Source organism: Diplotaxodon limnothrissa, linkage group LG2, assembly GCF_057381915.1.
Source record: "Diplotaxodon limnothrissa isolate DT_005_m linkage group LG2, D_limnothrissa_male_GT1.1, whole genome shotgun sequence".
Classification (NCBI taxonomy): Eukaryota; Metazoa; Chordata; class Actinopteri; order Cichliformes; family Cichlidae; genus Diplotaxodon; species Diplotaxodon limnothrissa.
In genome coordinates, this window is record NC_140597.1 from 13970128 (window position 1) to 14042216 (window position 72089).

The window sequence follows — 72089 nt, forward strand, 5'->3', positions numbered from 1 at the left end:
GGAAAACCTCAAACAAAATTTGCACGTCATCTGGAGACGCATGAAAATGAAAATGCTGAAGTCGCCCAGGTGCTTCAGTTACCCAAATCATCAAAGGACAGAAAAGTTAATCTTGAAAGGTTACGAAACCTTGGTAACTTCAAGCACAACTCTGCTGTTAAAACCACAGGATCAGGTTGTCTTAAAGTGAAAAGGATCTCAAAAAAGAGCAGCAGCAGCGCTGAGACATACGAGTACTGCTTATACTGTAAGGGTATGATATCCAGAAAAGAAGTTTCTCGGCATATGAAAAGATGTGCTTTAAGACCAGAGAATAATGCTGAAGAGAAGCTGAAAGATAGAGTCTTTGGTATAGCATCTACTCAATCCACAATGTCTCAGCCAATTTCAAGTGAACTCTACTCAGTACTGGGCAAGATGCACAAGGATGATGTGTCTAGTGCAATAAGGAATGATCATTATATTATGCAGTTGGCTCAGTCTCTTTTTAATAAGCATGGAAGTGACAGATCAAAGCATGAGTATATAAGACAGAAAGTAAGGGAACTTGGGAGATTACTTGTGACTTTGCGTCACACAACAAGAATCCATAATATGGAAGAGGCAATAAAACCAGCCAACTTCTTTATTCTTACTAATGCTGTCAAGAGAGTTTCAGGTTTTGATACTGAAACCAGCACATTCAAAGCCCCAAGTTTGGCCCTGAAGCTTGGACATTCTCTCAGAAAAATAAGTGATATTATCATGTGTCGTGCTCTCATGGAAGAGGATCAAGAGGCGATCGATTCAATCAGGAGGTTTCACACACTTCATGAAACAAAGTGGTCTGAATTAGTTTCCCATTCAGCCTTATCAAACCTGAGTGAGGCAAAATACAACAAGGTCGACAGCCTTCCACTGACCAGAGATGTTCAGAAGCTGCAGTTATATCTTGGTCAGCAAGTGGAATCGGCTAGGGAGAAACTAGGTGATAACCCAACAGTAGGAACTTATGCAGCACTAGCAAAGGTGATCCTTTGTCAAGTGATTTTGTTCAATAGGAGGAGGGAAGGTGAAGTAGCACGTATGACTGTCAAAAATTTTGAAGATCGTGACATGTCCAAACTAAACGATGACATCAGCTCTGGGCTTACAGAAGTTGAGAAAAGGCTTTGCCAACAGTTTGCCAGAGTGGAACTGAAGGGGAAAAAAGGACGAAAGGTGGCTGTGATCCTGACTTCTGATATGACCGATAACCTGTCACTCCTCGTTAGTAAGAGGAAAGAGTGCGGGGTATCTGAAAACAATATGTACCTTTTCGCCATTCCTTGTAGTGATGGTCACTACAGAGGGCAGTTTGGTCAGTTTGCAGATGCTTGCGGAGCTGAACATCCTCAGAACCTCAGATCAACTAACCTTCGCAAACAGATTGCCACGATAAGCCAAGTCATGAACTTGAAAGATAATGAACTAGACCAGCTGGCCGATTTCCTCGGCCATGACATTAGGGTCCATAGAGAATACTATCGACTGCCCCAATCAACAATTCAGCTGGCTAAGATCTCCAAGTTGCTCATGGCCATGGAGAAGGGAAGTGTGAAGGATATTCAAGGAAAAACTCTGGATGAAATTGGTGGTATGCATGGTTTATATGTTGTTAAATCGGCTTGGTGTTTGTGAATATGGTTGGTCTAATAACATTTTTTCAATTTTATAGATGACATAGATGGGATGGCTACTGGATCACAGCAACTCCCTGATGCTTCCACATTGCGAGGTACTGAAATTATTGTATTCTGTGTTATAGACTTTGCAGTTGTATTGATAAAATATTTAAAATTTACATTTTATATATATATTTTAGATAATGTTATTGCAGTTCTGTTTGTACTTTGCTGTGTAGTTAATACCATTTACAGTGAGGAAAGTAAGTATTTGCTATTTTGCAAGTTCTCCCACTTAGAAATCATGGAGGGATCTGAAATTTTCAGCGTTGGTACATGTCCACTGTGAGAGACAGAATCTAAAAGAAAATTCCAGAAATCACAATGTATGATTTTATTAAAATATTTTTGTATATTACTGCTTAAAATAAGTATTTGAACACTTGCTTATCATGCAGATTTCTGACCCTCAAAGACCTGTTATTCTGCTTTTAAACAGTCCAACTACACTCTGCTCATGATTCTAATTTAGCAGCACCTGTTTGATGCCGTTAGCTTTCATAAAGACACATGTGCACCCCACAATCTGTCAAAAGTGTTGCAGCAACATGAGTAAAACCAAAGAGCTGTCCAACGACACAAGAGACAAAACTTTAGACCTTCACAAAGCTGGAAAGGGCTCCAGAGCCACTGCCAAGCAGCTCGGTGCGCGACAGTGCGTGTGCACGCATGTGCGTGTGCGCGATGGAGCGCGTGCGCGATGGAGCGCGTGCAGGTGACTGTGCGTACCCTCTGCAAGACTCCTGCAGGCGCCCCTGAATGGAAGAGGCTAATGTCTTCCTCGGACTGGAGCCCCACGTAAGATCTCAGCTCGTGGGGTGTCAGTGATGCTAAGAAAGGTGAAGAATCAGCCCAGAACTACACGGGACGAGCTGGTCAATGACCTGAAGAGAGCTGGGACCACCGTTGGCAAGGCTACTATTAGTAATACACTGAGACGTCATGGTTTAAAATCATTCATTACACTGAAGGTTCCCCTTCTTAAGCCAACCCATGTCCAGGCCCGTCTGAAGTTTGCCAGGGACCATCTGGATGATCCAGAGTCATGGGAGAAAGTCCTGTGGTCAGATGAGACCAAAATAAAACTTTTTGGCCTAAACTCCATTGTTGGGGTTTGGAGGAAGAAGAAGGATGAGTCTCATCCCAATAATACCATCCTACAGTGAAGCATGAGGGTGGAAACATCATGCTCTGGGCTGTTTTTCTGCACAGGGGACAGGACCACTGCACTGTATTAAGGAGAAGATAAACGGGGACATGGATTGTGAGATTTTGGGCCAAAACGTCCTTCCCTCAGTCAGAGCATTGAAGATGGGTTCTGGCTGGGTCTTTCAACAAGACAAAGACCTGAAGCACTCAGCCAGGAAAACCAAAGAGTGGCTCCGTAAGAGGCATTTCAAGGTTCTGGAGTGGCCTCACTAGTCTCCAGACCTCAGTCCAATAGAAAATCTGTGGATGGAGTTAAAAGTCTGTGTTGGCCCAAAACATGACAGATCTACAGAAGATCTGTGTGGAGGAGTGGGTCAAAAGACCTTCTGCAATGTGTGCAAACCTGGTGAAGAACTGCAGGAACTGTTGGGCCGCTGTAATTGTTAACAAAGGCAATATTAATATAGTTTGACTCAAGTGTTCAAATACTTATTTTACAAAGAAATATACAAAAAACTTGTTATAAAATCATACAATGTGATTTCCGGAATTTTCTTTTAGATTATGTCTCTCACAGTGGACATGTAGCTATGATGAAAATTTCAGAGCCCTCCATGATTTCTAAGTGGGAGAACTCGCAAAATAGCAGGGTGTTCAAATACTTACTTTCCTCACTGTATGTATTATATATATATATATATTTATTTATTTATTTATTTTTTGCTAGAAAAATCTATCAATGACAATGAAGAAATATTAACTTCTGTGACTTCTGATTTGCCTCACTTCTCCGAGACTGCAGCTCAAGGTACATTTTCAATGCTGTACTCAAAGTTTGCCCAACATATCTTATGTAATGAGCTGGGATCTGTGAGTTAGTCTTGTTCAGAGACAAATCCAGTGAAATGTGCAGTAACGTATTTTAACAGCGCACATCACGTATGATAACGATGCTCTCTTGTTTCATTAATGCCACTTGCATCTCTGTTTTTCATTGCATTAAAAATGAAATCAGACTTTACTATTAACACTACTATGCTGATTACGATAACCTGGGATTGTGTATAGAACAATATTACTAACCATCAGTACATTTTTACATGGTCAATTGTTAGTAGTTCCATTCCTAATTGTGACACTAATGCTTTATGACTAGTATTTTGATGCTTCATCAGTTTTGGCCAAGCAAGATTTGGCCTGTGCAAAATCTACATCATTTCCCAGTAAACTTATTACCCAAGGTATTGTTGACTTCATCCAGTTCAGCACCATTGCCATGTGTATAGTTAGTATAATAGAACTGGCTGTCACTGTCCCCTCTGTGCCCATGGTGTTTGATTGGTAGGCAGAAAGCCTCTTTAAGCCCATACATTTATACTGTGCAATATTTTTTAGATGACCAGGGGAATGATGCCTGTGTGACTTCTGGTTCACCTCCTGTCCCTGACTCAGTTACTAAAGGTATGATCTAAATCAGATGCCATGTCCATCACTAGGCACTATGTGCAGTTAACACCAACATCATGTGGTTAGACATTATATAACATATAAAGAAGCTGAATGTATTTTGTGTTTACCAAGCAGTGTGATGAACTATCATGTTAATGAAAACAATCAAACTTTAAATTTTATCAGGTCTACAGTCTATTTATTATCACACACAATTTGTTTAGACAAGTACCAGCTTGTTTTCACAGTTTTGAACACCATCTCTACCTACAAGTGCATCTCACATGATCTTTTTAAACTTCAAATTTGTTTTGTTTTATTGAACAGGTTTATGTGTTTCATCAAGGCGGTGTGTGAAGAGACCATGGTCTGAGGAGGAGATAGGAGCGGTGATGAAACATATGAAGCCTTTTATTGAAAACGGTATCACTGTCACCAACCAGCAGTGTCTGAAGTGCAAAGAAAAGGAACAACCTATCTTGGAGACGAGATCTATTCAAAACATTCGAGATTTTGTGCGCAACAGAGGACTGGCCTTTAAAAAAAAAAAAAAAATGTTAAACACTAAATGCACTTTTTGACAGTCTGAGCCTTTACCTTTCTGGGCCTGATTTCAAGGTTAGTGTTCTCCATTCAAAAAGTATGTAGTTGACTTCACTGTGCTCACAGGCAGTGTTTTGTTTTGATGTGTGGTTAGCCTGAGTCTTTTAATGCCAGGATTCACTTTTATTTTCCTTCAATAATTGTTACAATGCTGTCCTTTTAAGGAATTGATTATTGAGTTGGTTATATTAAATATAATTCAGTAATTCAACAAATGTGTTGTGTGTTGATATAAGTCTTATGTATAAGTCATGGTGTCAGCCCGACTCACCCCTGGTGTGCAAAGGTGCTGTTTTATTGGTCAGCCACTCAGTGCCAGTTTCTTCAGGACAATGAAAAACTCTATAATACATAGTTTGTTCTAGTTGATGCAAGCACTGTTGTGTTATGGTCACCGGTTCGATCCCTGGGCTCTCTGTCCTGGTCGTTGTGTCCTTGGGCAAGACACTTTACCCTACTTGCCTACTGGTGTTGGCCAGAGGGGCCGATGGCGCGATATGGCAGCCTCGCTTCTGTTAGTCTGCTCCAGGGCAGCTGTGGCTACAACTGTAGCTGCCTCCACCAGTGTGTGAATGTGAGAGTGAATGAATAGTGGTATTGTAAAGCGCTTTGGGTGCCTAGAAAAGCGCTATATAAATCCAATCCATTATTATTATTATTATTATTATTATTATGCTTCTAGTTGTTTTAATAATGACACTTTGACCACCTGTTAGTAGATCACAACAGATATGATCTGTGGTGTTTTATGTAAGCTTGTATGTCAGATTGTAATGCTCATCAGAGAAAACCAAAATATAGTCTTTTTATTATTTTTTTTTAATTTATTCATCCATCCATCCATCTTCAACCGCTTATCCGAGGCCGGGTCGCAGGGGCAGCAGCCTAAGCAAATTTATTCAATTTTACTATAATGATGTATCAGTCACAGTCTTATAATACACGTTCTTTTCTAAGAAGGTTATACTTAGTGCATGTGTGAGTATATGTACAGTGAACTGGCTTTACACACCATGTGTCCTTTTAAACCAGATTTACTCAGTGTGTGTGTGTACAGTAGACTGGCTTTACACACCATGTGTCCCTTCAGAACAGACTATACTTTGTGTATATGTATGATGACATCACTGACCTTGTACACCAGACTGTCCTTATAGACCAAGCTACAGAAAAGTCTCTACAAACCACCAGAATGTCTGAAAAAATAGCCTTTTTTATATCTCAGTCGAGCAAAGAAAATGTTTAAATTTTAAGTTGTGTATAGGTTTGCTGATTTTTTTCATGATTTTTGATATGCATATTGTAGCTCTAGCACCTCTGGAACCCGGTGTCCCCATAGCCCTATGTCCAGTCTGATTTGCCAAAAATTTCAGAAATTGTCCCTCTAACCCAAGAAACGGGTATGTGTGTGTGTGTGTGTGTGTGTGTGTGTGTGTGTGTGTGTGTGTGTGTGTGTGTGTGTGTGTTAACATAAAAGCTGATTTGCATGGCTGTGTTTATGGCAGTGTGAGTATCTGTCACCCCAGCAAACACAGCCTGAACTATGAATGCTGTTTAACTGGCACAACAGCTAAATTCTGTGAGGAACACAGTTCGCAGAGGCTGGATGGCTTGTTCTGTACACGCACTGCTACCTCACTTAATGTCAAAGCTCTAGTTAGTGATTTGCATATCCAGATGTTGCACATTACAGCCTTTTCTCAGCCGGAATAAGATGCTCATGATGAACGATCATTCCCTCCGAGGAATAATTCACGTCAGCAAGTTGCAGCTTCTCAGACAGTTTGGGAGATTAAGAACTTTGGAGTCTGATTAAAATACAACTTTATTAAACAGAATGAATGGATTAGGCTTGACATGAACTGGAAAACAGATATCACGGCTCAAGGATGAGTTCACATCGAAACATGGACATGAATCATAAAATGTGCATGTGTGAATAATTTTTTTATTAATTCATGACTTGAAGCCATTTGTCGATCTGAGAAACTCAAAGGACACAATGGCCAATGTGTCCAGAGTTTGGTAGCCTGCATAAGATAATAAACTGATGCAGGTCAGGTGCTTCTGTGAGCTTCCATTTTATTTTTGCAGCAGCACAGATTTCACAGTATCCAGCACTTGCTGGTTTAACCTCCTAGGACCTGTTGTCCACATATGTGGACATTACATTTTGGGTTATTTAGACCAAAATACTCAATCTTGCTCTACACTGCTACTGTTCTATCAAAATTTTAAATGAATATCCTCATATATGGCTCTTATTTTTCTTAAAAACAAAAATAAGGTTAAAAAAATCTGGTAATTCTTTGTTTTTACATTCATCGGGCCCAATATGCCCAAATATCAAAGAGAAATTAAAAATGCATGCCGTGGAAGAGTTCGGGTCTTAGGAGGTTATAGAAAAGAAAAGCAGTGAATCTCAGACTCTCTTAAATGGTCTGTTGAAGTGTGAGACAGCACAGCAGCCAGCAACCGAGGAAAGTTTCAAAAGCCAATTAGAGGTACCTGCGTGTCAGGCCAGATGTCTATGAGGTGCCGTAAGGGACATTATTACTAAAACGCTCTCACACACACAACTGAAATGCTCTCACACACACTAGTGAAATTTTAGCTCTCACACACACTACTGAAACGCTCTCACACACACTACTGAAACACTCTCACACACACTACTGAAATGCTCTCACACACACTACTGAAACGCTCTCACACACACTACTGAAACGCTCTCACACACACTACTGAAATGCTCTCACACACACTACTGAAACGCTCTCACACACACTACTGAAACGCTCTCACACACACTACTGAAATTTTACCTCTCACACACACTACTGAAACGCTCTCACACACACTACTGAAATGCTCTCACACACACTACTGAAATTTTACCTCTCACACACACTACTGAAACGCTCTCACACACACTACTGAAATGCTCTCACACACACTACTGAAATGCTCTCACACACACTACTGAAACGCTCTCACACACACTACTGAAATTTTACCTCTCACACACACTACTGAAACGCTCTCACACACACTACTGAAATGCTCTCACACACACTACTGAAATGCTCTCACACACACTACTGAAATGCTCTCACACACACTACTGAAATGCTCTCACACACACTACTGAAACGCTCTCACACACACTACTGAAATTTTACCTCTCACACACACTACTGAAACGCTCTCACACACACTACTGAAATGCTCTCACACACACTACTGAAACGCTCTCACACACACTACTGAAATTTTACCTCTCACACACACTACTGAAATTTTACCTCTCACACACACTACTGAAACGCTCTCACACACACTACTGAAATGCTCTCACACACACTACTGAAATGCTCTCACACACACTACTGAAACGCTCTCACACACACTACTGAAACGCTCTCACACACACTACTGAAACGCTCTCACACACACTACTGAAATTTTACCTCTCACACACACAACTGAAACGCTCTCACACACACTACTGAAATTTTAGCTCTCACACACACAACTGAAACGCTCTCACACACACTACTGAAACGCTCTCACACACACTACTGAAACGCTCTCACACACACTACTGAAATGCTCTCACACACACTACTGAAATTTTACCTCTCACACACACTACTGAAACGCTCTCACACACACTACTGAAATTTTACCTCTCACACACACTACTGAAATTTTACCTCTCACACACACTACTGAAACGCTCTCACACACACTACTGAAATGCTCTCACACACACTACTGAAATGCTCTCACACACACTACTGAAACGCTCTCACACACACTACTGAAACGCTCTCACACACACTACTGAAACGCTCTCACACACACTACTGAAATTTTACCTCTCACACACACAACTGAAACGCTCTCACACACACTACTGAAATTTTAGCTCTCACACACACAACTGAAACGCTCTCACACACACTACTGAAACGCTCTCACACACACTACTGAAACGCTCTCACACACACTACTGAAATGCTCTCACACACACTACTGAAATGCTCTCACACACACTACTGAAATTTTACCTCTCACACACACTACTGAAACGCTCTCACACACACTACTGAAATTTTACCTCTCACACACACTACTGAAATTTTACCTCTCACACACACTACTGAAATTTTACCTCTCACACACACTACTGAAACGCTCTCACACACACTACTGAAATGCTCTCACACACACTACTGAAATGCTCTCACACACACTACTGAAATGCTCTCACACACACTACTGAAACGCTCTCACACACACTACTGAAATTTTACCTCTCACACACACTACTGAAATTTTACCTCTCACACACACTACTGAAATGCTCTCACACACACTACTGAAATGCTCTCACACACACTACTGAAATGCTCTCACACACACTACTGAAATGCTCTCACACACACTACTGAAATGCTCTCACACACACTACTGAAATGCTCTCACACACACTACTGAAACGCTCTCACACACACTACTGAAATTTTACCTCTCACACACACTACTGAAACGCTCTCACACACACTACTGAAATTTTACCTCTCACACACACTACTGAAATTTTACCTCTCACACACACTACTGAAACGCTCTCACACACACTACTGAAATGCTCTCACACACACTACTGAAATGCTCTCACACACACTACTGAAACGCTCTCACACACACTACTGAAACGCTCTCACACACACTACTGAAATTTTACCTCTCACACACACAACTGAAACGCTCTCACACACACTACTGAAATTTTAGCTCTCACACACACAACTGAAACGCTCTCACACACACTACTGAAACGCTCTCACACACACTACTGAAACGCTCTCACACACACTACTGAAATGCTCTCACACACACTACTGAAATGCTCTCACACACACTACTGAAATTTTACCTCTCACACACACTACTGAAACGCTCTCACACACACTACTGAAATTTTACCTCTCACACACACTACTGAAATTTTACCTCTCACACACACTACTGAAACGCTCTCACACACACTACTGAAATGCTCTCACACACACTACTGAAACGCTCTCACACACACTACTGAAATTTTACCTCTCACACACACAACTGAAACGCTCTCACACACACTACTGAAATTTTAGCTCTCACACACACAACTGAAACGCTCTCACACACACTACTGAAACGCTCTCACACACACTACTGAAACGCTCTCACACACACTACTGAAATGCTCTCACACACACTACTGAAATGCTCTCACACACACTACTGAAATTTTACCTCTCACACACACTACTGAAACGCTCTCACACACACTACTGAAATTTTACCTCTCACACACACAACTGAAACGCTCTCACACACACTACTGAAACGCTCTCACACACACTACTGAAACGCTCTCACACACACTACTGAAACGCTCTCACACACACTACTGAAATGCTCTCACACACACTACTGAAACGCTCTCACACACACTACTGAAACGCTCTCACACACACTACTGAAATTTTACCTCTCACACACACTACTGAAACGCTCTCACACACACTACTGAAATGCTCTCACACACACTACTGAAACGCTCTCACACACACTACTGAAATGCTCTCACACACACTACTGAAACGCTCTCACACACACTACTGAAACGCTCTCACACACACTACTGAAATGCTCTCACACACACTACTGAAACGCTCTCACACACACTACTGAAATTTTACCTCTCACACACACTACTGAAACGCTCTCACACACACTACTGAAATGCTCTCACACACACTACTGAAATGCTCTCACACACACTACTGAAACGCTCTCACACACACTACTGAAACGCTCTCACACACACTACTGAAACGCTCTCACACACACTACTGAATCGCTCTCACACACACTACTGAAACGCTCTCACACACACTACTGAAACGCTCTCACACACACTAATGAAAACCAAGAGGATTTCAATTGAACAGGAAGGCATTTTAGCTGCACAGGAAGGTGAGGAAAAACAAATAACACATTAATGCACAGCTAACACCGCGGTGACGTCGACAACAGTCTGTTAGAGGTATAATTGAAAAATATTTTGCCTTCATCAGTGACTATCCAAACATTGTTGTAGGGTAGCAGCCTATTGCAACAAGTCGGGGCATCCTGGCTATGCTAGCTGCCCGTATAATCTGGAAAGACTGTGTCTGACAGTACCTCATCTACAATGAAATTACATCAGATCCTTGTCATTTTTTACATACTTTCTTTGTTTTTTGAGGTGAGAACCAATGAAGAAGATGTTGAAAGATTTTTTACTTGTGCTCTGCAATGTATTGGGGCGCTCCAAAATGAAAATTCGGACAATATCAGACAAGAGCGGCTTTATAGAGAGCTAGATGATCATACACGAACTCTATCAGAATTTCTTGCTGCTGTATCTCGATATGATCCCAATAATAGGGTTGCCACCAACCTACTACAATCCTTGTATAGATGCTTTTGCAGCTTGCTACATGAATATGATGCTAGACAGAGATCTGCTTATGTGACCCACAGATTGTTACCCCCAACCACCTTGAGTGGTCATCCAGGTCGGCCACGATACACTATATCTGCTGAACAGATTTCTCACTTTGTTTCCATTGGTATGACATGGCAGAGAATTGCATCATGCTTTGGAATAAGTCGAAGAACCCTGTACAGACACAGACAAACTTTGGGAGTTGAGCCATTAAGCTATGTGGATATTTCAAATCAAGAACTGAATGGCCTTGTGACGGATATCCTACAGAACACTCCAAATGCAGGGGAAGTATACATTCTTGGAAGTCTGAGATCTCGTGGCTTAAGAGTTCAACGTTGGAGGGTCAGACAAAGTCTACAGGAAGTGGATCCTATTGGACGTGCATTTAGACGTCGTCATGCGATAAGGCGAAGGATCTATAGTGTTCAGGCCCCCAACCACTTATGGTAAGTTCACTGGTTTGAAACAAATGATCAGGCCTTGTGTTTAAAAGTATTAACACAATACATCAAAATTAATGGTCCTTCATTCAAAACATTACTGAAGTTAATCTATATGATCAGCATAAGATAATAATAATAAAAAAATAACAATAACCAAAAAAACTGAAATTGATATAAGTATGTTAAATATTTGGGGGATTCATAGTACATCAATTTAGATGTTGTCTAATGTATATACTGTTGAGTTGTTTAATCCTTTATTTTACATCACAATTTTAATCTCTAACATCAATTGTGCCAGGTAAACGTAGTGTGGAAAAAGACATTTTATGCCACTGTGTGTATGTGTGTGTGTGTGAGAGACAGAGGTGTGCTGTTGTTGAAGTAAATGTACAAAATGAAACCTCTAGTTTTTGTTTAAGTACAGGGTCAGGAATTCACTACTAAATAATATGAACAAACATGTGGAACTGTAGTAATGCTTTCTGATCTCTCAACAGGCATTTTGACGGCAACCACAAATTGATTAGATGGCGCTTGGTCCTGCATGGCTGTGTTGATGGCTTCAGCCGAACTATCATATACTTACGTTGCTTATCCAATAACAGAGCCTCAAGTGTCTTGTCATTATTTTTGGAAGGAATACAAAACTTTGGTTTGCCCTTAAGGGTCAGGTGTGATCATGGTATGGAAAATATACAGGTTGCTCGTTTTATGTTACAGAGAAGAGGAGTAGGCAGTGTTATTACAGGTGTTTCAGTGCATAACCAAAGAATTGAAAGACTGTGGGCAGAACTCAACAGAGTTGTATCAAGACACTTTATAAATATCTTTAACTTTATGGAAGAACAGGGTATGTTGGATTCACTGAATGAGCTACATCTTTTTTGTCTGCATTATGTTTATTTGCCAAGGATTGAAAGAGCATTAACAGAATTTGTCAATCAGTGGAACAACCATGGTCTCTCTACACAAGGAGGACAGACCCCTCTTCAGCTGTGGCATACAGGTGTCACAAACAATGTGGGAATCCTGTCGTTTATAAATGACATTTTTCATGTTGATAACTATTATGGCGTTGATGAAGAAGGGCCATTACCAGAACTTCAAACAAACAATAATGTCAATATTCCAGCTATTGACATCAACATAAATGAGACTGCAATGAACATAATTCAACAAGTGAATCCATTAGAAAATGATGGAAATCATGGAATAGATGTGTTTTCTTCACTTTTACACCTTCTACATTAAATAAAATATTTTGCAAAAAATAAAAAAAAGATATATAAAAAAAACATTTCAGAAAACATATGTGATCGAAACTAACATATTGAAACCATTTTCTTTAAAATGATAAAATGACAGCTCTGTTGTCAAACAGAAACTGACACAGGCAGAAGAATAAACAGACACAAAGACAACCAAATCAAAAACCGATGGACATACACATGAAATGAGTAAAGTGACACAAATTTTGTATATTCAAACTCAACAATCTAAATTAACTTCTGACGTGCTGTTAAACAATTGGTATCTACCTGTATGAATCCTGAAGAACAATCACTTCTTGTCAAATTGATGTCTTAAAACATCAATTTGACTGATGTTTTAAGACAAATTGATGTCTTAAGACAAATTGATGTCTTAAAACATCAATTTGACTGAAGCAGGTAAATTTGGAAATATTAAAACCTTAACAAGTTAATACTCAATACTCACTTTGAATCAAAAGAGAGACCAATACAAAAGAGAAACACGCAAACTCCTCCAGCATAATGTGTTCATACCCTGCCAAAGCCGTAAGTGTTACCTAATGCAAAATCAAACTTCTCCTTGAACAGCTGGTATGAAACATGCAGTGGCAGCCTAATGCAGTTAACACACGTGTTGGCAAGAGGGAAAATTGGTGTAGAAGAGAAGTCATCGTCTCCTCTATGAATGAACTCAATCGAGGGTGCTGGGGAAAAGCCAATAGGTGGCACCGCAGTTGCTCCAGTTGCAAAGGCCAATATCTTCTGTAATTTGGAAGGTCCTTCTTCTTCTGCATAAAACAGAGAAGGAAAAAAGTGTTAAAAGGTTATTTCATTTGGCCAACATAAATTGTCAGTGAGTACAAATCTAAAGTAAGAATCTTAATGACTGTTATTGCAATGACTATAGAGCATGCTTTTCATCTTTCAATAGTCTCAAAGAACTATGTAAAAATGTTACTACAACCAAGAGGGTAATGTGGTGTTATTGTTATATGAGTATGTTATTTAAAATAAAGATTTCAGAAATGCTAACCTATAAATCGTTACATCTATTTATTGTGCACTAAAGTGACAATTACCTTCTGCATCTTGGAGATAGTCTCTCCAGAAGGTAACAACTGTCTCCTCAGCAGCTCTTCTGTTGCTTCCTTCTGGAGATAGATGAATGTTGAAAAGATCATCCACCTGGTCAGCAGTCAGCATATGTGGCTCATAGCAGAACAGAGGGCGAAAACTGTCTGGATGCCTCCTCATTTTCTCGAGAACCCCAAGAGTTTTCAGACCTTCACAAAATCTGGATAAACAGCACAAAGAAATTTTATTCAATAATTCTGCAATTTCATGCTTTTAAGTTAATTGTATATTATCAATTTGGCACAATCAGTTATACTAGGTTATTAACTGGCCATTTTGATTAATAGGTAAGATTTTTATCACATTTTAATTAATCTGAAAAACACAGAATACCAAAATACCTTTGAAATGGACCTTGAACCCTGTGGATGACCTGAAACATGACAATATCATGTACCAGCAGATCCCTGTCTCTTAGTGAACGCATAGGCCTCAGGCATCCTGCATTGGCCAAGTAATCAAGCAGAGGTTCTTTTGACTTTTCAAGGTCCTCAAGGGTTGTACTTTGAGATATCTAGCATCACAAAGAGCAGAGGAAGGGCTTGTTATGGAAGTTACTCAGTAGTCTTATAACCTATTAGAAGGAACCCAGCCACCAGTGGTCTACACAATCACAATATGCCCGCGCGTACATTGGAAGTCAAATGACTACACATATTTTTTTAATATGTTTACAATGTGCTTAAAAAATGATAAAATATACTCTTTCGTCTACCCTTATCTACTGAATCTTAGTTTAATATAGCAGCAAAATATAAAAACTTGGCATTCAGCAATGGCCAGACTGATCCGGATAAACATTCCCTGCAAAAGAAAACTGGAACACAAACTATTTTCAATTCACTATAAGATTTATAAAATAAACATATAGAGACCTTTCGGACTTTTTCAAAGAGTTCCAGGTCAGCTATGTCTTCCAGGGCTGGATTTGCTGAATTTCCAACCAGAAGGGAAAATACTGTTGGTGACAGAAAGTTAGGTGGTGGACCACCATGTACCAAGCTCACTGCAATGGCTCTCCCAGAGATGTAGTACCAGTCCCCTCTGAGAGCTGCAAAGCAACAGAATAAAAGGAAAAGCAAAATTGTCAGTAATGTTGCCTGTAAAAATAAATATCAGTTAAACAGTTCCCACTATTAATCTTAGAAAAATAGGTAATTACCAGTACTGTCAAGAGCCAAGTTCTTGCAGTTTTCTTTCCCCTCAAACATGGCTGACCTGGCAATGGTGTCCATCAATAGTCTCAAGAATTCCCTCCTTGGTCCACCTAAATCAACCCCTTCCTCATTTTTCCCCATATCATCTGAGAATTTCACACAGATCATCAAGTTGGGATCATAAGATAGCCTTTGAAAACCACGCAAGGCTCCCTCCCACACAGCAGAGCGATTTATATTAAATTTGCACTGCTGTTTTGTGCTAATTTTGCTTGATAGTTCCAGCAGTATCTCTTGAACAGGGACTTTTTCTGCACTAAAAAAAGAAAATAAAACAGAAAATAAAATATATCAGCCATGTAGTCATGTTACAGAATTTGAGAATATGTGTCACACTGATCATAGAGAGTTAAAGCTTTAAAGGTTTATATTGATTTGACAATTCTGGAAAGCCCAAATTATGTCTCAAACTCAAATTCTGTATGTTTGTTACTCACATCTGATTCTCCAAGCTCGCAATTATAGCTTGATTTAAATCCTCATCATCTGAAGAATCGCCAGAAAGCGATGCCACGAGAGTTAAATATGAAGAATAATCTTCATCATTAACGCTCATGGCAGGGATGTCTTCACTTCTTGCATTGAAATCTCTGCTGTGACTGCTTGTGCTAGGTTTGTCATCACTTCTTGCCATGTAGCCTTCATCACAAATGCTGTTCCCATCACTTCCTTGCTTTGCTCGTTGCCTTTTACCAACACTCCTTCGAATACAGTTGGTCCCAGTATCATCTTCTTCATCACTGCTAGTGCCAGGGTTATCACCTTTAACATGACTTCTTAACCTTGTAGTGACTTGGCTGCTCATGTCTTGTTGGATTTTTGAACTATCAACTTCAAAACAATCATTGTCACTGTCCTTATCAGTTGCACAACTGCTTAATGCTGATTTGGAGCTGATGTGGGAAGGATCTTTGTCTTCATCTGATTCACTCTTCAACAGAAAAAGACCAAAAACATATATCAAAAGCAAGTAATTATAGCTTATCTTAAAAAGATTAAAATAAGAAATATCCATATTGATTGCTCCCAAACACTTGTTTTAAATAAATATATTCTATTTTGTTAGAAGCCCAATTGTTGACATGTTTTTTCCCAAATCATGATTACTTTTCATTCTTTTAGTAACTTACTAAAAGTGTCCTTGATGGCCTTACATAGAGGGCTTTGGTTTTAAAAACCTTTAGGATCAGCATCCCATTCAGCTCCTGACCAACTTGGAGCTTTGGAGACACCAGCTTATTGCCACAAGCCATTAGAAACTCGAGGCTACAAAAAATAAATAGGGACAACAGCAATTGCTAATTAGTTAAATATTTTAAGTATTAGTTAAATATTTTATTATATATTGTTCTGTTTGTGTGTATGCTTTTATGACTTAAATTCTACTGGTATAGTCATATGTTTTTATAATGATGAATGATATTTTAAACTTCTTTACTTTGGTATATTATCTTTAAGTACAAGTCATTACATGAATACACACAGTAACAATAAACAATAGTATTTTACCTGACATCCTCTGGAAGGCGTTCACCAAAGCTTTCCTTGAGGTGTTTCATGACAGTTTGGTTGTCCCAGGTCTTCTGGAATTCAAAAGCACTGAGGATGTGCCCATGTTTGTGTAACCATAATTTTGAACCTTGTTTGCACACTACTCCCCATGATGGAGTTGGAAGTAGTATAACATCTTTGTTGAAATGGTCATGCTGCTGGGCCATAGCTCTGAAATATAAATATTAGATACCATAAACAACAGCAAGTGATAACTAATAATACTGAGATGCAGACAGCAGAACACTATCCAAACCCCTACACAGAATGCTTTCATAGACAAAATTGTTGTAGTTAGGCAAACATAAGGGTTAATTTTATATACTCCTTCTGACATTTCTTTGGAGGTGGAGGAAAACCAAAGTAATTGCTTAAAGGAGCTTCTTCGACATCTTTAAGAGTTCTAAACAAATGTCTGTCCTCCTCCAGAAAATCCTATGTACGCAAACACACGTTGCAACTTCTTATCTTGTGCGTGTCTTTTGTTTTGACAGCGAATGCGCACCTGCGGACCACTTATGTGCAGCCCTGGTTATTTAGCTCGTCATTGCAGCCACAGAAATTATTTTGTCCATGAAACCATAAAGCTGCACTTTCTTTTTGCCTTATAGTCTGATTTGTCATAACTTTTCCGTTTTGTGGTAAGTTTTTCTTTGGCTGTCACTTCTTCACCCTGACCTGTCTTATTTGGCTCAGCAGAACTAAAATATAAATCCTGCTGCTTTTACACACACACACACACACACACACACACACACACACACACACACACACATAACGCTCAGCGATTCTCTGCGCAATCAACCTCTCACATGTTTAAGCTGCGGGAGATTTCACTTGTCATGTTTGCATAGTAAGCTAACGATTGATAAGACGATGTCAGAGGAATTGGTGCGCAAATTATCATCACTCACCAATCAGTACTGTCGCTCTCTATACACAGTTGCATAACACATAATTGCAAAGTGAAAGCAAAAAACAAGCGCAAATTCAAACGCGATTTCAATATGTCACATATTGACAGTGGCTCACCGATGCCAATGACATAATTACCCAGCTACATTTCTGAAAGAATGCAAAAGCATAGACATATATCTTTCCTTCCTACGATAGCCCGACGGGCAGGGCAGAGATAGATTTTGGTAGCCTGGAAAAATCGCTAGCCCCGGGACGTCGGGCTAGCGATTTTGCGAGCCCTGCAGTATATTATTAAATATCAGACTATTACATATGGCCCCATTTCAGGCAAGTGAATACAAACTCATTAAACTTTGTAACTACCTTTTTCTTCTGGTGCCTGATGTCCAGCTGCCAAAGCATTGCCGAGTTTGATAACGTGGTGCAGGTGCACATTCTCTCCTGACTGTAGATGTCGCTGGCATGGGCAAGCTGCTACGTTGACGTGAGGGAAAGAGGGATGTTAAGTGACTATCCAGTCCGTCCACACTGGTACTTGCAACAGGTTGCTGCCCCACGACTGTGGCATTTGACAAAGTTCTGATGGTCTCTGCTGAGGATAATATACTGTTGAGTAATGCGGCTGCTTCACTTAGGCTACTAGCAGGTTGCTGAGTAGACATCTGTGTAGTGGTTTGAAGTGTACCACTTTTTCCTTCACTTTCCTGGTCTGGACACAACTTCCTGTTCATCTAAAACTCCTTCCTGTTCAACTGAAATGCCTTCCTGTTTAACTGAAACGCCTTCCTGTTTAACTGAAATGCCTTCCTGTTCAACTGAAACGCCTTCCTGTTTAACTGAAATGCCTTCCTGTTCAACTGAAACGCCTTCCTGTTTAACTGAAATGCCTTCCTGTTCAACTGAAACGCCTTCCTGTTTAACTGAAATGCCTTCCTGTTCAACTGAAATGCCTTGGATTTTCAGTAGTGTGTGTGAGAGCGTTTCAGTAGTGTGTGTGAGAACGTTTCAGTAGTGTGTGTGAGAGGTAAAATTTCAGTAGTGTGTGTGAGAGCGTTTCAGTAGTGTGTGTGAGAGCATTTCAGTAGTGTGTGTGAGAGCGTTTCAGTAGTGTGTGTGAGAGCGTTTCAGTAGTGTGTGTGAGAGCATTTCAGTAGTGTGTGAGAGCGTTTCAGTAGTGTGTGTGAGAGCGTTTCAGTAGTGTGTGTGAGAGCTAAAATTTCACTAGTGTGTGTGAGAGCATTTCAGTTGTGTGTGTGAGAGCGTTTCAGTAGTGTGTGTGAGAGCATTTCAGTAGTGTGTGTGAGAGCGTTTCAGTAGTGTGTGTGAGAGCATTTCAGTAGTGTGTGTGAGAGCGTTTCAGTAGTGTGTGTGAGAGCGTTTCAGTAGTGTGTGTGAGAGCGTTTCAGTAGTGTGTGTGAGAGCTAAAATTTCACTAGTGTGTGTGAGAGCATTTCAGTTGTGTGTGTGAGAGCGTTTTAGTAATAATGTCCCTTACGGCACCTCATAGATGTCTGTCAATGTGCAAAAACATAGAAAATCATAGAAAATGGTTACGCTGCTAGAGCAGAGTTTTGGTCATTGGACTCACCAACAGTCCACTAACAGTATGAAGATCACGATAAAAGGCGTTTTAAGAAGAACTCCAGGTTAGCAAAGAAAAAGAACATAGAAATTATTATTATTATTATTATTATTATTATTATTATTATTACCACAGTTTACAACCAAACCTCCTCAGTTACTGTCCTGACGCATGATCAATCATCCAAGTAAGTTCATCTGGACGTTTTTAGTGGGAGAAACATTTCATCACTCATCCAAGTGACTTCTTCACCTCTTCTTGTCATGATCCTCGGCCATGTTGGCCCAGCATGCTTAGTTTTCATGTATTTTGTTCTTTATTTATGCCCTGGTTTCTAGGTTGTTCTGTTAAGATGTTCCTTATTTGATTACCCCCTGTGTGCCCCTCTGTGTATCTGTGAGCCCTCGTTTCCCCTCCTTGTGTTTTATTCCATGTTTTCCCCCGCCCGTTATGTCGTGCTCTCTCTCCTCCTGTCTGAACCTCTGTGTACTTCCTGTTTTACTTTGACAGTCTCCCGTTGCGTTTACTCCTGCCATGTCTTGTTATGATTATCAGTGTCACCTGTGTTCCCCGTGTGCTCCCACTTCCCTCGTTAACCCTATGTGTATTTATGGATGCATCTAAGGATTCAGCCAGTCAAATTGGTGTAGCAGTTGTGGTCCCAGAGTTCATGGTTAAAATAAGAAAAGGGATCACTGATAGACTGTCAGTATTCACTGGAGAACTGCTTGCAATTCTGTTGGCGGTTCAGTGGGTGGAAGATATGAGGCCATTAAAAGCTATTGTTTGTTCAGACTCAAGAGCATCATTGCTTAGTTTACAGGGTAGTCACTCAGATGCGAGAGCAGATATTCTAGCAGAAATTCGGCAAACACTGTTCAGGATAAACATGATGGGTCTTACAGTTGTATTTCTATGGAATCCAGCCCATTATGGAATAATGGGGAATGAAATGGCAGACAGAGCGGTGAAGCAAGCCACAAAACATGGGACAGTTGACCTAGCTGTTAGTTTTGGTCAAGCTGAAGTGAAGAGTATCATACAGCAAGAAATGAGGGATAGATGGCAAAAGCAGTGGGAGGAGGAAAGGAGAGGATGGTGGTTGTATACAATACAAAAGGGGGTAGGAGAAATGAGGACCACTGGAAGGAGCAGGAGAGAGATGGTCATATCGAGATTGAGATTTGGACATACTGGGTTAAATGCTACATTATTCTTGATTGGGAAACATAATACGGGGAAATGTGCCTTCTGTGGAGACACAGAAACTATAGAGCATGTGATATTGCACTGTCAGAAATATCAGGTGGAGAAGAGACAATTATCCCAAAACCTTATTAATATGAAAATGAAATTGGATCTGGTTGACCTATTGCAAAAGGATTCTGGCAGTAAGAGTTACCAGGCTTTATTTCAGTTTTTTTAAAGCGGGAAGAGTGTTTGAAAGGCTTTGAGGTTTTTTTTTGTTTGTTTGTTTGTTTTGTTGTTGTTGTTGTTGTTTTTTTTGGGGGGGGGGGGGGCATCACTCCAGTCCACACTCCATACTAGTGGTGGCAGTAATGCACCAATCAGTTGTTTGCCAACCGCCAATAACATTTAAGAAGAAGAAGAAGTTCTGTGTCACATTCCCCTCATTCATGGCCGTGTGTTTCTCCGTGTAATATGTTATAGTTTCCAGTTTAGTTTGTATGGTTTTTCTCTCCAGCAATAAAGCTGTGTTTTGAGTTCATTCCTGCCTCCGTGAGCTTGCGTTTGGGTCCTCATCCTGCCTGCACACAGCCACAACCATGACAAAAGAACGCGACCACGACATGGACCCAGCAGCTTACAATCCCTCTGCTGAGCTCCGGGCAGATTTAATTTACATGGTGGAGTATCATTGCCAAGAGTGGGTAGCCAGTTCCAGAATACCAGGAGTTGTTAGCCACTCGTTTACAGAGGATGGTTTCTGGACTCCCCTGGCTATTCGGCGCGCTACACCACCTCATTCAGGACTTCCTCGTCTCCACCGTACGTATCCCCCCGGAGCTGCCTCTCCAGTATGAAGAGTCGGATCGGAGGACGTTCAGCCCGGTCCGCTGGAGGATTCGAAAACGGCGTTCACGCCGCCGTCGCTCCAGTACAGCTGAGCTGGCTGCACCCGTAGGAAAGAGTGACTGTGCATCACACACTCAGCCCAAACTTTCTTTTTTTTTTTTGCCTGTCCTGTTTGGCTCTTTTGCCATCAGAATTGTTGTCTAAAGGCAAAGAAAGATGCCCAACGGATTTACTTTACCAAATTGACCATCCCAGCCTTGCCGTAATGGTCCATTTGATTCACCTTTTATTGTTTATTTTATTTTCACTTACTGAATACGGGACAGACTTGACTGGGAGCCCAAACTTTCTGAACCTGGACTTCATGACTTATCCACCACTGTGAGTAGCACTGTTTGGCGCTCCGTGGATATTGTGTTGCCTAACTCAGACAATTCTGCCACTTTGTGTTTGGACTCTAGAGACGCTACACAGCGAGGCACCTCAGTGTCAGATTATTCACCAGTTCCTCTCGTTAGTGATCTTTGTGTTTTTGAGCCCTCAGATTCTGGTAATAAAAAAGTATTTCCTCTGAGTTAGCCAATATGGATGTTTCCACAGTAGAGTAAGCTGAACAAAGGACCGTAATTCCACACCAGACCCACCTACATACTCAACGACCACCACCACCCTCTCCAATCCAGACTCAACGACCTCCACCACACCTCTCACCCCCCTTTCCTCCTCCCTGAAACTCAGAATACACACTGAGGATGTGAGCCGACTATTCCAGAAACAGAAGCCCAGGAAAGCCCCCGGACCAGACGGCGTCTCACCCTCCTGCCTCAAAACCTGTGCTGAACAGCTGGCTCCCATCTTTACTCGCATCTTCAACAGATCCCTGGAGCTGTGTGAAGTTCCCTCCTGCTTCAAACGCTCCACCATCATCCCTGTTCCCAAGAAACCCACCATCACAGGACTGAATGACTACAGACCTGTCGCCTTGACGTCTGTGGTCATGAAATCCTTCGAACGACTGGTGTTAGCCCATCTGAAAGACATTACAGGCCACCAGCTGGACCCTCTGCAGTTTGCCTACCGGGCAAATAGGTCGGTGGATGATGCAGTGAACATGGGGCTGCATTACATCCTGCAACACCTTGACCGCCCGGGAACTTATGCCAGGGTCCTGTTTGTGGACTTTAGTTCGGCTTTTAACACCATTGTGCCTTCTTTCCTCCAAACCCTCCCAGCTCAGCGTGTCACCAGCTACCTGTCAGTGGATCACCAGCTTCCTGACAGACAGAAAGCAACAAGTGAGGTTGGGGGAGATCACCTCTGAAACTCGGTCCCTCAGTATTGGTGCCCCTCAAGGATGTGTCCTCTCACCACTACTGTTCTCCCTCTACACTAACGACTGCACCTCCAAGAACTCGGCTGTCAAACTCCTAAAGTTTGCAGATGACACCACTGTCATTGGCCTCATTCAAGATGGTGATGAGTCTGCATACCGGCAAGAAGTTGAGCGGCTGGTACTCTGGTGCAGTCAGCACAATCTGGAGCTGAACACTCTTAAGACTGTAGAGATGACAATGGACTTCAGGAGACATCCCTCAACTCTGCTCCCCTTCACCATATCAGACAGCCCTGTGTCAACTGTGAAGACCTTCAAGTTCCTGGGTACAACCATCTCCCAGGACCTGAAGTGGGAGACCAACATCAACTCCATCCTCAAAAAGACCCAGCAGAGGATGTACTTCCTGAGACAACTGGGGAAGTACAGTCTTCCACAGGAGCTGCTGATCCAGTTCTACACTGCGGTCATTGAGTCTGTCCTGTGCTCCTCCATCACAGTCTGGTATGGAGCAGCCACTAAACAGGACAGGAGCAGACTGCAGCGGACTGTACGGGCAGCAGAAAGGATCATCGGCACCCCCCTGCCCTCCATCCAGGATCTGTACCTTTCAAGAACCAGGAAACGGGCAGTGAAAATCATCATAGACCCCTCACACCCTGCACACAGACTTTTTGATCTGCTGCCCCCTGGCAGACGGTACAGAAGCCTGCAGACCAGGACCACCCGACACAGGAACAGTTTCTTTCCCCTCGCCATCTCCCTTCTTAACAGTTAACCTGTCACACTGCAGACTGCAACTGCACCTTATGTACATTTTGTAGTATTCATTCCACCTCATTCATTTCTGTATTTTATGTATATAAGTTTAGATTCGTTATTTATAGTTGGTTTACACAGCTTTGTGTATGTATGTGTAATGTGTATATATAGACACGTGTGTGTGTGTGTGTGTGTGTGTGTGTGTGTGTGTGATTTACATTGCTGTGCTTGAGAGCCACCATCTACCGGAACCAAATTCCCTGTATGTGTCTGCACATATACTTGGCCAATAAACACGATTCTGATTCTGATACTGTTACCAGCATTGTAGCCCCGCAGAACTGTTTTACTCAGCTTGTAGATTCTGAGGTTTCCCAGTCTGAGCTCAGCCACACACCACTAGCATCGTCAGCTCAAGATGTAACAGTGCATGCTGAGGAGCACAAACCCCCTGAAACTGTGTTCAATAGCTGATGCTCCTTCTAGTGACAGTTTCATGTTCCAGCCTATTTTGTCTTTTGACGTTTCTGATATTTCCCAGCCAACTCCTCAACCAGCCATTGCTCTCTCAGCTTCTCAAATAGTTACTGAGAATGAGACCTGTGTTGCTGAGCAAGCCAATTTAACGTCTACTCCTAGTGTTCTGCATGAGCCAGGTGACACAGAGACTATTAGCCATTCCTCTGCTATGAACAGTTTAATCTTTAAACCAGCTCCTGTACCTGTGACTCCCAGTATTGCTCTGTCAGTTTCTCAGGCTGTGGTTTTTTTCTGTGCCACAACTTGAAAGAGTTAACTTGGACGCTACCTGTGTAAACTCCCCTTCGACCGTGCCTGCTAAGCATGAGACTGTTTCTGTTTTTCCTCGTGGACTCCTTGAAACTGTGCATTCAATGCCTGCTAAGGTTAAGAGTTGCAAGGTTTTGTCTGCTATACGTAAACTGGCAAAGGAATTTGGTTTGAGCACTGCAGAGCTGGTTGCACAGGTTAACTTTTTTGTTCCCCGGTCATGTCAGTTAAACTCTGTGTGCCAATGCCTTTCAGCCAAGTTTCACGGACTCTGGGTCTACGTCTCGGGCTACATCTTGTACGACTGTGTATAGTGTTGCTTCACACCCAGGTTATCCAGACACTGCTTGTGTGAATTCTCCAGTACCTGTGACTGCTCCTGAACTCACTCTTCCAAAGACTGCTAACTGTAACCTAGACAGCGTAAGAACAAAAAAGTTGCTAAAACCAGCCAGCCATAAGTCTCTGATTGCTAGTACTGTGTTCGGCACCATCAACCTAGTTTACCCTGTGTCAGTTACTGTTCCTGCGCTTCGCTCTCCACCTCCAGTTCCTGTACCCAGCGTGGGCCCAGCTTTCCCTTGCACCCGTATCAGTTCCTTGGGTGAGGGTGGCTGAGAACCAGCTGGTCCCTGCTTCTGTCTCCAGCCTGGCAGAGGCTCCGTTCATCCCTGCACCCGTACCTGCTCCACGGGTGGGGTTGATGGACACCCAGCTGTTGCCTGCGCCTGTTCCAGTTCCCCGGGTGAGGTCAACTGTGACCCTGCCAACTCCTGCACCTGTCTCAGTTCCTCGGGTGGGAGCAGCAGAAGTCCAGCTAGCTCCTGCACCTACACCGGCTCCCAGGGTAAGGGCAGCCAGAGACCAGCTCGTCCCTGCACCCGTGTCTGTACCTCGGGTGGGGATGGCTGGTGTTCGGCCAGGCCCAGCACCCGTTCCTGTTCCCCGGAGGAGAGCAGCCAAGAGTCAGACACCAGCCCAGTTAATAGCTCAGCAACCCATTCAGACACTGCCAACCTCAGCTGGAAGCCTTTGTGAGCTTTCTCCGCCAGCTGAGGACTGCGTGGTGCTGACAAACTTTTGGACAGACTGTTTGCCTTCCACGCGGCCGGCCTCCGGACCTGCTCTGCCGCTGCTACCACTTTTCACGTGGCTGGCCCCTGGAATAGCTGAACTGAACTTTTGTGCTGTCGCCCCCCGGGTCGACCTTCTGTTCTCTATGGACACTGCTTCCCTGGACTCCAGCATCTTTTGTTTTGAACTGTTTTTGTAGGTTTCTGGGCTCGGTTTTGGTCTCATGCTCCTTGTGTTTTATATTGTTTTGTACTTGCATATTAAAGATTAAAAAAAAAAAACTGACCTCACAGGCCATTGGTCATTTAGTGGTGCTAGTTTCAGTCATTGTGCAAATGTATAGTTTATAAGGTTGGAAACCTGCAGTCAGCTGAGAGTGAAGAAGTGACCTGGATGACTGAAAATGTCCAGATGAACAGAATCAACTTTTGGGGCTACTCAGTTACTAAAGATGTTCATATATAATATGTGAGCAGTAGACCTGTTGATACAGTTACATCACACTCACAGAAACTGGAGTTAAAACTGCAGTCTAATTTGACAAGGTTTTCTTTTTTGGTATTCATATATTTATGAATAAAGACATTACAGAGAGACGTTACCCCTCACCCCTGAGTTAACAGGAAGAGAACTCCAGTTCTGGGAGGGAGGGCCAGCAATCTCCCACATGAGAGAGAGGAGAAGAAGAAGAGTTTATGAAATGTTGCACAGTGATAAAATCTCTATTTCACACTTTTGTAACTTTAATTTCTGCAACACCAACAGTTTAAAAAAAATTCTTACTTGGACTATGACCAATCCGTCTCCTGCTGCAGTTTCACTGAAGTATCCAAACAGAATGAGTAAGAATGAGTTATGCAAACTTTTATTATTTTATTTTTACAAAGAAGAGTTTTGCAGCATTCTGGATAAAATAACAAAGGAATAAGGATATAACAAATTACTTCATCAACTGAGCCAACAGTTTTTTCAGAATCAGAAAGACTTTATTTATCCCCAAGGGGCAATTAAGATACAACAGAGCAGCATGACATTGAAGATAAGGACAGGGCATAAACAGGCAATAAGAGTGAGATAATAAATACAAAGAATATACCGTATATACACAGTTTTAAAATTAAAGTGTATATTTTAAAAATACTATTAACATTTTTTTTGTTTGTTTTGCTTTTGATTAGATAGAAATGAAACGAGGCTACAAGAATTCCACATCCAAGGTCAGACTGTAAAAAGCATCAGAGAAATCCCAAACAACAAATCAAAAAAACTATTAAGATGAACAAAAAGGGGGAAGTAGTAAACAAATTAGCGCATCTTTTCTTTATGATTAATTTTGTGCCAGATAGAAATGGTTTCATTTGAGAGACAGCTAACCGGAATGTCGGTGAAAGGAAAGTAAAACTGCTGTAAACGAAGTGGCAGAGAGAGATGATGATTTGTCTGGAAATAACCTTTCTGTGCCTTCTCTTCATAATTGATGCAGGTAACTCAGGTCAAAGATTATTACTGCTTCATCTTCCCCATGCTAATTATATTTCAGCAGGAGAATGTGTGACATTTCCAGTCTCAGTCTGATGTTTCCGTTAGTGTGAAACAAAGGAATCTGCTTTTGTTATTAAAGATTTGTGCTCAGATGAGATTCAAGTACCAGTTAAGAATTCATTCAAACATACCTGAAAGCTAGGAGCATGAGAAAAAAAACAGCTGCTAGCACAGACAACAAGGTCAATGATGTTTTATTCTTCATCCATTTTGAATTAATCGGTAGTCAAGGATACTCTTAAAAATGTGTTATAGCCTTGTCTAACTAAGATGAGGCTATAACAAAGCAGGCACTGACAAACATGCTCGTTCAGTGGGGTGTTTATTGTTTCCAGACTAAAACGCAGCCCCAGGTTTAATCTGTTTCAGTGGCCATAAAATGCCAGAGAAAAAGTAGAAGCAGTTATAGGTTTAAAATGAAAACGTAATGCAGGGTTAGACTCTCAGCATTGATCTCTCTTTAAATGAGGCCACCGATGTCCTGCTGTATGTTTATGCTAGTGCAGCTAGCTGGTTTCCCCCAAATATTCATTCCATGCTTTGTATTCCATTAGATGGCATAAATACTCATTAAATGCACTGAGCTGCAACCAGAGTCTCCTTACTCTTTCAGATTAATTCTTTTCCCCTGCACTGCATAAGCATGTTTGCCCTTGACTCAGTCAGTTTGCACAGCCCATGAATGAGAATGGCTGCCCATTGGTATGCATGAGAGCAAAGGTGAGAACTGAGCCAGCAGCCAGCAACACACAGGCCATTATATTCAAACACCATGGGGCTAAACTGTCAAACGCTATTGTCACTCTGATACTCCATCTCACACACTCACTCGCCCTCTCTCTCACTCTCTTTCTAACACACACAAACACACACACACACAATCCAATCTCTGTGTGTCTCCTTCAAGTTGATTCTTTTATTTTTTTTTTTTTATAGATACTTTATTGATCCCCATGGGGAAATTACTTGTTTTTCTCTGCATTTGACCCATTCACTCTGTGAAGCAGTGGGCAGCCCACTAAGCAGGCGCCCGGGGAGCAGTGTGTAGGGACGGTACCTTGCTCAGGGGTACCTCAGGGTAGCCGTTAAGTGGATTCGAACCGCCGACCTTCCGATCATGGGGCGACCACTTTACCTACTGAGCTATCCCTGCTATCCTTGATTCTTTTACTGGGCCAGTCACCTTTTAATACAGATAAGCACACAGGTTCACACCTGCACACACATCAGCACCATGCGCAGCCCGTCCTCATTTTCTCCTCCCGGACACACAACATGTCCTTTGGTGGTGCCCTGGTTTCATTCTTGATCAGGACCGCTTGGCACATTTTGTCACACTGGCCACCATCAAATTAATCTTTTCCAAAAGAACCAAGTGCTTCCAAACAGACAAACTGCTCTCACCTGGTCGCTATTGTTGCTGCAGTCCTGCAGATCAGACTGTTTCTCTTGGTGTCCAGCACTGTTTCAACTGGAGCTTTGGGGCACCACGGATCTCTGCAAAGTATTTAAAAAATGTTACACTAAGTTTATCTGTGGGTGAAGTCGCGGACGTGGTTAAACTATGGCACAGCGGCGGGGCCCCTGTGGTGGATGAGATTTCCTGAAGCCTCTGAATGTTGTAGGGCTGTCCTGGCTGACATGTCTCTGCAATCTTGCATTGCGGTGCCTATGGACTGGCAGACTGGGATGGTGGTTCCCCTGTTCAAGAAGGGTGTGCTCCAACTACAGAGCGATCACAGTCTTCATCCTATCTGAGAAAGTTTATGCCAGGGTGCTGGAAAAGAGTTTCAGGAAGGACAAAGTGGGTTTTGACCTGGTTGTGGAATGCTGGACGATCACTTTATCCTCTCAAGGATATTCGAATGTGTGTGGGAGTTTCCCCAAACAGTCTACATGTGTTTTGTGGACTTGGAAAAAGCAATCAAACGCTCAAGCTTCAGAAATATGGGGTGTCTGGCTAGTTGTTACAGGCCATTCAGTCCCTGTAAAATCGTAGTGAGAGTTTGGTTTGTATTGCTGTGTTGAGTTCGTCAGGTGGTAACCTCCAGCTTGCAGGTTTGCAAGAATGAGAATGGGAATTAGCACCTCTGAGTCCGAAACCATGGTTCTCAGCCAGAAACAGGTGGAAAGGCCATTCCGGGTCAGGGATAATGTGCTGGTCCAATTGTTAGTAATTTCAAGTCCCTCTGAGTTTTGTTCTCAATTGAGGGGAGAGTAGATGTCCCTATCCTCACCTATGGTCATGAGCTCTGGGTGGAGACCAAAAGAATGAGGTTGTGATTGCAAGTGGCAGAAATAAGTTTCCTTCAAAGAGTCTCTGGAATCTCTCTTAGAAATGGGCTGAGGGACTTGGAGTAGAGCCGCTGCTGGTCCGATCTGACTAGGATGCCTCCTGGATGTCTCATAGGTGAGGTATCCTGGGAATATCCTAGCAGAAGGAGGAGGCCCCAGAGCAGACCCAGGATTCGTTGGAGAGATTATATTTCTCGGCTTGTTCGGGAACGTTTCGGTCTCCCCCTCGATGAGCTAGAGCAGGTGCCGAGGGTGAGGGAAGTCTGGGCCTCTTTGCTCAGACTGCTGGCCCCGTAAGCCGAACCCAGATAAGCAGCAGAAAACGGACGGATGGAATATTAATGGAAGTTTAACTAGATAAATACAGAACATATGGAATCTGAAGAGAAGGGCAGATTTTTTCTCTGTGGAGAGATTTAAAAAAAGGAAACACCTTTGAAAAGTTCAATCTTGATACCGTTAGCTACCATATGACAATCTTATCAAATTTTATAATATATCTACATATCTTAAACACTAACCTAAACAGAATAAGGGTTTAAATCATAGTGAGAGCTATGAACTGCATATTTGTTCCTAGCTGATTTGCAGCAGCCAAACTCACAACACAGACACAGTTGAGAGAGATGTCCAAAATACTTAAACATTTGTTTCTATCATGTTCTGTGCAATGTAGGGTTCATTGATAAATGTCTGCCAATTTCTCCCAGAAAAAAGAGCTCTTCAGTGTGCAGCTGGCTGAAGATGTGTATATATTTGATTTACTGTGTACAGTTTATTTCATATATTGTAAACATTGGTATCTCAAACTTGTTTCATCAAACTGATTGAGTTCTGGGAAACCTTGAGGTTATGTCCAAGGCAATGCTGGCAACAGTTTCCCCATTCATCATGCTTGTGGCACTGCTTTTCATTTGATACACTTTATACCACACAGGGTCCATGCAGGGGCGATGGAGTTATTGTTTGCCTTGTATTTTAATTTATTCTTCTTTGCATTGATTTTTTTCTTAAAGGAGTTTTCAATGCAGAGGTACAGTTAGGCTTCACCTTCATGAATATACACAGGTTTCTGTTCACTTTGCTTCTGTTTTCTGACCAGTGGCTTCAAAGTCAAATGAAAGTGCATCTTTGTGATATTTATCATTCAAACCAAGAATCCCATGCTTTGCCAGATATTGAATTTCAAAGCACAAAACCACCTGCAGCCAAAGAAACCCTGATATGATGAAATAAGAATCAAGAGGTAAAGTTGATCAGATATACACATAACAGTGTTGGTTGAAACCACACACATGTGCGCGCGCACACACACACACGTTGACGGTAATAACAAGATTATGAATGTCAATAGTAAATATTGTGTAGTATGAGTTGAGTATGAAGTCACTGAATGTCTGACAGATCAGACAAAAATGAACTTTAAATTAATGTGAAAAATCCTGACACAGGTATGTGTCCACTGCCAGATGGATGGATGGAGGTATCGCTGTTAGCAGGGTGGCAGGCTGCCACAGAATCACAGATGGCGGTGGAGGTCATCCCTCTGTACCGTCTGCTTTTCATGCTCATGAACACAGGTAGCTGTGTCACACACGCACAGACACACACATTAGCTAATTGCTAAAAGAATACAAACACTACCATATGTACAATATGTTCTGTAAATGCAGAACACACATATTTTATGACTTCACACATATTTATTGTCATGTGTCCCTTGTGTGGTTATAAAGAGTGAAAAGAGACAGCCTGCAGTCTGTTTGGGTAAAACAGCACAAACACCTCCACAGGATTTAGGATGAACAGCTGTAAGTGAAACCTGTACAAGAGCTCTGAGGGAATAATAGCAGGTTATTGAAACAGGATTACATTTCTACGGAGAATAAAAACAAGGGAATAAATATAGGCCTCACATTGTGTCTGGCCTTTGTTTGAGTTCTGCTGATTCTGATGATGTGCATGAAAGTTCAGTCTGCAGAAGATGAATCTCACCTCAAATGTAAGGTTCAGAGTAATTTGCTGGTTCATAGTGTTGGCATTAAGTCAGACATGAATCTGGTAAGAGTTGGACTCTGCCAGGGATGCAGAGTTTCTAGGTATAACCATGTGATGGAGGGATCACATTTCTGCTCTTGTAAATGATCTTCTAGCCTCAGCGTGCAGTGACCTCCAGCGTGGACTGGGGCAGTCTGCAGCACAGAGTCAGGAGCTGGGAATGAGAATTAGCATCTCCAAGCCAGAAGAATAGTTCAGGGATGAGTTACTGCCCTGAATATTTCTCAAGTGAGAGGAAAGTGGAGCTGGAGATTGACAAACCCTCTGCAGTTATACAGATCCTGTAAAGGTCTACTATAGGAAAGAAATAGCTAAACGTGAACGCAAAACTGTAGATTTACCATCCATCTACCTTCCTACTCTCAGCTATGGCCATGTGATCTGTGAAGTGACCAAAAGAATCACATCACAGTCACAAGCAAGAAAAATTTGATTTGTCTGCGATTCGGTGGTTGCACTCTCCCTTAGAGATAAGGTGAGGAGTTCAGTCACTCAAAAGAGGCTCAGTGTGGAGCCTCCTTGACATTGAAAGCAGTCGTGGTTTGGGAATGTCCTGCCAAAAGAAGGGCCCAGAGCAGACCTGGCCTGGGAATGTGTTCCCAAGGATGAGCTGGAGAGGGAGTCTTTACTGAGACAAAGCCAGACCAGGCAGTGTAGGAAGCTGTTAAGAACAACAACTGTGGAGTTCCCATAAGCTGTTTGTTAAATTTACAATACGTTTATTATTGTAAACCAAATTGAACTGACTTAAAAAGCCTTTAGATCAATAGATTTTAAAAGGAATCATCTGTATTTTTCTTGTTTTATTCCTAATGGGAAGCAATGACCAGTCCTAGTCAGAGCTTCTTGGAGTCACTTTTAACCAACAACCAATGACCTCCAACATGGGCGTCTCAGGCTATGTTACATCACCACAGAGCTCCCTGTATCCAAACTGCCTGCAGACTAAACAGACTGCTTTTCAAGCACTGTCTGAAGTGAGCATTTTCACATTTTATCACAATTAAAGTCCCTCACAACCCACAGTGACAGCTCCATGCTGTGTAAAGACCTATTTTCAAGCTTGTTGCCAGTGAATCAGCAGGTGTGCATGTTGCATGTGAACACTTCAATGACACTGACAACAATTAAGCTATTAGAGAGATAAAAGAGTGTTTAGACCAACTCCTTAGTCCTGTTTCTGCAAACATTAGTGAGAGAAGTGGCTGTAGGATATGAATGAATGAATGGGTAGATTTGTGGATAAATGGTTGAAAAATAATGTTTTGTATTATCATTTTTAAAAAAAATATTAACATAATTTACTCATTACTTTTGTTTCATGACTATTTTTTTCTTAACAATAAGTAATTTCCTTCTGTATTACTTTCAGATTTGCACCAATTTTGCTCGGTGATCCAAAGTAATCAGCTTTTTCCCCCATCACAGTCACAAACAGAATGTGCTGTCTTTGGCTGACATGGATTTCAGAAATTGAAAAAGAAATTATTTCATTATTTGATTCACTTCTTTTTCCATCTCACACACTTAATGTGATCTGCATTTTATTCAGCAGCGGTCAGATGTTGGTCTGAGGGGCTGATGCTGTAGGAAAACAGGATGGAGAGTAGATTTTGAGATGTTGAGTGACCGGTGACCTGAAAGAAGCACACCTGAACTCGGAGTGCGTGAAATACTATCTCTGAATGGCACCTCAGTGATTTGTGTCAGCTGTGTGTGTAAAGGTGGTTTTGGGTCATTCCACAGGAAAAAAAAATGAAAACAAATCTGAAAAAAAGTTCCAGGTTGACTCCCTCATGCTCAGCTGTTTTTTTTTTCTCTGAGTAACAAAATGCAGCAGGGGTAGCCCAGTATTTGTCAGAAATGAAATTTTCATCATTTCATTAAAAGAAGTTATCAAGTGTGAAAAAAAAAACACCTTTAAGATCTCCTTTTTATATAAATCACAAGCTGAAGCCACGAGGTCATTTTTGTTCAGCACTGACTGAAGCACTGACTCATATAAACGAATGAAAGGGGCTGGAAAGCCAAAGTGGAACAACTATGAATATTAAAGCCAGCCCTGAATTCCATCCATAGGCGTGAATTAGCCTTCACAGGCATGTCTAACCCTACCTGCCATATATTTGTATCTGAGTGGTCCATTTATGTGGAGAAGAAATGGAAGAGAGATGTTTAGTCACTGGAAGCTTGACCAAGGTCAATGTCAGGTTTACTTATATAGCACATTACCAACAGTGCTTAACAATGTAAAATGCCACTAAAATAAATAAAATGCACAACAGTGATTCAGTAAAATATTGCAAAACAAACAAATAAAGTCAATAAAAACAACTAGAACAACAACAACAACTAAGGCTGTTAAAACCAAAATGTTTAGTTCAATCTGTGTTAAAAGCCAGACCATAAAAACATGTCTTTTAGTAACGATTTAAAATGTTCGAGCACTGTAGAGAGGCCAACATTCTGCTTCAGTTTAGTGCCAGGCAGCAGACGAGCACCTGCATTTTGGACCAGATGGAGACGATAAAGAGAGGCCTGGTCCAAACTAAAGTACCGAGAATTGCAGTAGTCCAGTCTGCAAGTAATGAACACATGAATAACACGTTCAAAGACATCACCAGGAAGGTATGGCTTTACCTTGGCTCGCTCTCTTAAATGAATAGATCCCAGTGGCAACATATACAGTGCAAACAAGGCACAACCCAAAATAGAGCCTTGACCATAATTAAGAGAGGCCCAAATGACAAATTCTCTGTTCTTCTAAATACAACTTCTGCAGAAAGAAAATATGAAAAATAACAAATTTATTTGAACATTGCTGCACATTTTATTTAAAAAAAGTCCAAAGCTCATGCAAATGAAAAGTTTAACCAAACTCAGACACATATTTCTAAAACAAGTATTTCTTCTCAGTCCATCTTATGTGTGATTGATGTTTGGTGGTTTCTATCAACGATCATAAAAATGGGGCACTTCTAATGGCTAAATATAAAATTTCTAGTGTTTTTAACTAACAGTGAAAAGTTTTTCTATTCAGATGTAAAAACATGAAATGTAAAAACGTGAGTTACTTCAGATAAAACGTTATATGAAAATTGTGTTGAGGGTTTATGGCTGAACAGAGGAAAAAGATTTGGATAATTTAAATGGAGCATTACTGTGGAGATGTGGAAGCGTCACAGTAACAGGCAGTTGTTTTTTATCCATCATTTCTTGACACAGCGGGGGGGTTGGACACATGCCGAGTGCGACTGGGAGGAGACGTAAAAGGTTCTGTGTGCTCTGGGCTCAACAAAAAGTGAAATTTTACACATGAGTAAGATGATTAATGCAACCTTTCATCAACAAATGCTTTTAAAGAGCAAAGCATCTTCTTAGCCTTTCTCCCTGAACCCTGAAAATTGCTGGGACTCCACATTTCCTCTAAAGTGGAAGATCTCAGACTTCCTGCAGTGTCTCTCTGGCTCTAAAGAACCACTTACTGATATTTCTAAAACTGATCTGTTATGTTGTGGCAGGGATTCGTCCACCAGGGGGCAACAGTTGTTGGAGAGTTTTCAGTCTGTGGGGCGCATGCCCCGGCCCTCTTAATACTGTGAGTTAAACATGGTCTCCGTGGTTCCTTAGTCATAGGATATTACATATGGCGACGAGGGTAAAAGCCAGGTGTTGCTGTGAAGTTACGCCGTGATAAGTGACTTATGAAGTGAGGTTGGCAAGTGGTACAGCGCTACCATCTGTTGGAAGCGGAGCGTAACCCTCGGTGTGGAATAATGGTTACCACAGTGGGCTCGGTGGCACCGTTCGACAGCGAGCTGCAATCCTGGGAGGAATATTGTGAGATTTTGGATTACTTCTTTTGTGGCAATGATATTAAGGAGGGGGAGAAGAAGCGAGTGGTACTGTTGAGCTGTGTGGGCGCACAGACCTATGCCCTGATTAGGAACCTACTCAGTCCGGTCAAGCCAGGGGATTGTTCTTATGCTGAGTTGGTGGGATTGTTGAACAATCATTTTCACCCTAAGCCGAGTGAAATTGTGCAGCGGTGGAAGTTTAACACACGGAATAGAAGGCCGGAGGAAAGTGTGGGCGATTATGTAGTGGAGCTGAGGAAGCTCGCACAGGACTGTAACTTTGGAGATTCCCTGACGGTGATGCTGCGGGATAGTTTAGTATGTGGAATAAGCGACGACAGGATACAGCGCAGATTGTTAGCAGAGGATTCACTAACATTTGTAAAGGCGCGGAAGTTTGCTCAAGCAATGGAGGCTACTAACAGAGACATTGTGGACTTGAAGAGCATGACGGAACAGTCGCGATTCACTAAAGAATTGGGAGCGGTGAACAAGATGGAGGACAGCAGCTCGACGTCACAACAAGTTGTCAGGAAGTGCTACAGATGTGGAGGACTAAATCATGTGGCCAAGGACTGCAGGTTTGTTTCAGAAAAATGCCACAACTGTGGAAAGGTGGGACACATAAAAAGGGTCTGCCGAATGAAAATGGAACAAAAAGGAGGGCGTGGCAGACAAGGAAAACGAGCCCATTTCTTAGAAGAGGAGAATGTGGAGAGTGAGGAGGAAGGAGCTGAAATGCACCACATAAAGGCAAGTAGTGTGACTATGTATAATGTGCATGAGGAGATTAGCATTCCAAGGGAGGAACCCATCAGACAGAAGCTAAAAGTAAATGGACAGAATGTGACATTTGAAGTAGACACAGGCTGTGGCTACACTATCATGTCGAAGGAGTCATTTAAAAAACCTTTTGAAGGCAGTAATGCACCCAAAGTAAGCAAGTGTGGAATCAAACTGAGAACATATGGAGGCCACAAGGTACCCGTGTGGGGAGCAGTCCAAGTGCAGGTGGAATTCAGAAACAGTAAAAGAAAACTGGATGTGCTGGTGGTTGAAGGGGCTGGAACTAGTTTGATGGGTTGGGGATGGATTAAGGCCCTCCAATTAGACTGGCAACCTGTACATAAGATAGAAGGCAGAGATGATGCCTTACAGCGGATACTGGCCAGACATGAAACAGTGTTTAAGGACGATTTGGGAACGCTGAAGGGGTTTGCAGCAAAGATGCATGTAACCGGTGATGCCAAACCATGCTTCTATAAGCCCCGATCAGTTCCGTTTGCTATGAAAAAGAAAGTGGAGCAGGAACAATACCCCATTCCAAGAATGGAGGACATGATAGCGGGGCTGGTGGGAGGAGAAAAATACACCAAGTTAGATATGAGTCACGTATATCAACAGGTTGTACTTGATGCTGCAGCGCTTGGAGGAGGTGGGCCTGTGCTTAAAAAGGAGCGAATGTCAATTCATGGAGAAGGAAGTGACATTTTTAGGACATTGGGTGGATAAGACCGGTTTACATCCAGTGCCAGCAAAAGTGAAAGCAGTGCAGGAGGCGCCGCCCCCAAAGTCAGTGACAGAGCTCAAAGCTTATTTGGGGTTGTTGAACTTCTATAATAAGTTCTTGCCAAACTTGTCCACACTGTTGGCCCCACTGCACAAGCTTCTGAGAAAGGGGAACCATGGTGTGGGGGACCAGCACAGGAGAAGGTTTTCTGCAAATCAAAGGAACTGTTGCAGTCAAGCAGTCTATTGGTACACTTTTATGAGCAAAAAGATTTAATTCTTTCTTGCTTCCCCATATGGAGTGGGAGCAGTACTAGCTCACCGCATGCCAGATGGTCAGGAAAAACCCATTGGGTTTGCATCACGTACCCTGAATGCAGCAGAAAAGAACTACTCACAGCTGGATAAAGAAGGATTAGCTGTAATATTTGGTGTACAGTATTTTCATAAGTACCTGTACGGCAGGAAGTTCATGATTATCACGGATCATAAGCCATTGATAAGTTTGTTCCATGAGTTGAAGGCCGTCCCTCAAATGGCGTCACAGAGGATCATGCGATGGGCGGTGTTATTAAGAGCCTATGAGTATGTCATTAAATACAGAGAAGGCAAAAATAACAGTAATGCTGATGGTCTGAGTCATCTCCCTCTTCCAGAGAACCTCCCTAAAGAGGTGGCAGCTCAGGAACAGGTGTTGATGGTAGATCAGGACCAGGAGGGCGTGATGACATCTGAACAGCTGCAAAGATGGACAACCAAAGATCCCATACTCTCCAGAGTGCGTGAGTATGCTTTGAGAGGATGGCCCACTATGCAGCATCCTAATTTTCAGCCCTACAGACAGAGACAACAGGAGCTGAGTGTGCAGGATGGATGTGTGCTGTGGGGGGCAAAGGTGGTGATCGAGGTCGATGCCCCCTTTTGGAACAGCTACATCAGTCACACCCAGGAATGAGCCGCATGAAGGGCCTGGCCAGAAGCTACATGTGGTGGCCGCATATGGAGAATGACATTGAAGACAAGGTGAGGTCCTGCAGTACATGTCAAGAACATAGACACAGGCCACAAGAGGCACCGCTACACCCCTGGGAGTGGCCAGAAAAGCCCTGGAGAAGGATACATATCGATTATGCTGGCCCGTTTTTGGGTAAAATGTTCTTAGTAATAGTCGACGCCCACTCCAAATGATTAGATGTGTATCCAGTGCCATCCGCTACAGCAGCTGCAACCATAGATTGCCTGAGAAACTGTTTCAGCACACACGGCCTTCCTGAGATGGTGGTCTCAGACAATGCCCAGTGTTTTGTAAGTGCACAAACTAAAGAGTTCATGGCAAAGAATGGAATCACTCACGTCACCTCCGCTCCATATCACCCAGCATCCAATGGGTTAGCAGAAAGAGCAGTGCAAACGTTCAAAGAACTCATGAAAAAGAGTACTGGAGACACACAACCAAGTTAAACAGGGCTCTATTTAGTTATCGAATCACACCACAGTCCACAACAGGGAAGTCTCCCGCTGAGTTGATGATGGACTGGAAGTTGAGGTGTACTCTTGATCTCATACACCCTGACTTGAAACAGAAAGTGACAGCAAAACAAGATAGCCAAAGACTGTATCATGAGAGACATGCCAAGGAGCGCATGTTTGTTATTGGAGACACAGTCTATACCAGAAACTATGGCAGAGGACCCAAATGGTTACCAGGACTTATACAGGAGATGACAGGGCCTGTTTCCTACTTGGTGATGCTGGGCAATGGGACAGTGGTGAGGCGTTACATAGATCAGCTGTTTGCCCGCCTGGAGCCGTGCCTGGCAGCAGGAATGCCTGAAGGCCACCCGGGCGAGCCCCCAAAGGCAGCCCCAAACATCAGCGCTGAGACAGGAGACGATGATGAGAGACACATGGAGGTGCAAGTTACACCAGTGGTGAAGCCACACATGGAGAGTAGTGATTCACAGGAATCACCAGCCACTGGGTTACGGCGATCACAAAGAACCAAGAGACCTCCTGAGCACCTGAGAGACTTTGTGCCGTGATTGACAATAATAAGAAGGAGATTACGGTGAACTGTTATAGGTTAACCTAAGGTTGGACTAAAGGTTCATTATTACAGAGTGAAATTTCAGTAAAGGCTGGGGACGGGGTTGTTGCATTTTTATAAAGGTGAAGTTTTGTTTATGGGTATTTTCTGTAGTGATTAAAACTACAGATTAGTTTCAGTTTAAGGGGGGAGAAATGTTACGTTGTGGCAGGGATTCGTCCACCAGGGGGCAACAGTTGGTGGAGAGTTTTCAGTCTGTGGGGCGCATGCCCCGGCCCTCTTAATAAAGAAGTAACTGTGAGTTAAACATGGTCTTCGTGGTTCCTTAGTCATAGGATATTACATGATCTTTCATTGTATCCCTTTTTTATTCATTTATCTTTATAAACCAGCTTTGTATTGCTAATTGCATTTAATTTAAATCTGGAGTTAAATTAAAAGTGGAAACTCACTGACTAGCCTGCTGACTTCACATCTACAGCCAGCAGCAATTTGGGGCATTTCCAATTTAACCAGATAAAATTTCATGACCGGAGGGTCCATCCGTTTCTCTACACAGAACTATACTTGAATGAACTTTGACTGCAGGCAAACTACAAATAGAAACGTCTGGCACTAAAAATCTTGTCCCTTATAGATTTGTAGAATCCACCATTTGTTTTTATGAAAGCTCTCTGAAACACCAAACTGAGGTCCTGTTAATGCTGATATATAGTGACACAGTTACATGGGTCACTTTTTATCAATAAAACAGCTGCAGCTTTCACTGACAGCACATGTGGTACTTTAACCCTTGTACTGTTTTCATCAGTTCATTTTGCAGTTAACATGTGAACATGTTGGATGATCTGTCTGCTGTCACTAGATGAGGTCTGAATCTGAGGGCAGCTCCTGTAATCACAAAGAGAACAGAATCATCACAAACTCAAATGTAAATTTTATCCCTCAAAATTGAAATAAAGCTTCTCTGTGCCACACACTTGGGATTTGAAGTTCCTCTCTTACATTTTTTTCAGTATTACAGTACACTACAGTACTTTAATCCATAGTTACTGATTGATGAGGAGTTACTAAAGTACAAGCGTTTAAAAAATGGTGTTAATGTCTTTACTGATGTGGGAAGAGACTGAAAACATGCTGTTTGCACATTTAATAATCAGCTCTGCACAGGAGCTGAAGCAGAGTGCAGCCTGTTGCTTTTACAGTATAACACTCGTAATAAAAGTACAGTAATGATAATTAGTGACTGAGCAGCCCGGGGCGTTTCTCTTGATTTCTTTAGTCAGGGTAAATTCATTCACCTGTATAGGTTAGCTAAACAAACTTTACAAATCAAGTTTCTCCGACAGCCAAGTGCTCATTTTAGCTAGCTAGGTCTCTGGACCTAGCAAAGGACGGTAGTTACGGATTAGCTTATAAACACGTTTAACTTTTATATTTAACCACTTTTCTGTTTAATTACATTTTGAATAATAATAATAACAATAGTATTTGTTTTGTTAAAAATGTGTTAAAAACAAGTTTTGTTGTGAAAGATATAATCCAGATTAGTGGCCTGTTAAATGGTTAAAGTCTAGGTTGGCTTTATACTTGAGAATAAAGTAATATAGCTTGTCCTTCTAAAGAATTAAGTTAAATTCCACAGTTGAATCATAAGAAACATTATGTTACATATAAACTCTGCCATATGTTAGATCTGGTCATTTTGCTTATTAGAAACTTTATATATTGGAAGTTAACTTTTAACAAGCATGTAATGATTATATTTAAATTGGATGGTCTTTTTTTAAACACATATCTCTTAACCCTTTACAGCCGATCGGAGCGGGCACGCTCTGTTTTGCGTAACTATTTTTAAATCCCGGTAGCACTGCAACCACGTAAGCTAGCGCAAAATTTTTTTTTGCATATGAAACCGGAGGAGTTGTACTTACATCTTATGCCATCAGCTTGTCCTAGGTCACAGTTTCCTTCCACATAAAGCTTTGCAAAAACTGCATAAAAAGCGCTTGCAGGAACAAAAACATAATATTCCAGAAACACGCTTTACCGATCCAATCAGCTGGTCATAACACTTCCTACGTTGGAATAGACGTCAGCGCGAACTTTTGCATTTCCGCCATTACCTGCCCGAAACCGGAAGTGACGTCATTTTCGCGGAAATGTAGTCTTTTTTACTATCAGGGCCTCAGGGCCTATACTCGTCTTTTTAAAAGTTATCTTTGACTTTATGACTTTCTGTGTCGTTTCTGGGATGCTTAGGACTCATATTGCACTGCTGGAAATAGTTTATTTTGATGCACATGCTGCTTTTTTGCAAATTTGCAGTATAATATTTATTTTCGTTTTTCCTGCAGTATATAAAAATTGGTGTATTTCAAAAATAAAACTATGAAGACACTCAAAATAAATTTCCTGTGGTGGGAAACTATTTTGTGCAACTTTTTTGTATTTACAGTTTTGAGGGATAAGCCTCTTAAATTTCTCTAACTACAAATATATGTTAAAAAAGCTAAAACGATTTTCAATTTGTTTGTAGTTTATTGCACTTTTTTTTGCAATTTATGTAATTACTATGCACTTAATGAATACATATTATTAAAATCTGGGCTATAATGGTTGTATTGATGTATAGCAACTTGAAATGCTCCCAAAAATGGCTCCACAGCATGTAAAAATATGATATAAGCTCTGGCGGACTTGGTTCTATGGTAGGTCTTAAAGGGTTAAGGCCTAAACTAACAGTGCCAATACCACACATTCAGACACAGTAGTAGATGGTGTTTTTAATACTATATGTGTTAGTCTAATTTGGTTGTATGGGGTCTACATTGGCCTTCTGTGTTGTAAGTTATAATGATTGCACAGCCTTTAAGGATCAAATCAGCTTCTAAAAAAATCATTTTTTTTCTCCCTCTGCTTGCTTCTTACTGTCTTTGAGGCTCAGGACCAGCACTCCTGCTGTTGGACAGAAAGACTTCAACTCAGTGGTGAGTATTTTGGTTTTCCAATATATTAACAATTTTCAGTGACATTTGTATTAATCAAGTTGAACTTTAATCATACTTTAGATCAGCCTGTTTTACTTATTGTTTTATTTGTGCTTTTGGGGAAGTTGTTTCTTTACTGATATTTTCCTGTCTTCTGTCATTAGACTTGAGATATGATAATAATATAATATATATAATATATATAATATAATAATATATACCACATTTCAATTATTTATTTTTACCAGTGAAACCAATATAACATCTCCACATTCACAAATATACATTTCTGACATTCAAAAACAAAACAAAAACAAATCAGTGACCAATATAGCCACCTTTCTTTGCAAGGACACTCAAAAGCCTGCCATCCATGGATTCTGTCAGTGTTTTGATCTGTTCACCATCAACATTGCGTGCAGCAGCAACCACAGCCTCCCAGACACTGTTCAGAGAGGTGTACTGTTTTCCCTCCTTGTAAATCTCACATTTGATGATGGACCATAGGTTCTCAATGGGGTTCAGATCAGGTGAACAAGGAGGCCATGTCATTAGTTTTTCTTCTTTTATACCCTTTCTTGCCAGCCACGCTGTGGAGTACTTGGACGCGTGTGATGGAGCATTGTCCTGCATGAAAATCATGTTTTTCTTGAAGGATGCAGACTTCTTCCTGTACCACTGCTTGAAGAAGGTGTCTTCCAGAAACTGGCAGTAGGACTGGGAGTTGAGCTTGACTCCATCCTCAACCCGAAAAGGCCCCACAAGCTCATCTTTGATGATACCAGCCCAAACCAGTACTCCACCTTGCTGGCGTCTGAGTCGGACTGGAGCTCTCTGCCCTTTACCAATCCAGCCACGGGCCCATCCATCTGGCCCATCAAGACTCACTCTCATTTCATCAGTCCATAAAACCTTAGAAAAACCAGTCTTGAGATATTTCTTGGCCCAGTCTTGACGTTTCAGCTTGTGTGTCTTGTTCAGTGGTGGTCGTCTTTCAGCCTTTCTTACCTTGGCCATGTCTCTGAGTATTGCACACCTTGTGCTTTTGGGCACTCCAGTGATGTTGCAGCTCTGAAATATGGCCAAACTGGTGGCAAGTGGCATCTTGGCAGCTGCACGCTTGACTTTTCTCAGTTCATGGGCAGTTATTTTGCGCCTTGGTTTTTCCACACGCTTCTTGCAACCCTGTTGACTATTTTGAATGAAACGCTTGATTGTTCGATGAGCACGCTTCAGAAGCTTTGCAATTTTGAGACTGCTGCATCCCTCTGCAAGATATCTCACTATTTTTGACTTTTCTGAGCCTGTCAAGTCCTTCTTTTGACCCATTTTGCCAAAGGAAAGGACGTTGCCTAATAATTATGCACACCTGATATAGGGTGTTGATGTCATTAGACCACACCCCTTCTCATTACAGAGATGCACATCACCTAATATGCTTAATTGGTAGTAGGCTTTCGAGCCTATGCAGCTTGGAGTAAGACAACATGCATGAAGAGGATGATGTGGACAAAATACTCATTTGCCTAATAATTCTGCACTCCCTGTATAGTGAAGTCTGCAGGTTTTCTAACAGCAAAATTTGTTTTGTGCCCAAATCATTTTGCAGATCATTAGAATGAAAGTTATTGGCCATGTTTGCATAGCCCTTTTTAAAATGATGCTTTCATGACACTACTGTATGTTGGGTGGCGGTCAGGGCTATCCAGACTGACAATTGGGACATTGAATGTCACCTCTCCGGTGGGGAGGGAGCCTGAGATTGTCTAAATTGGAGTCTGTTCTATGCCAAATGCAGAAATTTTTTTTTTAAGAAAGCAATTAAGTTCATGTTCCAAAAAATATGATTGTTTGCTTGCAGGACACCAGGAGAGATGAGTCCTCCGTCACAGATGGGGTGGTCAGTGAAGATAGTCGCCTGCAGGTTCAAGCTCATTGCATCTCCAACCCCCATCCACTGCCACTGTACTTAAGGGAAGTTAAAGACTTTCTCTGCACTTACATTTGGATCACCTCGATCCATGATAGTCATTCAGGCAGTAATGCCTGGACTGGAAACAAGGCATCCTTAAAACATTACAACATTCCAGCTCCTGTGTTGGAATGAAAAACAAATGTGTTGTTTAAATCACTGACTGCATTTGTGACAGAACAATAAATATATTTTATTTTGTGGTAGGCCTAAACTTATTTTCAGAATAATTAAATCTGAGACTTTGTTTCACTGTAAGAATATAACAGTGATGGCAATATAATTGTTTGTTGTTCAGCAGAACAGTGTCCAGTATGTTGGCTGTTGTACTTTTTTGCCTTTGAAAATAAAAGTTGGGCTCATTTTAACATCATTACAAAAAGTGTTGTTAATTATTTTTAATCATATTCAGGTTACCACAAATTGTGTTTTCATTTAGTTGAACTTGAAATGTTTGTCAGTAGGTAAACAATTAGTATTGTACAGTCAGAAATTGTGACTAATTGTGACTGTACTATTGTACTGTACTATTGTACAGTCACAATTAGTATTGTACAGCCTATTCTTAATACTGCAGACTTGCAATGAATAAGTTGTCCTAACAGTCATCTTAAGTAAACTTTACTCAATTTTTTTGAGTTTTGGGAACTAACGAGGTTGTACAGTGTACTCAAAATGAGTAAATTGCCCTAGCTTAATTATCTTAAGTAGAACTTTTTTGAGGCAACAAGTTTGCATAGTTTTTTTGGGTTCTGTGAACTAATTAGATTTTACAGTGCAGAGCCAGGAAACTCGAGCTGTCATCTAGTCTAACTCTAACCACACCTTCGCCTTTTAATCGTTTTGTTTGAGTAAAAAAAGTATTACTGTAAGGGTTCTTGGATTCTGGTTTATTTCTTTATGATCTCTACGTTTCCCTAGTTTCGTTTGCTGAGAAGTTTTAATTAGTACTTCTAGTTATGGTTGTTTTAGTATTTGGTCCTGCTCATGTTTGGTCTTATCTGTGTCTTATTTATCTGGGTCTTGCCCCTATGTGTTTCCTCCCCAGCATTTCCTGCATTGCCGTCATGTTTGTCTAGTTGCCTGTTTTCCCCAGTCGTGTCTGTGTGTGTGTTCCTGTTACTTCCTGTTTTACTTTGGTAGTCTCCGGTCTGTGTGCGCCATGTTCTGTTTTGCTCTCTTACTTTGAAGGTACCTCGTCTCATGTGTTATGTTCAGCTTTGCAGCCTCTGTCTCGTTGTGTGATGATTTTTCTTTGCTGCATCCTGCTGCTGTCTCCGGGCAGATTTTAATCTCTCTGTCAGTGTTGACAACTCCATTCATTAAGGAGGCTGTAATAATATACAGATAATTTAAAGATGTTAAGTGGATTAAGATGGAATTGTAAAATGAATGATAACATCTTGACTTCAGTGTGTTTCACTGCTGTTTGAAGATCATTTCCAACGCTGCTAATGGATTTATAATCTTCCAAAGCATCACAGTGCGCTTTGGTGAAATTATTACCAGGCTTTCTGCTGTGAGACTAATTAATTTTTAAGGGATTTATTATTAATTGACTTTGTTGTTATTTATAACTGCTTTCTGTTGTATTTTATGTTTCCTGGGTTTTATAAAACTTGTCTGTGAATGTGTCCCTGATGTCTTTCCATTGAATTATTCGATTCTCTCTGTGCTGCTGCAAATATCAGTGTGGTGCATTGTAGACCTGTCCACTAAGACAAAAAATACTGAGGCTCCGTTCAGCTGAACTTCTGTGAAGCATACACATACAGATCCATAGTGCTAATTGTTCTGACTTTGCACACACACAAGAACAGAAAGCGGGTTCCTTTTGTTCATCTCTGTCTGTCAGCTCTCTACCAGTTCAGAGGCTCCAACCATTTTCCTGAGCTTTGACTTTACGCGTTATAAAGTCTATGCAAGCAATAAAAACAATATATAAAACATGAATTCCAAACCTGTTTGATAAAATGAGTTCTAATGAATGTGTAGCCAAAGTAAAATCATCTTTGGCAAATATATAAACAGACTTCTAGCAAAAGAAGAGTCAGACAGTTTGAGTAAGGTTTCGGTCGCACAAGAAGGTCAGCAACCATCTGGGAACTACCAAGTCTGCATTCCCCGGCTGGTTGGTGACAGGTTGCTGGTGATATTGGTGACAAAGAGGTCCTTCAGATTACTTTGGTCACTAGCATGTAGTTTGCATGGAAGATGCCAGCTTGTCTGTAAACACTCGCTAACAAACCACTCAGTAAAACTTGGGCAGCTTACACCAGAAAAGGAGAATGTTTACTATTGTTTAGCAAATAGTTTACAATTGTTGGCAGTCTTTACAACTAATTTCACGACTGACAGAAACTTCGAGAAACTGCTCACAACCATCAGAGAATCTATACTTCATCTAGACTCCACACCTCTGTATGTAAATGAACAAAGCTTCAGATGAGCTAACTGGGAGTTAAATAGTCTTCCATTAGATTTTGGTGTCCCTCTGAGTCATCCGCATTTCTTAACATTTATCCATCTGCTACTATGTTTGCTTTACTTTAACAGGTTTATTTCGGTTACCTTTGTGTCTTTGACATATCAATATCCAGGGTTAGTGCTCTTATAGAGCACTTCAGCAGCACAGGAGCATTTTTAGAAATATTAACTGTGTTTTAATATTTTCTGACAATAAACACAAAAGCATGTGGTTTTCCAAAATCACAACATGAAGCCAGATTTCTCTTTTTCTTATCTATCAAAAGGATATGAATACAAAAAGATGACTGAACGGATACTAAAACAAATAAACCAATTTGATTTTCGACCCCCAAAATCAAATTGGGTGGTTGTTACATGCATAAGATCCAAACTTGTAATTTGAACTAAATAATTCCATGTTTCTATGGTGAACGTAATTAAATCATGTAGCATCTGCAAGAAATTCAGCAACTTAATTTGTTCTTGTTGAGATGACATCATACAATCTAGTAAGAGTGGCTGGATCCAGGCAACTAACCGCTCCTCTTCTGTTGACCAACCAGGTTGTCCAAGTGGAGATCCAGCTGAGCCAGGAACTTTGTTTGAGGGGGGATGGTGGCAATTCTCTTAAACTCAGCGTTGATCTGAAAACATGAGCACAGAGAAATGAGCTTCAAAGGTTTAATACCTGGAAGAAGGCCGCAATCACTCATGCTGAAGAAATGGGCTGTCAAATAACAACTGTGCCTTAACCATTTTAGGCTAATACCACAAGAACACCGTGTATGAGGCGAACCTTACCTCATGGAAATCAAATAGAGCAGGCCATCTTGCCATGAAAGCCTCCACCATTGGTGCATCACGAACAACTTCATGTCTTCTGTATGAAAAAGTCTTTTCCATCTTTAGTTTCACCAACTCTGTTACTCTTTTTTTTATGTCCATGTGGTGGGCTTTGACATGTCAATAGCTTTAAGAGTCCCCTTGTCTGCTACTTCTGAAACTGAGGTAAGGTTAAGAAACTCATTCCCAAACAAGGAATCCATAAACTGAAGTCTGAAACTGCCCTGAAGACAACACTGTCTCTTGACTTCAACGATGAGATCCTCAGTTGATTCAGGCGCTCCATTAGAGAGTGAGCCTTCGACAGGTTCCGTCAGCCAAAACAGTCTTTAGGACCATAGGACTCCCCATAGGACTCTGTAGGAAAAAAAGAATTAATATCAGACATTCAGAAAGAATCATTTCAGTTTAGTTTTCATAAAGCTATCCATACCCAATACTCAAAGTTATAAAGATCAGACATAAAAAAGAAGAATTTATCTAATGAAATACATGCGACTGAACCTATTACACTTATATGAACACCTTTTATTTCTATATGCCATTTTAAAGTCACAATGTGGACTGATCCAATCTCATAGTCAACCAATGGATAAGTATCAAGGAGTTCACAGAGTGAAGCGAGAGTGAATATTCTTGTGGATACTGGGCGGAGCTCAAAAGCTCTGTCGTGCTCTCTGTACCAGCCACCAAGCTCTCTGACAATGTAGAATATGCTGTGGTACAATGCAGATATGGTTTTTCAGTATTCTGGCAATCCACCTGCTGCCCTTTGGGCCAGTACCATTCCATTTCTATAAGTTATGCCCTTTAATGTCACATACTGTGCAAAGTTGACCTCTAGAATGTCAGGGAATATGTACCTAATGACTTAAGCTATCTCCTCTTTAAGCAAATCCACTAGAAAGGCCGATACAGCTGAGCTCTCTAATTCAGACTTGCCAAGAGATGGGGAGTTTAGATGGTAAGCTATCATCATCTGATGTTTTGACTTCTGTAATCATAAAGGTAAAAATTCCACCATCACAAAAAACATTAATTTTAATTGAAAAAAGGTATTCCAGTCCAGAAGAGCATCAATGGTTTTTTAAAGTACCAATCTTTCCCTCATTTATACATAATGTTTTGAGAAGCAGCTCACATATGTTCTACACAAAGTAGAAAAAAAGAGGGGGGGAGGGTCCTAATTTGTTTTGGGCCGATGTTGGAAAGTTCACAATACATCACTTAATAAGACATAGTCTGTTGAACAAACTTATCTCCTTGTAGATATCTGCTGTATTATTTGGGCATGATCGATAGAATAGTCAAGTAAGTGACACTTCACCTAAAACAATGACTAAATGGAAAAATGATTTGGCATTTATGGGCACAGGTTCTCAAACCCACGTCTAAGGTGGCAGGATGCTTATTATAACTTGAGTGCATGTCATCAGCAAGAATTAAGGTATGGCACTGTGGCCCTCCCAGCTTCTGAAACTCTGACGGTTACAGCCAGACTAATTAGCCAATGTAGCCATAGCTAGCACGAGTAACACAAACACTATTGCTCTCTCAGTGACGTTTTAACTTGCTAAGCCATCAAAAACGTCAGTGCTCTCTGTCACATGCATAAATTCCATATCTGACCGACAACAGCTGCTTTCTCCCGACTATGTGCAATTTGTTAATATTTTTCAGCTTTGGCCACAAAGCTAATACCAACTTTAGCTAGCACTGTAAAAACAACATGTAGATGCATTACAGATTACGTTTCATATAGCATGCACTACAACAATTCTGTGAAAACGTACCCAACTAAAACAAATGTATTTAGATTACTTACCTTCTCACTATGCCTGACTCAGTGCCAAAGGTTGCATGTGGCTGAACAGTCTTCCAGAATCTGGCGGTCAATTGCGCTCTCCTTAAATTATGCTGTTGTCTTATTGGATAAGGTAGGTCCTATTATCCAATCAAATTTAGTTGTTGTCTTTGAATATATTGCATCATTTCCGGTTGTGGTCAAACATGATTACAATGGTTTTAGTATTCTAATTTAGTCACTTTAAATCAATGCAAGAAAAATGAGTAGTCTCAGTATTGTTTATAATCAAGTAAATGGTACTTTATTTAATCATGTAAATAAGAGAAACATGAGAGGCTTGTGTAGCATTAACTAAATTCATTTGTGCAAATTCAAAAGCCTGCCAATTCCCATTATTTCAGTGTACCCTGTCCCTCTTGCCCTATCACTTCCGCAGCCCAGATAAAGCTAAGAAGATGGGTGGATTGAAAGTTGCTGTAAATCCATTGATTTCTTTTGTTGAACATTACTTAATATGAATACAACATGTACTACAGACATAAGTTACATTTCATTCATTCAACAAGATTATCATTGGTGTAACAAACAACTATTTTACTAGTTCATGTAACAAGACAGATTTTTGATGTGCCAAAGTGTTTAAACAATATAAGATGGATTTAAATAAATTTAATTAGACTAACGTGGTGCAAACATGTTGATTGAACAAAAGTCAAATTAATTGAATGTTAATGTTAATATTATGTTAAACCTACACACATATATTGTGTTGACACAACACAATCAAGATGGATTAATATAACATGATTTGTTTAGATGGAATATAAGTGGCAAGATAAAATTACGTTCATCCAATGAATTATTTTTTTGAGTGCACAGCATCAAACACTTAAATGTCTTCAGAAGCATTAAAATATGATGCCAGGTGAGCAGCCTAGTGTGAGTTGTGCGTCACAGCACCAACTACCACGGACAGTTTGTCATTTGGGGAAATTAGAACTGGCTCAGATTACAGAACAAGCTCAAAGAGAGACATACAGAGACCACAGAAATATGGTAAAAATAAAACAAAAGTGCACAAAAGACACAGTTAAGTTAGAAAGCACACAAAACAGGCTACCTGACTTATATTTGGGTCATAGATTAGACAGGCAACTCCAAAACCAGCAAAAGAAACACAAGAATTAACATCAGCTGAGGCTTCATTGCATCCAGAGATGCAGGTTGGTGCATGTCTTTGTGTGTGTGTGTGTGTGTGTGTGTGTGTGTGTGTGTGTGTGTGTGTGTGTGTGTGTGTTTTTGTGTGTATTTGTGTTATCCTAGCCTCTGGGAACTGAAGCCACACGGAGCATATACTCTGTCCCACGATGTGTGTGTGTGTGTGCACCTGCAATCACGGTCTTCACCGGAGATCTGTACTGACAGTTGAGCCTCGCAGCAGCAGTTTCAGTCACATGAAACACCGAGAACGAGGAATCTTTTTATGTTAAACACACACGCACACACCGCCGTGTCTCTGTTGTCAGTTAACTTTGGGACAGAAGCCATCAGCCTCGAGCCTCTGCAGCACACACAAGAACACTGATTCAGTCACGTATCACTGATGGATTCGAGTTAGAGATGCTTATCAGATATCGAGGGCAGCACACTCACAGCATCTCTGCTCAACTGTAGATGTTTCCTGGTATCAGTGTGTATCGGATTTGTAGAAAAGTTTGCATTTTACAAGGTATGCTCCCTGAAATAGTACATCCAGGCCACCGTGCCCTACAACATGCTCAGTTGTATGCTTACAGATTCAGATTTGCTGTTTCTCAGCTCATCAGGATGCAGGATCCCTACAAACTGGAACAGAATTGTTATTTGGTGATTTGTATTAAAAGATCTTCCCCAGTTTAAGATGTGACAGACAGGTGAATGAACTTTTTTTTTTATTTTTTATTTTTTTACAAATTTATAGCATCAAACTACTGCGGAGCTCCTTGGTTAACAGAATTATGTTTGACTCTGAGATTTAAAGAAGCAGAATAAGGTGTTTAGATGACCTCCCACCAAGCCCCATTCTTCCTCTGCCTGCTCTTGAACACTTTAACACCTGTGTCATGAAATTCATCTTGACTCTTGACTCATCTTGAGAGTCAAAAGAAAGCAATCAGCAATATTCACCAAATGCAGCAGGCTGGAGACAACTTTGGTTGGTTTCATTATAGTGTGTAAGCAGAGAAATAAGACACAAAAAACTAAAAAGTAGGATGGACCAAAAGGTGTGCAGGATCCTCCAGAGTTATGAATCTTTAACGTCTTAGCCTCTCATAATGCATGCAGCCTTGATAAAAACATCCCTGTTAGCATCCTAATAGCAGACGTGCCAGCCGTAAAATACCAATAGAGCATGTCCTTTTGCCATTATTCTGCATCAGACTGTTCACTCCATCTGTCAAATGGGTTGAATTATTCAGTTCCAAAAATGCTTATTCTTACTCCTTTGAGTGAGGAGCAGCTCTGCCAGCGCATCAAGGATAAAGATTTTTACTTGAAATCGCTTTCCTCATTTCTGTTTGTTTGTGTGTGTGTGTGTGTGTGTGTGTGTGTGAGTGAGAGAGAGAGAGAGAGAGGGAGAAATCGATCTAAGTTGCTGTGTAATCAGATTCTCACACTACTATGTGTTGTAAGTGAAAAGGTTAAGGGAGTGGCTGTAGAGATATAAAAACAGCTTTTATCCCTCAAACACTACAAATGTACTTCCATGATACTTCTGATACTGCAGTTGCAAGCTTCTCTGTGCTGGACCATCCAGGGACGTCCATCTCTCCACCCTGGAACACCCATTTTCTCCACGTTTCTCATCCCACAGAATGTTTGTGTCTCTCACCTCCAGAAGGTGTTCTTGAGTTCTGCTTCTTTCCAGAAATTGTCTCAGGTCTCGATATCTGACAGCAGTTAGATGTTGGTTGATGTTCACATCATGCATGTAGTGAAGGGGTTTAGGGACTTTTACAGCACTGTCCAGCTCTACTAGAGTAACTGCCTGTCTCATGGATTCTCCTCCATGCTCTTGAGACTGCTGCGAGACAGCAAACCTTCTGACAATAGTGCACATTGACCTGCAATCCTGGAGGAGTTGGACTACCTGTGCAGCCTCTGTGGGGTCCAGGTATATCCTCATGCTACTAGCAGTGACATATGAAATGTCAGTGTCCTCCACCTGTAAAACACTTTTGGGCTTGTCTCATTGTTGCCCCTCTCGTGTATCTGACCAACTCACTGACAACTTCACTGACGTGATGCTGAACCCTGATTAAAAAGTGTTCCTTTAATTTTTACTGGAGCGGTGTACATACTTTGTTTTCTTTCTGTCCATACTCTCAGCATGTCCTCCTGCGAGGACCTACACTCTTATTCAATCTTGCATTCATACTATGAATCCTTGTCAAGAACACAGTGTGTAAATACACACACATGTAATCTGACCTTCATTTGTAATGTAATTTATTTGGTCAAGTACAAATTCACTTTAGTCTCGACCTCCCCGCTTTGAACACGCAGGGACGTTTCGGTGTCCTCCCACCTCTGCATGCTCAGCTGTAATTCATTTTAAGACGGTCTTAAATATATTTGGTAGATAAGTGAAGAAAGGAGGCACGCTATCTCTGCTGTCTGGCCTGGAACAGAGGCAGACTGTTAACAAAACAAAGCAATTTCCCAGCACAAAGGCAGAGAGAGAGCAATCTATCATCGGCCCATGAGAGTCGGAGGCAGGCAGCGCCCGGGCTGGAAAATGGGCAGAAGCTCTTGTTTGTGACCGAGACTTCGGCTTAAATCTGCCTCTGTAAGGAAGTCAAAATAAATAAATAAAATTGGATTTAGGCACTGTCTGCAATGACTTGTTGGCAGGCAGTGGCTTCCTGTTCATCAATGTCTTTGCTAAAAAATACAGGTAGAAACGAGACAAGGAAAAAGAAACGTAGACCTCTGTTCCAGCTCCACTTGTACATCCTGCTTGAATAATCTGACTGGGATCATTCATAGCGGCTCAACACCGTTCTAAATCGATGTTTCAAACACTTCTGTGAATATTTAAAGAGGCATTAGGTGATATTTTCCCCTCCCTGTTGTACAAAATGACCACACAATATATTACAGCTGCAGTAGCTGATGGGGTAGTTGATCAATACTAGTGACTCAGCACTCGCTTTGCCAGCTGCTGAGATTTTTGCTTTTCATTCATTCCTCCTCTTGTAATTTGGAGACATTCTGCTCAACAATGAACATTACCGCCTGTTTTATTAAAGAAGACGTCTTCATTTTATCTGCATGTTGCACAGCCGATAAACTCTCCTCAGTCTTAATGGCAGCTGGAGATGGGGACGGTGCCACATGACACCGTGATATCTCATTTCTTGATGACTGGATGCCATTTCTTTATATCATCATTTATATACAGTACATTTGCACATCATCTATTATCCCTGCAGTGATTAAATGCAAGCTGCTTTGGGCCAGTGTCAAATTAATTCATTTTAATGAATACAGAAAATGTCTAACAAATGAGAAAGCACGCTAACGGCAAAATGAAAACCCAAGTTATTTAAAAAATGTCCTGTGGGTACCTGCAACTACACACCGATTCTGAGTAGTCAGGAATAACCCTCATGACTGAGTCAGTACTGATCCTTGGCATGCGCTCAAATCAAATGTCTCAAGGCACTTTAAAACACTGATTTTAGATCTTAATACAAAAAGTTTGTAACTTTATGCACTTTGTCCACAGACTACAACACAGATGGCTGCAAATTATGTTGTCGATCATGCTACAGAGAATTGGTCCGTTATGAGGTACACCTGTGATCCAGGTTACTGTCAGAAGTTCTTTCATATTGTAAAACCGCAGAACCTGTGACTTGTTCGCTCAAAAAGGACAAAAAGAAAGAAAGGCAGTAATATTTTGCACAGCTAAATCTGTACTGCTGGGCTTAACAGTTAATTCATGTAAATGTAAAAAAAACTAAACATTTCCTAGATTTGTGTGTTTTTCAAATATGATAAGAGTAAATGCCAAATAGTTTTTAAAATGATGATTTCATTTATCAAGGGGGGAAAAAGTGAACACATCATCTGTATGCGACACAAACAACACAACAGCGCGGGATATTGTGGAGGCTCAGCGAGCCGGAGCAGCTCAGCGAGCCACCAGCTGAGGAGCCAGCACCGCTGTGGCTCAGCGAGCCACCAGCTGAGGAGCCAGCACCGCTGCCGGTGGAGCCAGCGCCACTGCCGGAGGAGCTCAGCGAGCCGGTGGAGCCAGCTGAGGAGCCAGCGCCGCTGCTGGAGGACCTCAATGAGCCGGAGCTGGAGCTCGGCGAGCGAGAGGAGCTCAGCGAGCCTGTGGAGCCCGCGCTGCCGCCGGAGGAGCTCGGAGGTCCGGAGGGACCCGCTCAGCCAGAACTGGAGGCCAGCGAGTCGGAGGGACCTCCACGTCTGGCGCGCCCTCCATGCCATCCACGTCCAGCGCGTCCACGTCAGCGACCAGTGCGTCATCGGCCATGTACCACACCTCGCTGTTGCTCACCGGAGCAGCGCTGCCGCTGTCGGACCCGGGGCAGGCCGCCGGAGGAGCAGCACCACCACCGTCGGACACGGGGCAGGCCGCCGGAGCTGCTGCGTTTCCACCAAGGGGTTGGAGGTAGGCCACCTGAACTGTTTTTCCGCCACTGCCTAACCCACCGCATGTCCCGCTTGTTTTGCCGTCCTGCGGGTCGGCCGCCAGAACTGTGTTTGCTGCCACTGGACCGGGGGTTTGCCTTTTGCACTGGGTTTTTCTTTTGTTGTTGTATGGTGTCTGTTTAACGGTGAGGTTTTACATGTTCCAGCAGAAAAACACACATGCACAGGATGGAGAGGAGAACACCAGAAAGTACACACAAACGGCACCAAAAATTGGCAAGGCGATCAGTGAGGACCGTCTAGCCGTGACAGTAATTGGCCAAAGGGCAAATGTGCACGTCCCAGGGCAGCGCGGGGGAAATATCACATTGTGTGCTGCCATAAGCCTTCGAGGGTTTCTGCATCATCATGCAAAACTAGGTCCATACAATAGCCAACATATACTCACATTTCTAGATGCTCTCCATAATATAGTTGTACAGAACAGACCAGATCAGCCCAGGTTTGTGGTGATATGGGATAATGTCAGTTTCCATCGGGCTGCTCTGGTCCAGGCCTGGTTCTCCAACCACAACCAACTTGAAGTGGTATACTTGCCCCCTTACTCACCATTTTTAAACCCTATAGAGGAATTTTTTTTGGCTTGGAGATGGCGTGTATATGACCGCCAACAACATGCCCGCATGCCTCTTCTGCGGGTAATGGAACAGGCCTGTGGTGACATTCAGGTGACAGCAATCCATGGATGGTTTCGGCATGCAAGAGGATATTTACCCCGGTGCCTAGCGAGAGAAGACATTGCTTGCGATGTCGATGAGGTCCTGTGGCCAAACCCCAACAGACCGTGGGATCCATGAGCCCACGTATGCACAATTGTCATGATTTTTTGTGTTTACAGTATAGTGTTTTTTCTATTACTGTATTATGGTTTTTTGGTTTTTGTTTTTTTTTTGCTTTATCTCAATTCATGGTACTGCAATGTACAGTGCTGCAATGTACAATATTGAGTAGGCCTATTTGCTTTTTGGTTGTTTGAAAATGTGTCTCCTGAAAATATGCCTTCTGAATAAACAATGGAAATCAAAGACTGCAGTGTTTTATATAAAGTAGACTAGTGTGTTCCCCCTGATGTGTAAGTGTTTGCATATGATGCAAGTATGTGTCATTTTGTCAACAGAGTTACATTTTGACAAAGGAATGTTAGGTTTTGACAGCAGAGTTTAGGTTTTGAGAGTGGAGTTTCAATTTGGCACAGATGTGAATGGTATAATTTCCTAGTGTTGTGTCATGTTTACTTGTGTTTAGAGTTTTGACACAATGAGCGAAGTTTTGCAAAATGTGTTCAAGCAACGGGCAAAAACTGTAATATTCTTTGATTTAGTTAGGTTAGGTTTTGTTACTGGGCCTCCCCTGTGTTCCACGTGTCACATCGAGTCAGTTATGCTTTCATGTCTGTTGTTCCAGCGTCAAGCCCGCTTCTCTCTGTGTCATGTTTCATGTTTTATTTCTATAGTCCATCTGTAGTGTTGTCTGTTTTGCTTCTTGTATTGTGTGTGTGTGATTAGTCCCAGCTGTGTTTCCCTCCTGGTGCTCATTCCCTCCTTACCCTTCTGTGTATTTAGTCCTCTGTTTCTTGTTGGGTCATCTGCTTATATCTCCTTGTGGGTCCCAAGTCCCAGTTTTGTTTTTTTTTTGTTTGTTTGTTTTTTTTACGTTTCAGAGTCCACATTCTCTTCACTCCACACCATCTGCCACTGCAGACATGACAGCACCAGCCACTACCACCTAATGGAAAACCCTAGAAACTGAGTCGAGTCAAGCCACGCTGAGTAGGTAGTAGTGGAAAATTGCTAAAAGAACCCAGAACAACATCTGCAGGCCTGACTTGGCTCAGCCAAGGTCAAAGGCCATGATTCAACAATAAAAAAGAGGCTGGGCAAAAATGGCCTCCATGGTAGAGCTCCAAGGAGAAAACCGCTGTACTCATCTCACATCTGCCAATCTCACATCTCATGATACCTGAGAAAATATTTTGTGAACTGACGAGACAGAAGCGGAACTTTGTAGAAGGTTTGAGTCCCGTTACATCTGGCATCAAACTAACAGTATTTCAGAAAGAGAGCATCACAGAAACAGTGTGATTGTCTGCTGTCACGTTGGTTTGCTGCTTCAGGACGAATTGCCATAGCTGATAGAACCACAAATTCTGCCTCTACCAGAAAATCCTGAAGGTTTTGTCAGAGTCAAAGTGTGAACTGAGATTCTTTGTCATGACCTTAAGCAGGGCGTTTAACACTGATACAGCTGAATTAAGTCTGCAAAGAAAACTGGAACAAAATTCCTTCACAGGGATGCAAAAGACACTCGCTGCTACAGTGCAGGTAGGTTTGGATAGCTTTTTTCCCTTAATAAATGAAATCATCATTTAAAAAGGAATTCTGTTATCTAATGTTAAAATTTGTTACATACCAAACTTTAATTTTGGCAAACTTTGGCATAAACTACAAATTGTATGTTTAACCACATAAGACAGAACAACCCGTTTACCGTCGTCACGTTAACGGACATGATCAGGTTTTTTTCTGTTAGTTTTGGTACTAAATGTGTTTTCTGCAACAACACAAACACAAAGTGCCAGTAAATTTACTGAATTCAGTTAATTAAAAGACTCCTACAGAGTTGTTTTTTTATTGGTTTAGCTGCATTTTCAATTACTCCACTGTCAAGCCTGTTAAAGAGAAACAACTGCTGATGTTTACAAAATGCAAAACTGCATTTCAATTCAGAGAAATACATTTCCATATTTATTCATATTTATATAATTACATCAATATGTATCGCAGGACATTTTCTTTTTGCTAAATCTAACCTGCATAAGGCTTCTTCCATTGCCTGCTCTATAACTGTGGACAGGAGCAGCCCCGGTCTGCATTCAGCTCTTATCAGCATTACTCAGAACTCTACAAAATACAGATAAAGTGAACTGTGTTGATCCCCGAGGGAGAATTTGGGTCGTTACGGCAGCAGAGAATGGAGAAGAAGAAGAGGATGATGGAGAATACAGAGTAAATAATATATTAAGCCATTTGAAAAAGTGAATTAAAGATGGTTAAGCAGTGAAGGAGTTTATGAAAGCCTGTGGTTTGTGGAAGTACAAATTTACAGTTGTTGACGTATCAGTGCAGTTAGAGGTCTGGTGTATGAGCCTTGGTGTGAAGGCTTCATATCCTGCTTTACTGGATGTGGGATGTTCAGGCTGAGGGAAACAATAGCTTATAGGAAAACAGGTTACACTCCTATTTAGAGCATAATTTCTCTCTCTGTCACATTCTCTCTCACTATCCTTTTCTGTGTATCTATCTTTGTTTTCCTAAGTCTCCTGCATCATTTTCATCTCTCCTCTTGCATCCTCTTTGCTGTACACGGAAATAAATGACCTCTTGTCTGTGTTGCACGCGTACAAAAACACTCCCCACAGCCCCATTCATAAAGGACATGAGTTAGATATTGAGCCAAAGAGAAAGGAGAGGCAGGGAAGGAAAGAGGGAGAGAGTAGAGGAGCACAGGGACATCAGCCAAGTGTGACAGTGGAGTCGTATTTCTCTCCCCGGCCGTCCGCTGTGGATTCTGAGCTGAATACTGAGCACGCCCACTGCAGAGCCCGAGGACAGACTGAAGAGAGCCACAGAGGTGGCCTGAGGACCAGATCAACCGCAAAGCCACCTGATGGGATCAGATCTTCCAAATCAGGTCTATGTGCAGCCCAAAGGCCACTTCAGATAAAAAAAAGAAAAACAGCTGAAACTGGGAAACTAACTGTGATCGTCTACATTTATTCTATAAATATTAAGCAAGGGTGTGTAAAAAAAAAAAAAAAAAAATTTAACCAAATGAACAAAACCGAAACTGCTCTAATGAAACTGTATTTGATTAACAAAGCAGGAATTACTGCATGATGACTTCACCAGCAAAATGAGAAAAAGGTGTATTTTATCCAGCAGAGCCGAGTGGATCACAATGCAGTGAACTGAATGTGATTAGATTAGTGGTGCAGTGAACACTGAGACAAAGACTGACAAGAAGGTTGGAAAGAAAGAAAAAAAGGCAAAGGGTGAAGGCTGCCCTGCACACAGTGCGTCTCAACTGAACTTTGGGTCCAACAATCACTCCTGATTGATGATCTTCCGTCTTAACAGATATTTTCAAGTATTCAGCATGTGGCTCTAATGTCCATATTTGTGTTACCATCCCTGCAGCTCATAGACACACAAGGTTTTAAAAAGGTAAAATACTGAAATGTCAGGTAAGCAAGCATAAAAGGGTAATTCTGCTCCTCCCAGCATCCTCCTCTGTTACACTAACCCTCTGCATCGTGCTTCTGACTTTCATTCCTCTTCTCTCCTGATCATACCTCCACCTCTCCATGCTCTCATCCCCCACTCCCTACTCTCACTGTAGGTCACAAACAAGAAGGGGCACAGAGCAGAGTTAATCCCACCCCCATTCGTGATGTTCATTTTGTAAACTATTGTCCTCGACTTGTGCACGCTCATTGGTCAATGAAGTTAGCCAATGAGCGTGCAGTGTCCCTTGGTTTCGCAGCAAGATGTACAACAGCTGCCGAGACTCACAGTAACGGCTCAAATGCGCACCTCCAGACGCAACGTACATTCAAAGTCTTTACTGAAGTATCACTGGTGTAGTTCCTGCTCCACTGGTGTGGTACTGGTAAATGGTCCAATAAGGGAGCCGGCAGAGGCAAAACCAGGAAACTGAATTGGTCCAAAAACACTGGGACACTACAAGAAAAACGATGGAATATTAATACTACAGCAGACGGTCAGCAAAGGAATTTAACATACAGATTAAATACACAGGGGACATGATTCAATGAAATACATTAGGGTAGAGCAGGTAATCATACAGGAGGCAGACAGATGAGCACGGGGGGGGGGTCACCCTGAAACCAGAGACAAGGGTGAGAAACAAAAGCATACACGAGGGGGAGAACAGCTCATAACTGATGGAGTCCAGAGGGGTCTCAGACCACGTCCATCATTGGGCACATTTGCCAAAAAAAAAGTCTGAAACAATTTTTAAAAAACGTAAAAATGACTGATCACTGTTAGTCCTAACTACCTGGACTACTTTTTGGAGGCCCAGATCATCATTTATGACATGCCTGACTTTATATACTATAATTTATGTGAATGTAATTGAGTAAAGTACAGTTACAGCTTTTCTATCCTTTAATGTCAATAAAAAGATTTTAAGATGACATTTATGATAGCTGCACCGCTGTGGCTTTAACATAATTTGTACCCTACATAATGGTCTCATGGTGTAGCATGTTTTCTGCAGTTAGGTCATAAGGTCTTAAACAGACTAAAGCACATTTCATTTTATGTCTCTAATCATCTTCCATCATCTATCAGTTCCAGCATAAATGCATCAACAATTCCAAACATGTGGTCATTTTTAGTTTAGGAAAGAAAGCTGGAAATCTATTTTCTGTTTCAGTCCAGATAAATTTATCCTCACATCCAAATCACCATCAGAGCTGGCAACAGAAGGCCTCAAAATTGTGATGCTCAAAGTCGCACATGCTCTCTAATGGTACTGGCAGAAAAGCCTCGGTGGACATCATGATGCTCAAAGTTCCTGCTCCAAACTCGTTGTGTCCAAAAAAAAAAGCCTGCAAATTTACAAAGGTGTGTGTGCAGCAAGTAAGTACGTGGATAAGAATAGCTGTATTATGTTCACACTTCATATGTTTTTACTCATTTTGTAATTCCCCATGTTAAAGGGGAAGCTCAGGGTCATTTGCAGAGCAGCAAAATTTCTCTTCAATGTCTTGTGTGAAGAGGAGCTGCTGTATTCATGCCTTGGATTCAAATAATATGCAGTCACTGCTTTACTGCAGCTACATTTATTATCTCATGCTAGTTTATATTGTTGTGTGTCAACTGTGTGAGCTGTTTGTTCCGGACCCAAGTGCATGAGGGAGGAGACAGCAGGCAAATAAAAACAAGCATTTAATGCTAATTAGTCTGAATTTCAGGAACAAACAAAGAACCAAGCAAGGGAATCCAAAAATAAAGAAATAAATAACAGAAACCAGCTGGAAATATAGATTCACAGGGAAACACAGAGGCCACAGGGCCAGGGAACACAGGGCTACACTGAAAAAAATATGTTGTTGGATTTACTTAATTCAATGGTGGACATTTGTTGCACACAGATGTTTTGCTTTGGCAGCAACTTAAACAATTGAGTTAAATTAACACAATTTATTCATGTTCAATAAACCTGTGCAATTTGTGTTGATAAAATGTGACTTAAACATGTTTTGATGAAGTAATTTGAGCTCTTGAAATATTTTAATCCTTCACAATTTTCTCACTTTATCCCAACACCATTCAATAACTTTTACCCAATACTACTTGGTCACTTAAATACTACATGTTATCTTCAAATTACATTTTGCTATTATATTCTAGTATCAAATACACAATTTTCAAATGGAGGCCTTATAACAGATTATATTGTTCTCTTCCAAGATGGTTGCTGGCATCCACCAGTAACCTTTCAAAACAAAATGTCTAATTTCACTGCATTGACAGTAGGTAAAGAATTAAACTGACATTACTCCACTACTGAATCTATATAAACCAACAGTTAAATAATGTCAGTTCTTCCGTGTTCTCTGGAATCAATCACAGCAAAGAAATTAGACTCTTTCTTTTGAAAAATGTTGGGAAAGAACAATACAAAACATTCTATTTAAGGCCTCTGACATCAAGATTCAGTTAAACAACAATTATAACTAAACAATTTGAGGTAATGTTAGTTTCCATTAACATTAAATTAGGTTACTGAATTGGCAAACACCTTCCTATTAACATTACCCATTTTACCCCAATAACTAAAGAAATTAGCACTTGCAGGTCAAAACCTTTATTCAAGAGATGCAAAAATAACATTGATACAGTGACTGTCAAAAATTACGGCACTGATCATACTGTGACATCTTGGTTCAAAACAGCACACTTAGAAATATTCAACGTTCTTTACTTCAACTGAATGAAACTGAAAATACCATTTCACACGACCCATATGGGATATTTAGACTGCATAACTGTTCACGCTACATCTCTTCACTAGTAAAAGAAAGAAAAAATACAAAGAGAAATTTTAAAATGCTGCCAAACAGACAGAGAACTTGTACAGAGCAAAAGGAAAAACAAACAACAACAACAACAAAAAAACAGCTCGTCCTCATGGCAGTTGCAGTGTATATAAAAATGAACCCTGCGATCTGTTTCTGGAATTGAGCTTCAAAAATGCAGCAGAACAAGTGTGAGATTTAAATGTCTTCTCACCTAGAGCTGGTCACCTCACATGCATAACAGTGAGCTTCGTTGCAGGAGCAGTTTTGTCTTAGTTGTGAGCTTTTCTCGAGAGCTGAGTTGCTTCCAACTCCATTACCACCCATTGAATCACCTCAAAAGTGTAGCAGAGTTGTGATGGGTAACTCATATTGAAGGAATAAAAAAGGTCCAAACAGCATGGCTACTGCAAAGGTCACGTTATCCAGATCTTAAAGAACTACTATACCCTCGATGATGATGCCAACGTCAGAAAAGTCATTGCCTGGTGCATCCTCTGGAGACAGATGTTCATTGTGGTTTTCTCAATCTGTGCAGTGGCCTCAGTCAAGTCCTGGTTAAACACAAAACATTTCTTTAAGATTCCTTTTTAAACTCATCTCTTTTGAATCTACCAGTTCTAATGTTAGAGTAATTTAAACCAATGCAAGCAACATAGTAAATAGCTATAGCCAAAGAGTGGCCTGCCATGCTGCCATTCATGGTCTAACAGAGTTTCTAAGAGAGGGTGAAAAACATAATTTCAAATGCTTTACATTAGTTTTTGTTAGAAAGACACCGGCCCATCAGAAATCCAGGTTTTGTCACTCAGAAGATGTTAGAATTTAGACTTTCAGCCCCACAATTTGGTTAGCTGTTGGTCTTTTTTTCAAACAAAAGCTAATGTAAATACTGGTGGGATTTTCCTTTGTTCACTAGAATGACAAATTTAAAGTTTTTTCACACTGATGTGACCCCTAATACAGGGGTGGGGCCTCAAGGGCCGGCGGCTGAGTTCACTACCAGGCCTCATGTGAACTTCAAATTATTAAAGAGGACTACTGGTCCTAACTGGTCCAATGAGGATCAAGTGGATAACTAAATGCATTTTTAAATGTTGCAAAGCCACAATCTACTCATAAAACACTCACCATGAACTCCTGCACCAAGATGTTGCAATTGTCTTTCACACAGATGCGGAGCACTTTGATGAGACTCCCTTTGAGCATTAATGTCATCCTAAAGTATTATAACAAAGAAAACAGATTTGTGAACTTTTCAGTAGCACAGAAGAAAATGATCCCAGACCAAAACTTAAACCAGTCAACATGCAACACCAGCATCTACAAAGCAATATCAAAAGTTCCTGTTTGACATCAACTTTATGGATATATAGTTTCCAGAACATTTATTTTTTTAAAAAGATCAATTTTTCTCAGTGGGCCAGTAAATGCATGACGAAAATTATGGCATCCTTTCGGTGGAATCAGTACTCACAGGTAATAGTTGACTGTTTCAATGGATGCAGCATAAAAATCTTTTACTGACCTAATGCAATACATATACACTTTGTAGTTAAAGAATTTTAAAGTTCTTACTGTCATCATGGCAGCTACATCCTTTAGCTTTGTGCCCTGTTCCCCCGATCACTTTGCAAACACTTTCAGTAGACTGTCAGAGAAAAACTCAGCTCCGTCAGAAACCTTGACTGTAAAGGCATGGTTGGGATGCACTGGAATGCTGCATTTCATCTGAAATGACATAAAATTATTTTGAAATAACAGCAGGCACTGTGCTTGGTTAATAATCAGTAATGTTTTGTTGAATAAAAACTGTGTTTCCAGATCTTATGGGATTAAAAAAATCCAAAGATGTTTATTTCTGATTTGCAACCCAAGAACCCACAAGTTACAACCTCATTTTAGTTCAAGTGTGCATTAATGTGAGTCCAGTAATCACCTTTCTGACAATACATACAGGTATAAGTTAAACCTATGGCAGATTTTGGATTTCTCAGTTGTATTAATAGGGTGGTCTATTTGAGTATGCATGCACCTAATAATTATAAAAAAAACCTATTATAATTAAGTTACAGAAACCTTAAGCGAAAATAGAATATACTTTCTTACCATAACACCTTGAACCCACAATCCATCAGCTGACTCCTGGTGAAATGCAGAATAGATGTGGTCTCTCAATGTGCATCAACAAAAACAAAAACAAAAGGACAGCAGGTGAGGGCAGGAGGGGTAGGGATGTAAGCTAGCATAATGCCGCTGATGATATTAGCTAAAGCTGTTCAATGTCCAAAATCTCACTAACACCACGGTGCAGTAAATACACAATGTAACTGAAGAGTCAGTTGACAAATCTATTCACACAGAAAACCAAATTATGTTATGAGTGCCTCGTAATTAGGTTTAATGTGATATTACGGCTCTTGTGCCAAAGACAAATTCAAATGAAAAAGCGCCAATTCTTTGATAACAGATAAAACAGCAAATAAGCTAACGGCTCTTTTTTAGCATGTTACATGGCGGCACTCTAGACGTTTAACTACATTTGGCTGAAATATGGTAAATATTAATTCAAAAAATCAAGACATACCAAAAAACGTAGAGTTGGCTGCTCGACTTGACTGAGATGGATGCATTTTTTAAACCACGATCCAAAGCCCGCGAGATGAAATCACGCGTGGTTTCACGAGATTTAACGTTGCTATCTTATTGACTTACTTCACCTGAACATGATATGAACAATTTAATACACCCTTTCTGCATATCATGTAGTTTTTACACTATATAGTTACATTTATCTTTAAAACATGAGGCAATTGTGTTAAATACATGCAAGATGCTTACATAAATCCAAGAGATGGCCAGTCCCTTTTTTTCAGTGTACGAGGAGACCGAGACATTATGCACATTCACAGGTGGGATGTACGGCTGGAGACAACAGACATAATGAGACAGTGGAAGCAAATTGAACACAAGAACAGAAAAAAATATTACCAAAATAAAACAGGAAGATTTAACTGAATGAGGAAACGAGGATTAATTTGACACAGAGGAGGACAGACTGAAAGACAAATGACAACCAGAGACAAGACTAAAGGAAACACAAAAATACAAACTAAATATAAAGTGAGAGCCACAAAAAACTAACAATGAATGAAGACAGGGCAAACTTTGGAGTACACTAATGACTAACACAACTTTAAAATGTTTAAATCCAAGAGAATAAATTTATAAAGGAGCCAATGAGAAGGTGTAATAAATGCAAAGAAGCTGACAGCAATAAAGGAACAAAAATGAAAGATGAAACATAAAACAACCCTTTACTAACTCAACCTGAACTTGAACGGTTAATTTTGTAAATGCATCATGTTTGATTATATTTTTAGTTGCAACTTAACAGTTGATAAGTGCAATGTGTCACCAGATATAACATCAAAACAACAAGAAGAAGTCTTGAAATTCAGTGATGAACGTTACCACCAATAGTGGTTTAGTTGGTTGAATGTTTGGGGAGGAGTTCCTACAAAAGACAGAATTATCTGAATGCCTCTCATTAATAAAAAGACTGCAGCCCATTAGTAGAGTCAGCAAAACTCTTGCGTTTGCCGGAGTGTTGACTGAGTAAATAGCATCAGGTCTGATGAACTTAACTGGATTAGCGGCCTGTTCATTCATGAAGCGCACGCCTTTCAAATCTTATCACTGAGAGGGATCAAGACTTGCTGCCAGCTTAATTGTAAAGGGAGGAGTATTATCTGGATAAAAACAATCTACTGTGATTATATACTAAGTTAATTAAAAGCAATCCCCCTCGTTGCTCAGCCATGGAAATCATAATCTTTAAATATGAAGAAAGAAATACAGGCTGCTATTTTTTATTGCAAGGAAGGCCTACTGCCTTCCACTAATAATAGGATCCAAACTCTTAAGCCTCTAATTGCAGGACTGCTGCCCCGCCCACCCTTTGTGATGCGTGACATTCTGCAGAATTAATTGGACGGCTTTAACGGTAATAGAATAGCCAGAAGGCTCTGACGGCAGCCCTAACATGCTCCATTAATATAGAAAATGAGTTCAGAAAATATTTAAGTCAGATCTATGTCGGCATGGAGACTGGGAGAGATTAACACTGTGTCACACCAAACTCACCAGCCTGCAGCTCTAACCTCCTCAGGATGGAGCTTCAGCCTGTGTCTCAGAGTTATATCACTGAAATCAGCAAATGAAGTGATGTTGCCATGCAACAGAACCAACAGGCCAATCGGTCAATGAGGAATGATTTAGCAGGAAGGTCTTTAGGCTGTTTCACTGGGTACAAAAAAGCATGGAATGGGTTTCCATGCAGCTGGTCGCCATGGAAACCCATTCCCTAAAGCTCTCCACACACTGAAGTTTGGAGGTCTGCAGCTATTCAGTGGAAAACGTTGGTGATCTCTTCACACTACGTGTCACAGCATTCACAGACCCCAGGCTGAGTTGGTGTCATTCCCAATCACTTCCACTTTGTTATAATCCCACAAATAACGGAGTGGATTTGTTGCACAGGTGGCATTCTATCACGGTACCACGCTGGAATTCACTGAGCGCCTGAGAGCAGCCATTCTTTCACAGACGTGTGCACAAGCAGTCTGGATGCCTAGATGCTGATTTTATACACCTGTGACACCTGTGGAAGTGATTGGAACACCTGAATTCAATGATTCGGATGGGTGAGTGAATACTTTTGGCAATATAGTGCATAATAGATGGAGACAACCACGATGACATCACCCTTTCTGTTTTGGAGCCTCAGCCTGAGCCTTTTTGCCATGAAATAGTGATGGGTGATCGTGGCTCAAGAGTTGGGAGTTCGCCTTGTAATCGTAAGGTTGCCGGTTCGAGCCCCGGCTCGGACAGTCTCGGTTGTTGTGTCCTTGGGCAAGACACTTCACCTACCGCCCACTGGTGTTGGACAGAAGGGCCGATGGTGTGATATGGCAGCCTCGCTTCTGTCAGTCTGCCCCAGGGCAGCTGTGGCTACAACTGTAGCTTGCCTCCACCAGTGTGTGAATGGGTGGATGACTGGGTGTGTAAAGCGCTTTGGGGTCCCTAGGGGGGACTAGTAAAAGTGCTATACAAATACAGAACATTCTCTGTCATGTGGGCCTGCATGAATAAACTTTCTGAATCCTTTATCATCCGCAACTGAAAATAGTTGTGGATGATTACTATACCTTTCTAATGTGATGTTATTGTCCCTGGCTCTCTTTCTCTGTCTCCCCCTCCTGCTCTGTTCCTGTGCTACTGCCAGTGTAACTACCGCCGCTCCCCCCTCTTCCCAGCGCAAAGCACAAGGCTCGCATGCGGAGTGAAGCGGGAAAAAAAGTGCGAGAGAGAGGGTGAGAGAAAGAAAAAAAAAAAACCCACGGCTCCCAATAAGGAGTTGACTCGCATCGTTCACTTCAAAGACCAGTGTTACTACTGTCACATCACACCGAGAAGGTTCCTGGTTCAAAGCTCCAACTTACGCTGGTAAACTTGATAAATGCAAAAAAAAAAATGAACAGAGAGGTGGATGGTGATGGCCACTGGATATCTAAATCGTTTTTATCTCTATCTTGGAAGCAGTCACATTTACAAAATTACTAAGAAAAACGCCAGCTCTATTCAATGGTTTTTTAAAAAGAAACGCTCTAATACATATCCACATACAGCAGACACAGACTATCAGGATAGAATTGATAAAAAAAATCGGGCTTAAGAAGCATCTTCTTTAGACCAGAGCTCAAAGCAGAGTGAATATTTATTTAACCCTTTAAGACCTACCATAGAACCAAGTCCGCCAGAGCTTATATTATATTTTTACATGCTGTGGAGCCATTTTTGGGAGCATTTCAAGTTGCTATACATCAATACAACCATTACAGCCTAAATTTTAATAATATGTCTGCATTAGGTGCATAGTAATTACATAAATTGCAGAAAAGTGCAATAAACTACAAAAAAATTGAACGTTTTTGTTTTTTTTAACATATATTTCTAGTTAGAGAAATTTAAGAGGCTTATCCCTCAAAACTGTAAATACAAAAAAGTTGCACAAACTAGTTTCCCACCACAGGAAATTTATTTTAAGTGTCTTCATAGTTTTATTTTTTAAATACACCAATTTTCATATACTGCAGGGAAAACAAAAATAAATATTATAATGCAAATTTGCAAAATAACAGCATATGCATCAAAATAAAGTATTTCCAGCAGTGCAATATGAGTCCTAATCATCCCAGAAATGACACAGAAAGTCATAAACTCAAACATAACTTGTAAAAACACAAGTATAGGCTCATAAGGCCCCGATCGTAAAAAACTACATTTCCGCAAAATGACGTCACTTCCGGTTTCGGGCAGCTCATGGCGGACATGCGACAGTTCACGCTGATGGACGTAGGAAGTGTTACAAACAGCTGATCGGATTGGCGAAGCGTGTTTCTGGAATATTGTGTTTTTGTTGCTGCAAGTGCTTTTTATGCAGTTTTTGCAAAGCTATACGTGGAAGGAAACTGTGACCTAGGACAAGCTGATGGCATAAGATGTAAGTACAACTCCTCCGGTTTCATATGCAAAAAAAATTATTGCGCTAGCTTACATGGTTGCAGTGCTACCGGGATTTAAAAATAGTTACGCAAAATGGAGCGTGTCCGCTCCTACCGGCTTTAAAGGGCTAATTGAATGTATTCAAAGTGGTCAAAAAATCTGACTCTGAATTTGCTACATGAGGATGTAAACTGGTTGCGTTGTGTTCTGTATTGTCAACATATACAGAGTACAGCATAAAAATTTAACATATCATGTCACATTTGACCTCTGACCTCTCCATCAAGGTCAATCTGAAGGTCATAATAATGGAGCTGGGTTTTCAAGCAGACAGGAATATGTTGGCATGGGATATTTATAGTTGATCAATTTTATTATTACACTAGAGTAACAGGTTCTAACTGTTTAAACACATTGCAGTATGAATACATGTATGATCTCACTGAAACAGAATTAGTTTTTAGAACAAAAAATTAACTTTTGTCATGTTATATTTATTACTGATTTCACTAAACAATGAAAAGAAAGCTACATGTACATTATCCACATAAATAAAAAATACAACATTAATAATCTCAAAATGACTTGTATTAAAATAGGTTTCAACAAGGCGTGCAGTTTGAAGAGAGTGAGCCTTGGTTGAGGTTTCCGTTTGCTGACTGCTTAGTATTTTCTAATGTTTCTGACTTAAAATCAAAATGTGATGAAATGTTTTTTTCAAATGTGAGTCCCACAAAGCCTTCGTTGTCACGACCACTGATACGATACGCTTTCACTACAGAGGCAAAAAAAACTTGTGTAGTTGTGGCAGTGAATCCAAAGAGATAGTGGTGGGAAGACTACACTCCAGGAGCTGATTCATCAGTCAGACTGGGTTTGTCTTTAAAAACTAGTTGTGAGGGAGCGCATTAAATGACTAAGAAAAAGAGTGTGTCATGTCGTGAAGCTGTTCTTTGACTCATGATGGATGGAAGGGCAGAACTAATGAAGGCAACTTTGATATGACAGTTTGGACTCAGGGGATCACCTCCTTACCACATCAAGGGCTTTTGTTCATGCGCACGAAATGCAGGAGGCAGACATGACACTGATTAATGACATGAGAATCAATTAGCTCTACAACATCAGTGTTTGTCCCGTTTGGTTACCGGCGCTCCGGCGATCAGATGTCAGAAGTAACTTTGAGGCACCTCAGAAAAGCTCATGGAACCACTGAGGGCATGTCAAAACACGGCTGACATCTCTGCTAGTCATACGAGCTGCGGCATCAGCTGCTGTTATGCTCGATCTAGCTACAGTTAGCTCATTATTAATGGACCTCGCTCCATGAGTGTGCAGGCAGCAGATGGCAAACTCTTCACAAATCGTGAGTGTACAAGGCAAGCATCGATGTGCAAGGAGGAGGATAAGAAGCAAAAGGCCCTCCTGGCTGCTTCGAGGGATTCCAAACGTGATGTCACGGTTAATCCCATCAGGAAAACACAGCTAAATCTGCTGCCACTGGGCCACAGTCACGCAGATTAGCCATGGCAGGAGCCACGGAAGGGATAGGCCTATAAATAGGACTGCAGAGCAGCAGCCTCTGGTGCTGTCAATGGGGACTGGGTGGCAGACGACTTTTATCCGATGGGGTGGTCGCAGAGAGAGAAGAGTGGAGAGGATTCCCCCTGTGACTCAATGCCAAAATGCTCTTCCCCAATGTCATGCGCTCGCCCCAACATGCTCAGGCAGAGTGGCCGCGAGGTGCAGTGGCAGCAAACACTCAAACACGATGCTGGTTGGCTGTGACTTTGCAGGCTGTGAGGCTGCTGAGCTGAGAGTCGGCACACAACATGATTTTTTTCTCCTACTCTTCATACACAGTGTTGTAGGGATGCTAGTGTACAGTCAGTCTGTTGGCTTGCTGCAGGCAAAAATGTTGAGAGCAGGTTGTATTATCACAGTTAAACGTATGGAATCTATCCTGCATCTATGTTGCACTTACATGTCCAACTCCTGGTAATGGTACATTTCGATGTGCCATCCTGGAGAAGGTTTGTTGTGTCTCCCAGCACAGTCTCAAGACCACAGAGGAGATTCCAGGAGACAGGCAGCTACTCTAGGAGAGCTGAATAGGGCCCTGGAAGATCCTCAACCCAACAGGAGGATCTGAATCTGCTAGTTTGTGCAAAGAGGAACAACATTCATAAGCTTTATTTTTGGCTGATTCTAGTCACAGTCATAAAGGTAGCTGGCTGGTCAGAATGTCAGGTCAGGACAATATATATCAACAATATAATGAATAAAATCTGATGGTCCATATGTAGAAAGTTCAAATCAGTCTTGTGGAGCTTCATGCAAACAGCTGCGGTTCAGATGGATTCTCAGGTCCTGGGAATATTTTGGCTTCTACTGTCAAAAAGCTGCCTTCTCTTTTCTGAAGTGAACTTCCACAACAATAACACAAAATGAAACAGCTGATTAGGAAGTCAGAATTCAGAGCTAAACAGCTTTTCCACCTAGCTGCAACTTTTTCTTAGTGACAGCACTGAATCCTCAGTGTGTTTAAGAACTTCCAGAAGACGGATTATGCAGATTCAGAACCATGCATCACAAATGTGAGTCTGCACACATTTGTGATGCCCTGCATACATTTATGTATGACTGCAGCCACACATGACTGAGTTACTAAATGGATTATTCACATGCGGGCACATGTGATTGAAGAAGCTTGCTCTGGGAAACTCACACATGAAAGTGTTGAGAGATTATGTTATTTGGTGGGGAAATCACCCCTGAAAATACTGCACACTGCTGCCATCCTGCAGAAATCCTACAGAGAATACACTGAAGGCACTAATACAGAACTGTCTTAGTAATTCATACTAATATGATACAAGAGCCACAATCTGAGGGCTGACTGGCACCGTTCAAAAAAACCTCATCATGAGCCCCTTTTTTTCTGTTTAACAGAAGATGGTTTAATTAATATTCTGATAGAGCAAATAAATAGAAACATATTTGTCAGTTTTACATTTAGCAACACATGGTATTTGTTCTCCTGTGTCCTTTGATCTGGCTGCAGGGTTACTGTGGTACTACAAAGAGCACTGAATGGAGCCCTCCCACTAAACACTGGATGTCAGTGTCAGTGGGTCAGTTGGTCAATGACCAATTCTGGATATCTATGCGACGTCCAAACTAGGCCCACTGGTTGGACATCCAAAAATGGCCGAACTTGGAGGTCAACATGACGTTCAACATTTGAAGTTTGGACTGGGTAATTTTTTTGCATGTCATGTGGACGTCTATGACAGGGGCAGGGAATTTACATGATTAATAATTGTAATATTTTTATTTACAAATATCAGCATCGTTGTTTTTAACATGACACATATGAAGGCAGATTATTTATAAACACACACAATTTATTATGTGTCAGCCTTTGGATTTATTCTGTATATGCAGGTAATTTTTTTTGTCATTTTACATTTTCCTGTTTTTATTTAACTAGTTTACTTTTTTCAATTAATAAACTTCTATTATTTGTTTGTAACCAGGTTAAAGAGTGTTTGCATTATATATGGTTATATTTTTTACTAGCAATCTGTTTTATTGTGAAGAGCTCAATAGTTGTAAGAGGAAGTGAATGTGATTTTGTGTATTCTTTCACCCCAACCAGTCGTGGCAGATGGCCACCCCTCCCTGAGCCTGGTTCTGCCAGAGGTTTCTTCCTGTTATAAGGGAGATTTTCCTTCCCACTATTGCC

General features: G+C 41.2%; 3 protein-coding genes across 3 annotated transcripts; 2 read left to right on the forward strand and 1 right to left on the reverse strand.

Annotated features, from left to right (window-relative positions):
• Window positions 1–1051: 1051 nt before the first annotated feature.
• Window positions 1052–4897, forward strand: LOC146638285 (uncharacterized). The gene is made up of 5 exons (XM_085367325.1): window positions 1052–1615; window positions 1697–1756; window positions 3580–3660; window positions 4248–4313; window positions 4629–4897. The coding sequence occupies exons 1-5, from the start codon at window positions 1066–1068 to the stop codon at window positions 4880–4882; spliced, it is 1011 nt and encodes a 336-aa protein (XP_085223451.1). The 5' UTR covers window positions 1052–1065; the 3' UTR covers window positions 4883–4897.
• Window positions 4898–11451: 6554 nt separating this feature from the next.
• LOC146638286 (uncharacterized) lies at window positions 11452–13308 on the forward strand. Its single transcript, XM_085363718.1, has 3 exons — window positions 11452–11903; window positions 12401–12923; window positions 13285–13308. The coding sequence occupies exons 1-3, from the start codon at window positions 11581–11583 to the stop codon at window positions 13306–13308; spliced, it is 870 nt and encodes a 289-aa protein (XP_085219844.1). The 5' UTR covers window positions 11452–11580.
• Window positions 13309–13684: 376 nt separating this feature from the next.
• On the reverse strand, window positions 13685–18707 carry LOC146638287 (uncharacterized). The gene is made up of 9 exons (XM_085367338.1): window positions 18340–18707; window positions 17017–17229; window positions 16638–16773; window positions 15945–16438; window positions 15453–15763; window positions 15166–15341; window positions 14632–14804; window positions 14236–14450; window positions 13685–13944 (listed from the first exon to the last, which is right to left on the reverse strand). Exons 1-9 carry the CDS (start codon window positions 18705–18707, stop codon window positions 13685–13687), a joined length of 2346 nt encoding a protein of 781 aa, XP_085223464.1.
• Between the last annotated feature and the right edge of the window lie 53382 nt (window positions 18708–72089).

Coding starts and splice junctions, on each gene's coding strand:
- LOC146638286 (XM_085363718.1), top strand. CDS start 11,581: ATGACATGGCAGAGAATTGCATCATGCTTTGGAATAAGTCGAAGAACC. Junction 11,904..12,400: donor CAGGCCCCCAACCACTTATG/GTAAGTTCACTG, acceptor ATCTCTCAACAG/GCATTTTGACGGCAACCACA. Junction 12,924..13,284: donor ATACAGGTGTCACAAACAAT/GTGGGAATCCTG, acceptor GTTGTCAAACAG/AAACTGACACAGGCAGAAGA.
- LOC146638285 (XM_085367325.1), top strand. CDS start 1,066: ATGACTGTCAAAAATTTTGAAGATCGTGACATGTCCAAACTAAACGAT. Junction 1,757..3,579: donor TGATGCTTCCACATTGCGAG/GTACTGAAATTA, acceptor ATTTTTTGCTAG/AAAAATCTATCAATGACAAT. Junction 4,314..4,628: donor CCCTGACTCAGTTACTAAAG/GTATGATCTAAA, acceptor TTTATTGAACAG/GTTTATGTGTTTCATCAAGG.
- LOC146638287 (XM_085367338.1), bottom strand. CDS start 18,707: ATGAACAGGAAGTTGTGTCCAGACCAGGAAAGTGAAGGAAAAAGTGGT. Junction 14,805..15,165: donor TCTTTGAAAAAGTCCGAAAG/GTCTCTATATGT, acceptor TTGTGATGCTAG/ATATCTCAAAGTACAACCCT. Junction 13,945..14,235: donor CTATCTCCAAGATGCAGAAG/GTAATTGTCACT, acceptor TGTTTTATGCAG/AAGAAGAAGGACCTTCCAAA.